The 71,391-nt window shown below is 37.5% G+C and overlaps 5 protein-coding genes and 1 long non-coding RNA gene across 16 annotated transcripts; all 6 read left to right on the top strand.

Moving 5' to 3' along the window:
- The first annotated feature begins 23,431 nt into the window (after nt 1–23,431).
- Nucleotides 23,432–24,748, top strand: LOC113358764. The gene is made up of 3 exons (XR_003364724.1): nt 23,432–23,570; nt 24,077–24,241; nt 24,641–24,748. It is a non-coding gene; the product is annotated as an uncharacterized LOC113358764 (long non-coding RNA).
- A 2,271-nt stretch (nt 24,749–27,019) lies between these two features.
- Nucleotides 27,020–47,530, top strand: LOC113358768. 6 transcript variants are annotated; one of them, XM_026602436.1, is made up of 5 exons: nt 27,020–27,158; nt 27,667–27,831; nt 28,235–28,526; nt 28,954–29,183; nt 47,116–47,529. In XM_026602436.1, exons 2-5 carry the CDS (start codon nt 27,779–27,781, stop codon nt 47,213–47,215), a joined length of 675 nt encoding a protein of 224 aa, XP_026458221.1. In that variant the 5' UTR covers nt 27,020–27,158; nt 27,667–27,778; the 3' UTR covers nt 47,216–47,529. The 6 variants fall into 6 exon arrangements, with proteins under 6 accessions (XP_026458221.1, XP_026458220.1, XP_026458219.1 ...); XM_026602435.1 differs by lacking the exon at nt 47,116–47,529 and having other exon boundaries at nt 28,209–28,526; nt 28,954–29,631; XM_026602434.1 differs by lacking the exon at nt 47,116–47,529 and having other exon boundaries at nt 28,954–29,631.
- Nucleotides 30,613–33,224, top strand: LOC113358769. 3 transcript variants are annotated; one of them, XM_026602441.1, is made up of 4 exons: nt 30,613–30,751; nt 31,260–31,424; nt 31,802–32,119; nt 32,547–33,224. In XM_026602441.1, exons 3-4 carry the CDS (start codon nt 31,805–31,807, stop codon nt 32,910–32,912), a joined length of 681 nt encoding a protein of 226 aa, XP_026458226.1. In that variant the 5' UTR covers nt 30,613–30,751; nt 31,260–31,424; nt 31,802–31,804; the 3' UTR covers nt 32,913–33,224. The 3 variants fall into 3 exon arrangements, with proteins under 3 accessions (XP_026458226.1, XP_026458225.1, XP_026458227.1); XM_026602440.1 differs by having other exon boundaries at nt 31,828–32,119; XM_026602442.1 differs by lacking the exons at nt 30,613–30,751; nt 31,260–31,424 and adding an exon at nt 31,435–31,682 and having other exon boundaries at nt 31,828–32,119.
- On the top strand, nt 37,854–40,399 carry LOC113358772. Of its 2 annotated transcripts, XM_026602446.1 has the most exons (4): nt 37,854–37,927; nt 38,434–38,598; nt 39,003–39,294; nt 39,722–40,399. In XM_026602446.1, the coding sequence occupies exons 2-4, from the start codon at nt 38,546–38,548 to the stop codon at nt 40,085–40,087; spliced, it is 711 nt and encodes a 236-aa protein (XP_026458231.1). In that variant the 5' UTR covers nt 37,854–37,927; nt 38,434–38,545; the 3' UTR covers nt 40,088–40,399. The 2 variants fall into 2 exon arrangements, with proteins under 2 accessions (XP_026458231.1, XP_026458233.1); XM_026602448.1 differs by lacking the exons at nt 37,854–37,927; nt 38,434–38,598 and adding an exon at nt 38,609–38,856.
- On the top strand, nt 41,378–43,985 carry LOC113358771. Of its 3 annotated transcripts, none has more exons than XM_026602444.1 (4): nt 41,378–41,515; nt 42,024–42,188; nt 42,566–42,883; nt 43,308–43,985. In XM_026602444.1, exons 3-4 carry the CDS (start codon nt 42,569–42,571, stop codon nt 43,671–43,673), a joined length of 681 nt encoding a protein of 226 aa, XP_026458229.1. In that variant the 5' UTR covers nt 41,378–41,515; nt 42,024–42,188; nt 42,566–42,568; the 3' UTR covers nt 43,674–43,985. The 3 variants fall into 3 exon arrangements, with proteins under 3 accessions (XP_026458229.1, XP_026458228.1, XP_026458230.1); XM_026602443.1 differs by having other exon boundaries at nt 42,592–42,883; XM_026602445.1 differs by lacking the exons at nt 41,378–41,515; nt 42,024–42,188 and adding an exon at nt 42,199–42,446 and having other exon boundaries at nt 42,592–42,883.
- A 2,617-nt stretch (nt 47,531–50,147) lies between the features above and the next one.
- Nucleotides 50,148–51,188, top strand: LOC113360707. Its single transcript, XM_026604179.1, has one exon. It carries the CDS (start codon nt 50,148–50,150, stop codon nt 51,186–51,188), a length of 1,041 nt encoding a protein of 346 aa, XP_026459964.1.
- The last annotated feature ends 20,203 nt before the right edge of the window (nt 51,189–71,391 follow it).

Here is a 71,391-nt window from a genome sequence, read left to right on the forward strand (position 1 = left end):
CAGAATTTTGTTAACGAGGAAACCGCAAATAAAGAAAACTCCGGAACCTAGTCCAGTTTGAACACCACACTGTATCAAGCCGATACACATACTAGCATACTATCAATTAACCTCGGACTGGAATATAGTTGAACCCTAATCAATCTCACACTGATTCAACCTACAGTTGCGCTCCTTACGTCTCTGATCTCAGCAGGATACTACGCACTTGATTCCCTTAGCTAATCTCACCCACAACCAAGAGTTGCTACGACCCAAAGTCGAAGACTTGATAAACAAATATGTCTCACACAGAAAAGTCTATAGGATTGAATAAATCAGTCTCCCACAGAAATACCCAAGAGTTTTTGTTCCGTCTTTTGATAAATCAAGGTGAACAGGAACCAATTGATATACCTGACTTATATTCCCGAAGAACAACCTAGTATTATCAATCACCTCACAATAATCTTAATCGACTAGCGAAATAAGATATTGTGGAATCCCAAACAATGACACGAAGATGTTTGTGACTAGTTTTCTATCTTGCCTATCGAAGAAATAAATCTCAAGGCAATTTTACAATTGTACTCGTACGATGGAAACAGCAAGATCAGATCACACAACTACAAGAGAAGTAGTATCGGTCTGGCTTCACAATCCCAATAAAGTCTTCAAGTCGTTAACCTACAGGGTCTCAAGAAGAAACCTAAGGTTAAAGGAGAATCGACTCTAGATATACAACTAGTATCACACAGGAGGTGTGAGGATTAGGTTTTCCAGTTGCTAGAGTTCTCCTTTATATAGTTTTCAAATCAGGGTTTGCAATCCAAGTTACCTTGGTAACAAAGCATTCAATAATCACCGTTAGATGAAAAACCTGATTCAACCAAGCTAATATCTTTCAACCGTTATATCGAACTTAGCTTGTTACACACAAATGAAATGTACCCTCATTTAGGTTTATGTAACCGTACACAAACGTGTACAATCATGTTGGCTCAACATTTAGTTAACCGAGGTTAGCCATATGTTTACTCTCATATTAACCTTATTCATCTTATCCATAACTAGTTCAAATAACTCAAATGAAACTAGTTAAAGAGTTATTCAATTGCATAGAAGAACACAATTGAAACCAAATCAGTTTTATTCACTTGAATCAATCATGAACATTATAGCCACGGTTTGCAAAGATTGCATTCCTAAAGATTTAAATGTTTAAGTTCATGATCAGACCGATTTGACAAAATAACCAGCTTAAGTATACGTACGGGTATGCGTAAGGAAGTGATAGACACATTTTTGTGTATGATATAATCTCAATTGTATATATTGTTAGTGCTCGATTTTGTATTTATTTTGGCTTTTTATGTCTTTGTAGGTGTTTTTGGAAAAATAAGATTTTGCGGCGAAATTGGCTCGAAAAGTGTTTTTTGCGTTCATGGGAGGACATTTTCTATTCGGACTCTCACTGTGGATAAGGGGTAACCTAATTAATAAGGGCATCCCATTTCCAGGCATTTGCTAATCGCACCCCTACTCTGGATAAGGGGCAACCATCTTCAACATTCAAAAATCAGGTTTTGGCGAGAAAAAAAGTGTAGTTAAAGAGCAATTTTGGAAATCGTGATTTGGAGGAGTTTGAGGTCGATTAAACCTCTGATTTTCATAGGATAGACTCCTTATGGGTCTAGGAATCTGATATGGGTATTTAAATCGATTAGATTAGGCTCAAACGACGGATTTTTCCATGTTATGGGAAGGTTCAGCAAGACAGCCACACTTTCCAAAGAGACAGTCATTTTACCCCATCTGCATATGGTCGTGTGAGTGTCTGGACACCATCGGGAGATGAAAGAAACTAATCTCTGGATATATTTCCTGATTTGAAGCGCCGCAGAAGTTGTGACAGCGCCAATGATTTGCGCTTTGATCAAATTTGCTTTTACGCAATCCTGACTTATCATGAATTGCATCCACTTGTAGAAAGAACGCAACGGACTCTGACAGATTCTGAAGTCAATGGAAGAAGCAGGATACTCTTGACTCTGAAGGAAAAATCATATTACACAACCTGGTCGAACCGACTGGGTGTCTCCTTCATCCTCTGAACCGGTCAGAAGGACGGGCACAAACTTAGGATGATTTCTCCTGGATGTGGCGGACGTTGTGAAAAATTCATCATCCATGTTTGACTTAGAGCTGCCAATATTTTTCAAAGCCGCGTTAGGGATTTTCTCAGGTGACATCCTAACGAAACCTTCTTAAGCTGCTTACGCTTTCTACTACAACAAAGAAAGGGGTACGAATAGAAGTTACTACAAAGTGCATGAAAACTATTTTATCAACAACGGAGTATCCATTTTGGACGCGAACCAATTTGTTTTAAGTTGCAATCCATAATGCTCATAACCGAATAAATGGGGACTGGCAAACCCTACGTTGCCGCGGAAAGCACGCCCCTTGCCAAAGTCGTACCTTGCAGCGGAAAGTACGCACCCGACCAAGAAAGCGCTCCCCACCGCGGAAACTATGCACACAGTCACCCCAAGGAAAATAAGGGAACCCTAAAAACTAGGTTTTTGTGGGAAAGAAGTTGGTGGCAGTCACCTGCCCGTGCATGCCTATTTTGCATAATAATTGAGGTGGCTAACATTACTACGGTATTCACGCTGAAATATTTCTACAAGTTCATGGAAGATACACCTATGTCTAGGGTTTGCACCAATACAAAAAAAAAAGATTGAAAGAGAAACGCTGGAATACATACCTGGAATATGCTTGCCCGCTTTATTGCTACCACTCTACCGCTAGCGCAAGGACGCGAGAACAAAGATACGAGATAAAAAGGAGAGCAAACCCTTTTATAGGCGTGACATTTTTGGAATTTGAACAAGGAAAGGATTTCCTATTTGAGCTATGTACGGAAAAACGCAATTGGGCCCGCAAGAACAAGCTTCACGGTGCCAACAATCCACGCCACACCAAGCCAGCGTCGTGCTAAGCCAACGTCGTGCCATGCCAGCGCCCACACCGTGTCGTGCCAGCACCCACGCCATACCATGCCAACGCTCACGACATGCCAAGACCGTGCCAACGCTCACGCCATGCCAAGCCCATGCCAACGCTCATGCCACACCAATCCCAAGCCAGCGCCCATGCCAAGTTTACGCTAACAACCCCGTTCCAAGCCAATACTACGCTGGCGGCTCCATTACGAGCCAATACCTGGCCTGCAGCTCCATTCCAAGTCGCACAATATATGCGGCTCACATTCCAAGCCGACCAACGCCAGCGGCTCCGTTTTAAGCCACACCATGCCAACGGCTTTCCAAGCCAAGCCAGCAACGCCAACCACTCCACGGTCTAGCTAGAAGCACCACGAGCAGAATCTACGCAAAGCCACAAACACAAGAATAAATAATTCTCCTTACCTCTCGAAAAGGTTATACAGATCTTCCTGACCATCTTTTCATGACTTTCCATTTCGATTTTGTTCTTGTCTTTCACCATATTATGCTTACCTCGCAACAATGCCCATGTTCCGAGCTAAGCAAGGGACTTAATGTTGATGGTGGTTTTTACCTTAAGGTTAAAATCATAAAACCTTAATCAGACAGTGAGATCACACTTGAGTAATAATGTCGCCACTAGCACATTTATTGAACCATTCAACATGTCTGCGTAAAATTACCGGGGTACCTTTTTGATATGCCATGCTCCACGGCAGAGCCCTCGGTACTGACTGGCATCATCTTTGCACATACCAGCAGCGCATGCTAGCCAAACGTGCCAATCACGCGTGCCACATATTTTAAACTAGGGTTTCGACACGCTAAACCCTAATAGCCACATCTCCGCGCCAAAGGCATGTCAACCATGCCATCCACACCACCGTTCCAATGGCATGCCATGTCATCCACATCTCCGCGCCAAAGGAATGCAACCATGCCAGCCGCACCACCGTGCCAATGGCATGCCATGCCAGCCATATCTCCGCGCCAAAGACATGCCAACCATGCCATCCGCACCACCATGCCAATGGCATGCCATGCCAGACACATCTCCGCGCCAAAGGCATGCCAACCATGCTAGACGCACCATCGTGCCAATGGCATGCCATGCCAGCCACATCTCCGCGCCAAAGGCATACCAACCATCCCAGCCGCACCATAGTTCCAATAGCATCCCATGCCAGCCACACCTTCGCACCAAAGCCATGCCGGACATGCCTCCATGCCGCTGGCTGCCAAACGAAGGGTTGCAACAATCAACGGCCACCCTTCCTTTTGAGATGCAAATCTTAGCCGTTCAAGTTCACCACCAAACGCGTGGCAACTTTTGGCCCAATGCCAAGACCTAATTTTGGCCGCGCCTAAACTATGCCAAAACCCTAATTTTGGCCGTGCCTAAAACTATGCAAAAATCCTAGATTGGTCGCGCCTAAACCATGCCAAAGCCATGCCCGGCCATGCTTCCATGCCGCTGGCTGCCAAACGAAGGGTTAAAACAATCAACGACTACCCTTCCTTCTGAGCTGAAGATCTCAGCCGTCCAAGTTCACCACCAAATGCGTGGAAACTTTTGGCCCAATGCCAAGCCCTAATTTTGGCCGCGCCTAAACTATGCCAAAACCCTAATTTTGGTCGCGCCTAAAACTATGCCAAAATCCTATCTTTGTCGCGCCTAAACCATGCCAAATCCATGCCGGCCATGCCTCCATGCCGCTGGATGCCAAACGAAGGGTTTCAACAATCAAGATCTATCTTTCCTCCTGATATGCAGATCTCAGCCGTACAAACTTTCCAACAAACGACTTGTGGCAATCTCTTGGCTACGGTGCCAACTCTTGACCACGGTGGCAAAACCATAATTTGTCCATGGTGCCAAAGCCAAAATTTGGCCATGCCAAATCCATGCCTCCATGGCGCTGGCCCAAACGGAAGGTTGCAACAATCAACAGCTATCCTTCCTCCTGAGATGCGGATCTCAGCCGTACAAACTTGCCACCAAACGACTTGTGGAAATATCTTGGCTACGGTGCCAACTCTTAGTCACGGTGCCAAAGCCCTAATTTGGCCACGCCAAAGCCATGATGGCCATGCCTCCATGCCGCTGGCTACCAAACGGAAGGTTGATACAATCAACGGCTATCCTTCCTCTTGAGATGCAGATCTCAGCCGTACAAACTTTCCACAAAACGACTTGTGGAAACCTTTGGCTACGCTGAAAACTCTTTGGCCACGACACATGCTTAGCTATGCCGATTCTTTGGTCACGACACCAAACCCTAATTAGCCACGCCAAGAGCATGCGCAAGCCATGCCAGCACCGTGGCCACACCACTGGCTACCAACGGAAGGTAACCACAATCAACGGCTAACCTTCCTCTCAAGATGCGAAATCTCGACCATCGAAAGTCATCAACGAACTGGCAAGCCTCTCAATATTAACTTGCAAAAAAATAGCAACATGCTACACAAAACACTCGAGACATCAAAACATGTCACAAACTGGGGGATGCTCATCAGGGTATTGGTCTGGTGGTTTACAGCGTGCGGCGTACACTACTCCCGTTACAAGAAAGTGTCATAAGAGTGAGGCGGTTAGTAAATACAAGAAGTAATAGTGAAACGTTTCCTTCACTATGGAAACATCAATTCTAGACGTTACCCGTTACCGCTTTCTTCCATTTACTCAACCGTTTCCACTTCTTACGAGACCATGGTACGTTTCGTTGCGACTTGTATAAATAGGTCTCACCTATTTCCACCAAAGAACAATTTTTTGGGTCAGGAGAATACAACACTCAGAAATCACTTGTTAGCTTCCCCATCTGTTAGCTTTCTACTTTCTGATACAAGTCGTCAAACAACTACTCTTCCCGAATCAACTATTCTGGTCTGAACACTCTCTTCGCTTCCCTCCCTAGACCAACCCTTCTCCTTCACTTTGTGACCGAAGAAAGTATGAAACGACCATTTCTTGGTTTAGACCGGATTCGTATAGATTGATTTCTGGAATCAAAGTACTCCCTTGCAGTACATTGTTTAGGGGTTGAGGCTCGTTTCTCACCCACACACTCGAAATTACCAAAATCAGCAGAAACTGTTTTCACCCTCAAACACCAACTCATATCACTTGGTTGAAGAGAGTTGATACCAAACAGATTTGTTGTTCCTTTACTGTTTGGAATACGAACCAAAGGAATTGGTCCAAGTACGTGACTTGTTTACAGGTCGGAGATGTGGGAAAACAGACGGAACTAGGTGAACTATAGGTTTAGTTGCTTGGTCTCAACTATACTAAGTTGGTTTATTTTGTATAGCGGCTTAATCCTGAGAGTATTCAATTCTGGACAAGGTCCCGAGGTTTTTATGCATTTGCGGTTTCCTCATTAACAAAATCTTGTTGTGTCATTTACTTTATATTTCCACATTATAATTGTTTTATTATAATTAAAGTAAATTACACAAACGTTAATTCCTATTTACTTGATAAGCAATCCTATCGTGTTTGGTTAAGTCCGCACCTTTGTATCAAGTAAACACACTTCGTCGTTGTATTATATCGATCTCGTATTCATAGACGATCACACAAAATGTGAACTGATTTGTTGTATTGTCTCGACTCAGTCCATAGACAATCACTTTCGGATAAAGGACTTATAGGAAGGAAAAGTTTTATCTTGAGGTATATTTGGGTACCCTCGCCTTTTCATTAGGGATCTTCTATTGAAGATAAGTAAACGGTTCTCCAGAGATAAGCCAAAGGAATTAGTCAAACCTTACAATCGTATTCCTCCTAAAAACAGGGACACAGACGAAACTGATGACGAGGATATGCCTCGGTGCTTTAAGTGTAAGGGTTTTGGTCATTTTGCAAACGAGTGCCCAAATCGTAAAAAATACATTGGGAACAAAGGTCTTGCTGCTAAACTTGATAAGATGTCTGACAATTATGATTCTGATGAAGACAAGAAATCAAGTGTTTCCCTTCTATGTGAGAATATTGATTTTGATAATTGTATCAATACACACATCAATCTTGATAATCTTTTAGAAGAGAACCCAATCAAGATGGAAGAATCAATTGACCCTTCTTTTGGAAACTCTATGTTTAATGTTTCAGGATCTACTTTGTGCCTAGCAGCTTGCGTTTCACAGGCCCCTGAATCATCTTATGCGTTGACATTCTCCTATTGTTCTCTCAAAGTTCATGAACTTTCAAAGTGTTTGAAGTACAAACACAAGATGAGATATGTCAACAAGCTTCAACGAAGAGCAGATCGTCTAGCTACCAAGCTTAAACTCGCGGAGAAAACAACATAGGTATGTAAGATCTTAGTTTCCAAAGATATATTTAGACCATTAGAAAAGAAAACGTGGTCTAAACATAAAGAAATGCAGGGTTCCATGAATTCAAACCAAAAGGGTCATAGTGGACAGATTGTTGTTCACCATGGCACAACTTGATTGTGTTGTCTCGTGCTTCTTGTCTCATGTGCCTGTTCAAAAGAGACAAGATATTGTACACCTTAGGCTTTAAAATAAAATTTTGTTTTGTCTTTAGATGTGTGTTGATTGGTTTTTGGAATTCCTCTATATCACTGTTGATATTGGAAAGGACCTGTTTGCCAAAACAAGATGGTTATTATCGATAATTCTACTCTTTATGAGGTTGTGAGTTGGTCGTGTACGAACCTTTTTAAAGGTTTCAAAACCCTACATTCCTTTTTCCTTCTCTGATATTCTTTATATCTCAAGACCGCTTGTTGAGACTGTGACTTCCTCTCACAAAACCGTTTGCATACGGATACTCCAAGCATTATGTCTTCTGATGGAAAAGATGTCAATATGATTGTTAAGCCATCAATCACCAAGGAAAAAGAGAGATCTCCTTTGTCTCCATCTTTGAAAAGAAAAGAAGGAATGTAAGGAAGCCAAGAGCAGTTCCTTCTAATTCTCAGAAGTTTTCTGATGTTCTTGAAGAGTTGAAGCAGGCAAGAAAAGAGATTCAACAAATAAAGTATTGTGTTTTAATATCGCTGGAAATTCAGAAGGCCCTGGTTCGACATCATCAGCCAAGAAGGTTCATTGGTGTTGACTCCTTCCTCCATGAACCATATGTCCCAATGGCTGTTGACGACAAGGAGTTCGGGGATGACAAGGAATTTTTCAAAGATCTTAATGTCTAGGAAACTTCTTAAGACAATTTTTATTCTTGTTTTTCTTTAAGAAGGATAAATAGGGTTTGGAATAGCCATTATTATGAGTACACATATCTATTTCCAACGTTTTCATCTTGCAATGTTTTTAGATTTATTTATTTAAATTCTAAAGTGATTTGGAAGATAATGTTTACAGTATTAATCTTTATGGTTTTATATATTGCAATATGTTATGGGATATGTGTGTTTGCGTCCGTGAACTATTATTGTCCCATACGATGTCAAAAGTTATCTCTTTCATATGTCGATATGCATGTATTGATAAAAGATCGATGAACTTTTGACAAACAAAAGTTAAGCCTATTATGTCAATTTTTTAACGGAAGATAGGTTAAAATCTTTTGTTTCAAAGATTATGTCTATTATATGTCGTTATGTAAATAGTGATGAAGATAGAATGAATATTTGTATATTCCGTAGTATTGATCTTCCCTGATCCATATTTTATATATATATTGTGCGGCTCCATAAGTCTTCTTATGTGAGCATTTACAACTAAAACAAATCATGAATTCTTTTGTGGTTAACTTGGTTGTGTATTCCGATTAAATTAATCATGGGTTCTCTTGTGATTAGTTTAATTAGAATTTTGGATACAAAATCATTTCTTTTGTGGTTTTTGGTGTCCAGACAAATCCTTCTTTTCTTGTAAAAGTAAGGTCGCTCTTGTTGTTCTTTCGGGAATGACATCAAATAGGGGAGAGTTCTTTGGAACTTGCGCTTAATTTCCATATATTTGTGGGGAGTGCGGCTGTGGAATATTTTAGGAGTTATCTTGTATCTTTATAAACTCCTTGATGAATTCATTTAGCTTCGGCTATATGATTTCATCTAAACAAAGTTGATATGTACTTTTCTTTGGTATTGAAGCATCTCCGTGGAAATTTAATTAGGATCCCGTTTTCGTACCTTTTCCAATTTTATTGACAAAAAGGGGGAGAATTAATATGTAGTTCACACTACAAATACATATGGTTTACGGATCATTATGTGGGGGGGGGGGGGGGGGGGGGGGGGGGGGGGGGGGGGGGGGGGGGGGGGGGGTGGGGGGGGGGGGGGGGGGGGGGGGGGGGGACATATCACCATAGTATTGTTTTCGAAGTTGTGATACAATTGAACTTTGATACTGTGTAATAATACTATGACATTGTATAACAATGATCGAGAGCTTTTGTTTTCTCATTGTTATGGCTAGGATCTTCAACAACTATGATGCTGAATTAAACATCTATGGAATCATGGGAGTACTTGGAAAAAACGAAGTTTTCGAGTAATGTTGAAGCACCAAGGATATCAAACATGTGGACGAGAAGCTACAAAGTTTTATTTATTTTGTAATTCGTATGTATTTATAGTTTTGCCACTAAAATTGACTAAGGGGGAGATTGTTAGAGCATTGCTAGGTCGAACTCGCATGCGTTGCTATCTCAAGAATTTTTGTCAAGTTTATTTGTCAAAACTATATGTCTTGATTTCTAGACTACTTATAGCTAAGTCTCGTACTAGGAAAGTTAAGTATAGTTAAGCTCCAGACTCCACGGCGATCATCTTACGAAGACGAAGAACTACTCAAGGAACCAATGGAACTTCATCCGACTAAAAGGTATGTGGAGACTTGGACTTATCTATCACTCAAAAGTCTACCTCTCTATCTCCTACTCTTGAGACAAAGTCGTATAAGTATGATAGTTTTCATACATACACATTTGCTATTTCGAGCCGAGTTTCCTAGCCTATTTTTTTCTCAAAATATGTGTTGGTAAGCTTTCGTTTTAACCACTTTTCATCTTTCCCCGTAAGAAAGTCATGATGAAGTTTCAATATTGAAAATATCTTTGATGACGATAGTTGTGAATAACGGCTGTTATAACATTATAGAAGAATGTTTCAATGATTGAAATGTAGAGTTGAGATTACGCAACCATCTATGGATATAAGCATATATAGTGTGTTCGCACATTAGTGTATAAATCCATGTGCCGATGATAAGTGCATATTTTACATATATTTAGTGTCGATTCCATGCTAGTAATTGTTTATATTCTTGTAAATTATTGTATAATACACTTGTTCTCTCTTATTTGTGTTCTATTAGGTGAATCATCCAAAAGAAATGAATTGGAACTTAATTGTGCACTAAAACAAGCTAGATACAAGTGGAGAAGGGCCAAAAACCAAGTGATACTCATTCAAGTACAAGATTTCTTGAAGAGGACGAGAAGATAAAGTCAATGGCGAAAGAACAGAGTCATTTTGAGCCCGTATGAATAAGTTATGAGCAAAACAAGAACTTGGAAAGCTAAAAGAGCAAAATGATCAATTTATGGGACAAGTGCTATTGACACCCCCAATGTACGATAAAGGGCATCCACTATGTTAAGGGGATATCACCTTCAAGGGAAATGCTAAGCACATTCCAGTATTCAAAGAGGGAAGCTAAAATTCGAATGGTGTTAAAGACAGGCGTTGGATGTACTCGGGGCTCCCATATTCAAATTCAAACACAGGCGCGTATTTCCTCTTCTTCACGACCAAGTCCTTTGCATGGATATCTCGAGTTGCTGCTGATGATCACGGAAGTACTGACGGAGCTGCAGATGATGGAAGCAATGGGGAATGAACTGATGGCAGTGTTGGTGCTCGACCAAAATGAGTGGTTAATGAAGACAAAATAACGGAAGAAGAACTGCTGCCATCATGATCAGCTGACGGGTTGGTGTTTACATAATCGTTCTCGAGTTTTGCTGGAGTTTTATGGCTTCTCGCTGAGGTTGAAATGATGAAGTACAATAGAGAGAACACGAAGGTAAACGAGTATTGCTTTGCTGCCATTACTGAAGGAGGAAAGAGCTCGGCAAAGAACGAAGAATGATGTTGATTATCATGATGACTGGTCGTGATAGAATGATGATGATAATTGCTCGAGGTTGAATGAAACCAAGAAGAAGAAATGGAGAAGAGGTGACTGATGATGCTGCCATTCATTATCGGCAGTGGTGATTGATGGAAGATGGTTCGATGGAATGAATGACGAGAAGCGGTTTGAGCCAGTGGAGTAGAGGGTGTCTGCAGTACTGTTGAAGTTAGAAGTAACGAATAATGAGTTCTCAAAGTCAAACAAGATATGGAACTGAGAATCGACTCTGAACTTGGGAGAGAAACTAGAAAACAAGGGAGAATCTAGCTTGTTACTATCGTGAATTTTGTGGACTCTGTGGAAAACTTGAGAGGATATTTCCGCGTCAAAGATAAGCAAGGAATCATTGTTACGCGCTGGTGAAGATTGGGTAATATTTAGAAGTCAAAGCTTGGGCGAGAATTCAGAGTTTTGATAAGTTTTCTTGCTGGAAAACGGTCACCAGGTGAGACTTTTGCCGTTGATTTTGAAGATGAACGGTGGATGATAAACACGAGTATAGGGTTTGAGTCGGCCAAGGAGATCTGGGTGTTTATCAGATTCGAAATTTCAGCTACAAAAAGCTATAAATAGAGGGTCGAATAGCCAGCAGAAATCATCTCCTCAACCTCAATTTCACGCTCATAACCTGTTCGTAAAAAGTCTTCACAGAAGCAGAAAGTGTTCATACATGCAACAGTAGAAGAAAGGTTATAGAAACAAGGAGACAGTGGCTGATATCTTGCAATAGAGGCAGCAGTAGCTAGAGTTCTTCTACAACAACAGTTTGCTTTCTGATAGACACATTTATGTGTCTAATTTGTCCCAATTGTATATATTGTTAGTGCTCGATTTTGTACTTATTTGGTTATTTTATGTCTTTGTAGGTGTTTTTGGAGAAATAAGCTTTTGCGGCGAAATTGGCTCAAAATGTGGCATTTGAACCTCCGTAGATAACGTACCAGAAGCACCCCAGAAGTATGCCAGAGACACCCCAGAAATACCCCGGAGGAACCCCGAAAAAGTGTTGAAAACATCCCAGAAAAATTTCTAAAGGCACCCAAGGGACAAGTGTTATGTGGACCCCAACACCCTGGATAAGGGGTAACCTAATTACTAGGGGGAGGTCACCTTCACCTTTTGAATTTTGAAATTGGCGGGAAAAGAGAAACATCTCTGGCAGATTTGTTGTGCGTGATTTGGAGGAGTTTGAGGTCGACTAAACCTCTGATTTTCATAGGATAGACTCCTCATGGGTCTAGGAATCTAATATGGGTGTTGGAAACGATTAACTCGGGTTCGTACACTGACATCGGAGTCGGTGGCCTGAGTCGACTTCAACGGTTCATCGCCCGTCTGGTACGGGAGGTAAGATTCTATCCACCCACGAATCCCCTGTCAGTGGGTTTTATTTTGTGTGACAACTCACACCCCTGCAATAGAATGTCGAACTGGTATTAAAATAGCCAATACAACGAATATCATATTGAGTTTCAAAATGGACGTTACTTTGACCATAGTGTGAATAGTAATTGGGAACATCAGCCTTTTGAAGGTTATGGTCCATACCATGGTGAGCCAAATTACTATTCATACGCCCACCGGTCATACGAGCAAAATTCCTCTCTACTAGAGTCTGCACGAAAGTTAGCTGAGTCGACACAAAAGTTACTTGAGTCGTCACGTAGTTCACCTGAAATGAATAACTTATTTATGGACGAAAGCAATGCAATGTGTGAACCTTCTTTCCTAGATATAATCAGGAAGTCTTGTGAGTCGACTCAGAAAATGTTGTTAGAGGCGCAGGAAAGAACTGCTCAAAATAGTCTTAATTTCCAATATAGTGTTTCCAATAGTACCTTTGAAAATGAAGATAGTTATTCACATAATCAAGATGACGAGGATAAAATTGGTAACACTACTTGTTTATATGAGGTTCAACTATTTTCATGTTATTATAATGATGATTATGATGAGGATAGTGTTGATGAAGAATTTGAAATAAGTAGGCATAATGATCAGGAATTTGTTACTCCAATTGAGCTTAATAATGATAATGTTTCTAGTTCAAATCCGAATAATTTTAATAATTATTCACCTATTCAAAAGGACGAGGATTTGACTAGAGATACCCCCGTTTTAGACTATATAATATTTCCTTTTGATTACGAAGTCGATAATGGTTTAGAGGAAGGAGTTTATTCTGAGAATATCGTTTTAGAGTCTAGCGATTTAGAAACAATGGTCTTAGACGAAGAAAATGAACTCGTGCAGCTATTAAATATGGGTGAGGATGCGTCACTTGAGTATAACCTAGAAGAATCAATTGACTATTTTCAGGATTCCAACGATCTAAAAATTAAGGAAATTGTAGCTAGTCTATCTAGAGATACCCAAAACTCTAAGTTTGGGGGTGATTATCATTCTCCATGTGCCTCAACCATTTTACAAGATTATCTTCACACATGTTTTCCTGAACCTAGTGATGTCCATAAGGAAGTTCAGTTATTAGAAACCCATCCTCTGGTTGATGAGGTTAGACCAGGCTATGATACTAAGATCGACTTTGTTTTCCCACCAAATATTTTTCAACCAATTGCGGGAACGTAGAAATTTCAGATGTGTCAATTATTTAGTTTTGAGACTAAACCTAATTACTTTAAGAGATTAGGGTTGATACATTTGCTTAAGATTGACCACCAGTTTCATCGTGGTCGATTGTGTGAGTCAAAACTGATTGACTTTAAGGATCCTCAATTATTCAGGTTATTATTATGTGCTTTTAAATTTTTACTTGAGTTTCTTTAGACTCTAATACCTGAACCGGATCTTAGCTTTGAGTAATTCCAACACATGAAAATATTTTATTTGGACCCAGTTATAGAACCTGAACCTGAACCACAGCTAGATGTAGTTGTCTTAAACAGGAAACTAGACAAGGGTGCGCTTTATTTGTTAATTTTCTTGGCAGGTTGCAGATTCCTTTTATTTGTGATAGCTCTATTTGGTTTTGATGACCCACAGAAATTTCGGCTATTACTTTATGATTCTATGAGGTGACTAATCCTTTCTTAGTCTGGCTGAAGACTTTAAACTTAGCACTTCTTGGGAGGTAACCCAACATTCATGCGACACGGTAATATCTTTCCTTATCTCTTTTGCTTCAAATGGTAACAGTTTCTCCTTGTTCATGCTTTTAATTTCATCTTTAGAACATTGAGGACAATGTTAGATTTAAGTTTGGGGGTATGGGAGAAACTTTTTAGTTGCAGTATGAATAAATAAACTCCAGAGCTTAGAAATTTATGCCTATTTAGGATTGCACTAACTAATCTAAGTGGATGGAAGCATTTTGATCGTAGGAGTTGAGGAACCAATCTGATTAGATGGAAACATCTAGAAGAGTCTATTCATAAAAGCACATAGCTCAGGTGTTAGAAATAACATGATAGTTTTACCATATCTCTTTGAGTCCTTTTCACTTCTATTTTTATTTTATTTTGTTTTTAAACTATGTTACTCTAAGTGATTAGGTGGGGCTAACGATTCAAGTTGTTACCAATGCTAGGATGAATTAGAGTGATTGAGATGCCATGAAAAAAAAAAAGTTGATAAAGAAAAAGAAAAAAAAAAGAGATGAAAAAAAAAGAAAAAAAGAAAAAAAAAGGGAAATTTTTTTTGAGACCAGACCATTTGACTAAAAGGAATAAATTTAATAAAGTCGACCACTGGTACCCTTGTATATGCTAGTTGTGTTGACCTAGAGTTAGGTTATTGACCACTGGTTCCCTTGTATATGCCAATGTGTTGATATTAGTCACACTAGTATCTCAATCCATTAGGATAGGTTCATTTTGGCGGAGGCCTTCAGACAGATATGAGAAACACCGTTCACCTAGTAAACATCAAAACCATCTATGTTTTTCTCTATATCCATATTCTTGATCTATCCATGTGATTAGTTTTGAATCCGGATATTGATGTCCATAGTGCGACTATCTGAGTAGAGCTCTGTCACTTTATATGAATTTTAGTATGCTTGAGTGCAAACTCGTGTACAACAATTGGAATTTCGCATCAGGGTACTTCTTCCTGTAGTCAATAAGTATGCCAACCAAGGAGATTATTTAGTGCCTTCCAAGGTTCTGCGTATATAGCTAAGGTCTGGAGTACAGGTTTTGTGGGTATATCTCTTGTAAGCCCTCCCGAGACTATAACTCGGCCACTAAGGCCACCTAGGGGTTTAAAGTCTTATTGCATACGCTAAATGCAATCGACGATGCCTGCGACAGTGAGTTAGGATTTTATTTTGTAGTTTTGATTTGCTCGGGACTAGCAAATAATAAGTTTGGGGGTATTTGATAGACGCATTTATGTGTCTAGTTTGTCCCAATTGTACATATTGTTAGTGCTCGATTTTGTACTTATTTGGTTATTTTATGTCTTTGTAGGTGTTTTGGAGAAATAAGCTTTTGCGGCGAAATTGGCTCAAAATGTGGCATTTGAACCTCCGTAGATAACGTACCAGAAGCACCCCAGAAGTATGCCAGAGACACCCAAGAAATACCCCGGAGGAACCCCGAAAAATTACTAAAGGCACCCAAGGGAAAGTGTTATGCGAACCCCAGCACCCTGGATAAGGGGTAACCTAATTACTATGGGGATGTCACCTTCACCTTTTGAATTTTGAAATTGGCGGGAAAAGAGAAACATCTCTGGCAGATTTGTTGTGCGTGATTTGGAGGAGTTTGAGGTCGACTAAACCTCTGATTTTCATAGGATAGACTCCTCATGGGTCTAGGAATCTAATATGGGTGTTGGAAACGATTAACTTGGGCTCAATCGACGGGTTTTTACCTCAACAGCAAAATATGGAAAGTCACGTGTGTGACTTGTTTTAGGAAATTCTAGAGAGACTAAAGAGCTATAAACCTTCCCAAAGATTCATATATATCTAAGGAAGAGTTTAGAATCAAAAGGAAAGCTCAGAAACGCGTAGAAACTCTAAAACACGAAATTGCCGCAACTTTGCCGTGAAGAGAAAGGAAGAGATTTTGGAAGATTCTGGAGAGATTTAATCGGTCTTTTTGATATAAATAGATTAGTTGGGTCATATAGAAGAGGTGTTGAAAGTTTTGGAACCTTAGGAGAGCCATAGAAGAAGAAATCAGAGTTTGATCAAAATATTTTTCTGCTGCTGCTGCTGCTGAAGAACACGAAGAACAGACCCTCACTGACAGTCGTTCTTCAACAGTGACAACGACCAGCGGCTGACGCTCTTAAAACAACAGCGTAGCAGCACTTTTAATTTATCGTTCTTCTGTGACCCTTTCTGGCAGTCTTAAACTCACTGCTTTAGCACTATTTCATCTTTTAATCAACTTTTGGGCTATAAACATGTATTTTGAGCAATTGATTAATATGAGGAGCTAAACCCAAACACTGGGATGACGTAAGAAGCCCTATTTCACGCATGTGGTAATTCTAATAATTCTTTTATGACTATTTGCATTGATTTTCAATCGATTTATGATTTTTATTGAATGGGTGTGATTTCGGTTGATGGTGTATGCTTGGTCTATGTATTTTTGATACATCATGCTTTTGATTTACAATCATTGCTTTTCAAAAATCTACTTTTTGGCAAAGAATAAGAGTCCATATTTTTAATATTTGATCTATAATTGATTGGAATTATTATTTGAATCACATGAATGGAATTTGGTGGAATCCTGAGTCTCAGTCTCTCTCGACATTGTGACAAACCTTTTGTATATATATTTTCTATTTTTATTTTAAGTCTAGAACCCAATCTTATCAAGTCCGAGTTGAACGAACTTTACTACCACTTTCAAAACTATATCACTTTCTATAACCTCCATTATGTCTAGATAATTTACTTATTTGATTGAGGATGAATTCTAAGTACTATATATGATTTGATTTAGTATATGAATCTGTTCTGATTTCTTCATATGATTATTGGTTGTGTTTATTATTAAAAATGAATATGATTGATTGATAGATTGTTTAGGTGGCCAACTGAATATATTTGTTAACTCAATCTAATGCTAATAAGGGTTAGGATATCCGTAACTGTTGAATAATTTCTTACACAAGTAGAGAACGTGAGACCTTGCGGAGGGATTCCGTAAAGCAATAGCATGTAAACACAACACTAGAAAGTAGACCGAGCGTACTGAGTCTAACTACTAGGATTAAACCTAAATTCACAGACCATAAAGCATTCAACTGAATTACATATTGTAAGCGTACCTCAAGGTGGTTCAGACGGATAGACTCTGGCGACTAAGCGTACCTGTTGTCGAGTGGCTTAAGGGATTTTGGAGATAGCTAAGCGTACTTGTTATCTTACGGTTAGTAATAATCTATGATTGAATGGATGAATATACTACTTTGATGAATATTTAGTTACGAAGAAGGATTCCTCGATAATCTCACTCCATATTGCTTGCAATCTTAATTAGTTTTCATTGCTTTATTATTTATTTAGCTTTTGAATCTAAAACAAAAAACCCCATTTGTGACATTTTTGACAACTAAACTCCCTGCTCTTCGTGGGAACGATCCTTGCTTCCATTATATTACCAGCTAATTGTGTGGAAATAAGATTATTAATTTGTTGAGCCTACGACACCCATCAGCCGAAAACCAAGTGTATGCATACGGTATTGGTAAAGGAGACAGGTTGGGTACGCGTACTAGCGGAATTTTTCGAACCAAAAATTTCTGCTGAGTTTGTAGTTCACAAAACTGTTAAACCAGTCACCTTAGGTACGCGTACCTGTACGCGTACTAGCGAAAGTTTTCAAACCGAAAATTTCTGCTGAGTTTGTAAACTGAAATCCGGTAGCTAAGGTACATGTACCCGTACGCGTACCCAAGCTGGTTATTTCTCAAATCGGAAGTTCATAAACTTAAAAAAATAAATCAATAAGGAATGTAATATTTGCAAACCGTGGCTATATTGTTCGTGAATTGTTTCAGGTGAATCAAACCGTTTTTGTTTCAATTGTGTCGGTGCATAAAGACCTAAGCAATTGAACAACTCTTCAACTAGTTCTTTTGAAGTTATTTGAACTAGTTGTGAAGAAGATGAATACGGTTAATATGAAAGTGCTCATATGGCTAACCATTGGCTAACTATTTGTGAACCAAGCAAGTGTACACGTTTAAGTACGGTTACTCAAATGATATACAGTTCATTTGTATATGACAAGATAAGTTTCGATCTAACGGTTGAAAGATATTAGCTTGGTTAAATCAGGTTTTTCATCTAACGGTGAATGTTGAATGCTTTGTTACCAAGGTAACTTAGATTGCAAACCCTGATTTGAAAACTATATAAAGGGGAACTCTAGCAACTGGAAAAACTAATCCCCACACCTCTTGTGTGATACTAGTTGGTTTTGCTAGAGTCGGTTGTCCTTTAACCTTAGGTTTCTTCTCGAGACCCAATAGGTTAACGACTGAAAGACTTCATTGGGATTGTGAAGCCAAGATAAACTACTTCTCTTGTAGTTGTGCGATCTGATCTTTCCATTTTCTATCGTACGAGTTCAATTGAATAATTGACTTGAGATTATATCTCCGATAGGGCAAGATAAAAAAAAGTAATCACAAACATCTTCGTCTCATCGTTTGTGATTCTGCAATATCCAGTTTCGCTACCATACGATTTAGATTATTGTGAGGAGATTGATAATTCTAGGCTGTTCTTCGGGAATATAAGTCCGGGTTATCGATTGGTTCCTGTTCACCTTGATTTTATCAAAAGAAGGAACAAAAATCTTAGGTTTATCTGTGGGAGACAGATTTATCTATTATCGTAGACTTTTCTGTGTGATACATATTTTTTTATTAAAGTCTTCTACTTTGGGTCGTAGCAACTCTTGGTTGTGGGTGAGATCATCTAAGGGAATCAAGTGCATAGCATCCTGCTGGGATCAGAGACGTAAGGAGCGCAACTGTACCTCGAATCAGTGTGAGATTGATTTGGGTGCAACTACAGTATAGACCGAAGTTATTTTGCAGTAGGATAGTGTCTGTACCGTCTTAATACAGTATGGTGTTTAATCTGGACTAGGTCTCGGGGTTTTTCTGCATTTTCGGTTTCCTCGTTAACAAAATTTCTGGTGTCTGTTTATTGATATTCCGCATTATATTTTGTTATATAATTTAAATATCACAGGTTGTGCGTTAAGATCAATCAATTAGAATATCCAACCTTTGGTTGTTGATTTAAATTGATTGACACTTGGGTATTGGTACTTGGTACCATCCAAGTTATCTCTCTTGTATTTGATAAAGACTCGCAGATTTCTATTTGCTTGAGTATAGATCAAATCAAGAGATCGAGATAATAACTCCTTGATATACTTTTTTATTAAGATTGAGTCTGTTGCACCTCAAGAACACGAAGAACATTAGGCTGCAGAAGACAGTCGTTTTGCTACAGTGCCAGCGACACATCATATTTATCGTTCTCTGTAACAGTTCGGTTTGTAACAAATATAATTGTTACAAGCCCGGTTTTCAATATTTTTTCTATTTTCACCTCTTGTAAACACTTTTGAGCAATGAAAAATTATTATGAGTGTGTTTCCAATATGCAGAGCTAGACCCCAACACTGGGACGACGGAGGAAGACGAATTTCATACATGGGTAAAATTATTTAATTCTTTTAAGACTTTTGCATTAATTTTAATTGAAATATGATTTGAATTAATTGGTTGTCATTTAATTTGATGAGGTATGCTTAGCTTAAATGTTTTGATACATCATGCTTAGGATTTACAACTAATTTTCTGAGAATCTACCTTGGCAAAATCAGAGTCCATGTTAATTTTATTTATTGAGCTTTAATTGTTGAGAATAAATGAATCGAACCCTATGTTATGAATTCGACGAAATCCTAGTCCCAGTAACTTTCTTCATCTTGTGACAATATTTTGTATATATTTTTTTTTTATTTTAGTTTATTAATTCTTAAAATCAATCTCATCAAGTCCGAGTGAATGACAACCTATTTACCACTATATAAAATTCGATCAATTTTTGGCGCCGCCGACGTGGACTTGTGTATAGATTTGTTTAGGTTTTATTCTTATTTTTATTATTTTTGTTCTTTTTTACGCCTTTTGGTATTTCTTGTTTCTTTTCAGATTTGGAACTGAGCTAAAGAAAAAGGGAGAAAGTGATGAAAACAAAATCGAAGCCAAAGAAGAAGTGAAGAAGAAGAATTTTGTATATAGATATTTTATTGTATTTTATTTTATTTTATTTTTAGAAACTGTAAATAGGTTTTTATTTTTGTAATTTATTATTTTTGGACTTTTTGAACTTTATTTTTGGAACATTGGACATTAATATTTTTAAAACCATAAGGAAGGGTGAATTAAATAAAACTGCTGCAGGGAAGGACGGCAATTACGATATTTCCTCGGCCCCTCGGGTTCGCACATGACATAGGAGTCGTGAACCAAGTCGACTTCAACGGTTCATCGCCCGTATGGTACGGGAGGTAAGACTTTATCCACCCACGAATCCCTTGTCAGTGGGTTTTACTTTGTTTTGAGAATGTCAAATTGGTACAATAGCCAATACAACGAATATCCAACTGAACAAAATGGACATTACTACTTTGACCATAGTGTGAATAGTGGTTGGGAACATCAACCTTTTGAAGGTTACGTGTCATACCATGGTGAGCCAAATTACTATCCACATGCACACAAGTCATACGAGCAAAATAATCCTCTTATTTCTTTAGAAGAGTCTGTCAAGAGTTTTAATGAGTCAACACAGAAGTTTCACTTATTTATGAAAGGGACTTATAATATTCCGCTTCCAGAAGATTCCGTAGAGCAAACAACTAAGATGTTTCTAGAAGATTCACTCATGCAATTTACTGAAAGTACAAATAGGATTGTGGAAAGATTTACTCAAGATAGTCTTAAATTCCAATATAGTGTTCCCAATACCACCCTTGAAAATAAGGATAGTTTTTATTCACCTAATCAAGATGACGAGGTTATAATTGGTAACACTACTTGTTTAGATGAGATTCGGTCATTTTCATGTTATTATAATGATGACTTTGATGAGGATAGTATTGATGAAGAATCTGAAATATATAGGCATAGTGATGAGGAATCTGTTACTCCCAATGATCTTTATAATGATAATGTTAATTCTAGTACAAATCCAAATAATTTTAATAATTATTCACCTATTCAAAAGGATGAGGATTTGACTAGAAATATCCATGTTTTAGACGATGTAGTATTTCCTTTTCACGAAGCCAACGAAGGTTTAGAGGAACGAGTTTATTTCGAGTCTAGCGATTTAGAAACAATGATCGTAGACAAAGAACTCGTAGAGATGAGTGAGGATGAACCTAACTTAGAAGAATCAATTGACCATTTCCAAGAATCTGATGACCTAGAAATTAGGGAAGATGTGACTAGTCTTTCTAGAGACACTGAAAACTCTAATTTTGGGGGTGATTATCATTCTCCATATGCTTTAACTCTTAGAAAGGTCCCTCACTTGGGACTTGATATATGTGCCTCAACCATTGTGCCAGATTATCTTCGTGCTAGCTCTCCCGGACCTAATAATGTCTAGGAAGAAGTTCAGTTGTTAGAAACCCATTCTCTGGTTGATGTGGTTTACCCAGGCGATAATACCCAGTTTGACTTTGTTTTCCCGCCAAATATTTTTCAACCAATTGTGGGAACGTATAAGTTTCAGATGTGTCAATTATTAAGTTTTGAGACTAAACCTAATTACTTTAGGATATTAGGGTCGACACATTTGCTTAACAGTGAAAAGTTAGCTAAACATCAATGGAGTTGTTTGAAGATCCTGAATTCTTGAATGCGCAAAGAAATATCAAAGCATTAGTGAGAGTTAGATCTATCAAAGAAGCGTCTAAAATCATAGTGAAAGCATCTCCAGCAAAATTCTTCTTGATATATTTAATTTTCATTCTCCCCCTCTCGTTATTCCAACTATTGTTTCAAGCTAATACTCGATCCGTACTCACTCTCTTTACATTGGATCTAATTTACAAATCATCTCCTGAATACTTACTTTTTGATCAGAAACTCGTTAGCAACTCTATCCATGACTGCGTCTACCTTGTTCTCTTCTCCACCTTCTATCTTTTGTCTACCTCTGCAATGACCTTTATCATAGCATCTGTTTATGTATCCAAACCCTTGTCTCACATTTCTGTTCTTTCTACTATTCCTCGTATCTTCAAACGTCTTTGTCATTACCTTTTTTCATGCCTTTCCCCTCATTTTCCTGATCTACACAGCTTACTTGGCTGTTCTTGCTTTGATTTGTACCCTTCTTGCTACTCTGATTCTTACAGTACCGAAAACTAATTATGTCCTGGTATCCCTTTTCATCATAACTATTGTCTTTCTTGCCATAGTTGATGTTCTCATCCTGGTTGCTCGTGCACATGTTATAGCATCATGGAGTTCTGCCAACGTAGTTTCCATTCTTGAACCAAATACATACGGTTCAACAGCCATGAATAGGAGTAAACTACTCTTACAGGAGAAAGAAGAAATTATTAAGAATATTCTTGTACTTCTCCACTTGGTTACTGACATATTTATTTGGATTGTATTCTTGGTTGTGCTCTATGATATGAACACAGGAAGGGTTTTGATCATCTCGTTTTGTGTCTTCGCACTGGCAGCGGGAAATTTCTTGGGGCTAACTGCTCAAAACCTCATGTATTATGTGTGCACAGGTTGTGATAATCAAGTGATTGGCAAAAGACTTGCTGATGATTGCGAGTTCGGTAAAGATGATGGTGTAGAAGGCGATAAGTTGGAAGTTTAAGCGATGTGTCCGGAATGTTATCAACTACTAAGAAAATGAATGCTACTACTACTAGGCTATTCGAAGTTGCAGACACCATGTTCTGCTTGTTTTATGTTGTTGTTTTCACAGATTGTAGTGTGGAATAAAATGGTGAGTCTGGTATGTAGTTACAGATTTCTCATGTTTATTACATTGAATTTGCCTGTCTATCTGTTTGTTCCATTTCTTTTACCATTAATCTACCATTCGCGCGATCGTTAAGAACTGTTGTCCCAACCTGAAATTTCAGAAGTATAGTTTTGAGGCATTCTCTTAAATGGCAATGCCAGCATGTTGGCCTTCGATGCTTGTTTGCTGGTTTCCGGTGTGGTTGACACCCTCTAGGCAAAAAGAAAAAAGAATAAATAATAGGCGCAGTACGAGGATTGAACTCGAGAGCTCTTGTCCAAAAATCTTAAAAACTCGCGCAAACCTAGGAAAACGCCCCATTCTGCGAAAAAGGAAGTCCAGCGAAGAAAGAAGAAGAGGAGGAGGAGAATGATGGCGTCGCTCACAAATTCTGCAATTTGGGATGAAATCGAGAAATCGGAGAGGTAACTGGAGAAACCCTTTGTTCTTAATCATATTATTTTTAACAGTTTCACCCGTCAAAATCGTCGGTGTATTGATTGTTTTCAAAGAATTTGTATGATAGTTTTTGGGGGGTAACAATTTTGATCATATTTTTTTTTTGGTGTTTTAATTTGTTCTGGGCAATTTGGGGTTTAGGCGATCCCCGGCCTTAAGTGTTGCTCAGTGTGGCAGTGTTAGTTCTAGTCAACAGATGTACTACTACTAATATGTACACTTTCGGTAGATTAAGTGAATCCACCATTTGAAGACAATTTTCTGTAATCGTCCCTTGGGAAATGCCTAACAGCTAAGTCTAAGCTACCAGTTTAAACTTACAAGAAACAAATGTATGTAGCCAAGGTGACAGAGAACAAACCTGTGTCATGTTTGAAAACAGTATTGTTTGTGGAATTGCTCTTGCTTTTCTTTCTTTTTTTGATTTGTTCACTTTATAGAGATTGAATTAAATTGACTTGCTGTTATGCAGTTATCTTGTTTGTTGTATGTTTGAGGAGGAAATCACTTTGTCTTCTTCTGTTGTTCAACGACTATGCAAAGCTGATTACTCCTAGACAATACAAGATACTGAGTTGGTGGACATGTTGGAATCAGCTGGGCCGGTATATGTTCAATCTCTTAAAGAGTTGGGAAGGTATGTATCTTGGTTATTCATTCTATAGCAATTTAGGAACATTTATAAATAAGTAGCAAGACCATAATGCTATTAAATTTTTGTTGCTGGTATTGGCATACCCCGTATGCACACAGATATGTAGTAGTAGTTATGAAATGATTAGTTTCACGTTTTTTTTTCCTTTGATTTCTGCCGAACATCGGAAATTTTGAATGAGCTGAACGCTCTGTTTGGTTCAGTAACATCTATACCGGTTTCAAGTTCTTCTTACCGGGTATCGGTCTCTTCCTTCTGGAGCAACTAATTTTGGCATCTGTATATTTGCTATCTTCTGCCTTGTTATTATTATTATCTGCCCATATAGGTAGTTGGTTGATCTGAAATTGTTTCAGGGCATGCATTTATTGTTTTGGGCAGGTCATGCTTTCTGATATCAGATGAATCAATTTCTGACCTTCCTGAATTGCTCAAAGACTTTCTTGGAAAGTGGAGGTTGATGGATGATGAGGGTCAGCAGTATGTTCTTTGCTAATGCGGAAAACTCAAATGGGGCTTATTTAAAAGGATTTGATGGCCGTTGTGTCCTGGAGAGTGCAAAGTACTTGGAGGTTGCGGAGATCTCTGTAACACTTGTTGGGAAGGTTTTAAATGATACTGATCATGCAATTGCTTGGGTGGAGCAAGCCGACTTGCCCGCAGGAAATCGTCAAGTAAGATTATCACATATCGCATTTCCTTTTGGATTTTTATTGTTATAGATATGGTGTACATCTTTAACAACAGATTTGCCTAGATTAGATTCCAGATGGAAGTATTGTTTATGTTCAATTTATCCACGACAGACATTGTACATGGCGTAGTTTGTTTAATTTTGACCTGATATCTGACTGATACCTAACCCACCCTGACTTGGACCTGTGTCCAGGGTTGAAGGATGATTTGGTTCATGGATCATGCTGTATAGTAGTAGTCATAACCCAAGACGAATTTCACATACTTGCCTCGATACAAATCCAATATATAACCAACGTATAGTATAAATTCATTAAACCTTATCACAGTCGCGGTATAATATTAGAGTTCTGTTAATGGAATGGAAAATATACACTCATTAGCTTGGATTTCTGAATGATGTAGGATCTTCTGAGGAGATTATGTTCTTTATATTCTCTAAAAGCTACCAAGTCATCCCAAGATGTGGAAACACCCATGTACGAGACACACACTGATTCTGGCCAAGATACCATATCTGGAGTTGAACAAGCGTCATCAGTAACATCAAAAGTTTCCCCCTCACTTAATGGCAGGGACAGTGTTAATAAAGAATCCATTTTAAAACTAAGCAAACGAGTAGAACCTTGTTTCTGGTGGTTCCGTACTGTCACTCTGAAATTTGGCGATGCTCGGTTGGTCATTTCTCATGGAAAAATTGTGCTCTGGGGTTCATTTGTCTTATTCATATTTTATGTTCTTCGGAAGAAACAAGCTACTTTAAAAGGGTAAGGTTCTCTTTTTCAAGCCACTCCATCTGCATTTCCGTCACGGAATTGATGCTCCTAACTGAAGGGATATGTGTATTCCTAATAGGAACTATTCGTATTGGTCTTTCATCATTTCAGGATTCGTTAGTAAACAAGCTTCATCAGTGAATATTGATTCAATGTCTCGTCCGTTTTTCCATTAGTTGGAAAGTGTGTCACATTTTTACTATGTACATTCGATTTATTTTTTTACTATGTACATGACTTGCACCTGCAAGTGGAAGTTTGATAAACCATTGGCATCAAAAGGATTTCCAAATGGGTTTAGTTTCCATGAGGCTGGATAGTGAATCAGACACATTTTTTTGTTGCCGACTTGCACACGGATCTTAGAATATTGTATTTGTCTTTGTCATGTCTTTTATCTGAGAAGCACACATCATAATTGCCACTGCACATCATCAGTATCTGACACGTCTTTTATGTGAATTTGTTCCGGAGATTGTTGTATTTGAGGGTTTCCATTGTTTTCTTTTTATGACACCGAGTTAGCACCGCTGAATTGAATTGGGGTCCTCGGAAAATAATTAGCGCCCCTAGCTACAGGATTAAAAAGGTCATGAAATAGTAATCGAGGTTATCCCTTATCCCATTTTTTAAAAATAGCTGAATTATTCCAAATCATTAGTGTTAACTGAGTCGATTAGTTGTTAATCTTACTTAATTTGATTTTAACTTTTTTCTTTTGCAATTTCTTTTTTTTTTTGCCGAAATTTGTATGAAAAATCGTCATGAAGGTGAAGTGTTTCATTGACAACCCTAAAGAGTCGTTATTATTTCCAAAACGATCCTTTAGAATCGTCAGTGTTTCATTGACGACCCTGAAGAGTCGTTAATGATTGAAAAACGACTCTCAAGAGTCGTCATTGTTTCAATCATTTGAAAAAAGACTATAAATGGCAACACAAGGAAAATTTAAAAAAGAGTAATATTCTTAGTTAAAATAAAATGGTGAGTCTGGTATGTAGTTACAGATTTCTCATGTTTATTACATTGAATTTGCCTGTCTATCTGTTTGTTCCATTTCTTTTACCATTAATCTACCATTCGCGCGATCGTTAAGAACTGTTGTCCCAACCTGAAATTTCAGAAGTATAGTTTTGAGGCATTCTCTTAAATGGCAATGCCAGCATGTTGGCCTTCGATGCTTGTTTGCTGGTTTCCGGTGTGGTTGACACCCTCTAGGCAAAAAGAAAAAAGAATAAATAATAGGCGCAGTACGAGGATTGAACTCGAGAGCTCTTGTCCAAAAATCTTAAAAACTCGCGCAAACCTAGGAAAACGCCCCATTCTGCGAAAAAGGAAGTCCAGCGAAGAAAGAAGAAGAGGAGGAGGAGAATGATGGCGTCGCTCACAAATTCTGCAATTTGGGATGAAATCGAGAAATCGGAGAGGTAACTGGAGAAACCCTTTGTTCTTAATCATATTATTTTTAACAGTTTCACCCGTCAAAATCGTCGGTGTATTGATTGTTTTCAAAGAATTTGTATGATAGTTTTTGGGGTAACAATTTTGATCATATTTTTTTTTTGGTGTTTTAATTTGTTCTGGGCAATTTGGGGTTTAGGCGATCCCCGGCCTTAAGTGTTGCTCAGTGTGGCAGTGTTAGTTCTAGTCAACAGATGTACTACTACTAATATGTACACTTTCGGTAGATTAAGTGAATCCACCATTTGAAGACAATTTTCTGTAATCGTCCCTTGGGAAATGCCTAAACAGCTAAGTCTAAGCTACCAGTTTAAACTTACAAGAAACAAATGTATGTAGCCAAGGTGACAGAGAACAAACCTGTGTCATGTTTGAAAACATAGTATTGTTTGTGGAATTGCTCTTGCTTTTCTTTCTTTTTTTTGATTTGTTCACTTTATAGAGATTGAATTAAATTGACTTGCTGTTATGCAGTTATCTTGTTTGTTGTATGTTTGAGGAGGAAATCACTTTGTCTTCTTCTGTTGTTCAACGACTATGCAAAGCTGATTACTCCTAGACAATACAAGATACTGAGTTGGTGGACATGTTGGAATCAGCTGGGCCGGTATATGTTCAATCTCTTAAAGAGTTGGGAAGGTATGTATCTTGGTTATTCATTCTATAGCAATTTAGGAACATTTATAAATAAGTAGCAAGACCATAATGCTATTAAATTTTTTGTTGCTGGTATTGGCATACCCCGTATGCACACAGATATGTAGTAGTAGTTATGAAATGATATTAGTTTCACGTTTTTTTTTCCTTTGATTTCTGCCGAACATCGGAAATTTTGAATGAGCTGAACGCTCTGTTTGGTTCAGTAACATCTATACCGGTTCAAGTTCTTCTTACCGGGTATCGGTCTCTTCCTTCTGGATGCAACTAATTTTGGCATCTGTATATTTGCTATCTTCTGCCTTGTTATTATTATTATCTGCCCATATAGGTAGTTGGTTGATCTGAAATTGTTTCAGGGCATGCATTTATTGTTTTTGGGCAGGTCATGCTTTCTGATATCAGATGAATCAATTTCTGACCTTCCTGAATTGCTCAAAGACTTTCTTGGAAAGTGGAGGTTGATGGATGATGAGGGTCAGCAGTATGTTCTTGCTAATGCGGAAAACTCAAATGGGGCTTATTTAAAAGGATTTGATGGCCGTTGTGTCCTGGAGAGTGCAAAGTACTTGGAGGTTGCGGAGATCTCTGTAACACTTGTTGGGAAGGTTTTAAATGATACTGATCATGCAATTGCTTGGGTGGAGCAAGCCGACTTGCCCGCAGGAAATCGTCAAGTAAGATTATCACATATCGCATTTCCTTTTGGATTTTTATTGTTATAGATATGGTGTACATCTTTAACAACAGATTTGCCTAGATTAGATTCCAGATGGAAGTATTGTTTATGTTCAATTTATCCACGACAGACATTGTACATGGCGTAGTTTGTTTAATTTTGACCTGATATCTGACTGATACCTAACCCACCCTGACTTGGACCTGTGTCCAGGGTTGAAGGATGATTTGGTTCATGGATCATGCTGTATAGTAGTAGTCATAACCCAAGACGAATTTCACATACTTGCCTCGATACAAATCCAATATATAACCAACGTATAGTATAAATTCATTAAACCTTATCACAGTCGCGGTATAATATTAGAGTTCTGTTAATGGAATGGAAAATATACACTCATTAGCTTGGATTTCTGAATGATGTAGGATCTTCTGAGGAGATTATGTTCTTTATATTCTCTAAAAGCTACCAAGTCATCCCAAGATGTGGAAACACCCATGTACGAGACACACACTGATTCTGGCCAAGATACCATATCTGGAGTTGAACAAGCGTCATCAGTAACATCAAAAGTTTCCCCCTCACTTAATGGCAGGGACAGTGTTAATAAAGAATCCATTTTAAAACTAAGCAAACGAGTAGAACCTTGTTTCTGGTGGTTCCGTACTGTCACTCTGAAATTTGGCGATGCTCGGTTGGTCATTTCTCATGGAAAAATTGTGCTCTGGGGTTCATTTGTCTTATTCATATTTTATGTTCTTCGGAAGAAACAAGCTACTTTAAAAGGGTAAGGTTCTCTTTTTCAAGCCACTCCATCTGCATTTCCGTCACGGAATTGATGCTCCTAACTGAAGGGATATGTGTATTCCTAATAGGAACTATTCGTATTGGTCTTTCATCATTTCAGGATTCGTTAGTAAACAAGCTTCATCAGTGAATATTGATTCAATGTCTCGTCCGTTTTTCCATTAGTTGGAAAGTGTGTCACATTTTTACTATGTACATTCGATTTATTTTTTTACTATGTACATGACTTGCACCTGCAAGTGGAAGTTTGATAAACCATTGGCATCAAAAGGATTTCCAAATGGGTTTAGTTTCCATGAGGCTGGATAGTGAATCAGACACATTTTTTTGTTGCCGACTTGCACACGGATCTTAGAATATTGTATTTGTCTTTGTCATGTCTTTTATCTGAGAAGCACACATCATAATTGCCACTGCACATCATCAGTATCTGACACGTCTTTTATGTGAATTTGTTCCGGAGATTGTTGTATTTGAGGGTTTCCATTGTTTTCTTTTTATGACACCGAGTTAGCACCGCTGAATTGAATTGGGGTCCTCGGAAAATAATTAGCGCCCCTAGCTACAGGATTAAAAAGGTCATGAAATAGTAATCGAGGTTATCCCTTATCCCATTTTTTAAAAATAGCTGAATTATTCCAAATCATTAGTGTTAACTGAGTCGATTAGTTGTTAATCTTACTTAATTTGATTTTAACTTTTTTCTTTTGCAATTTCTTTTTTTTTTTGCCGAAATTTGTATGAAAAATCGTCATGAAGGTGAAGTGTTTCATTGACAACCCTAAAGAGTCGTTATTATTTCCAAAACGATCCTTTAGAATCGTCAGTGTTTCATTGACGACCCTGAAGAGTCGTTAATGATTGAAAAACGACTCTCAAGAGTCGTCATTGTTTCAATCATTTGAAAAAAGACTATAAATGGCAACACAAGGAAAATTTAAAAAAGAGTAATATTCTTAGTTAAAATAAAATGGTGAGTCTGGTATGTAGTTACAGATTTCTCATGTTTATTACATTGAATTTGCCTGTCTATCTGTTTGTTCCATTTCTTTTACCATTAATCTACCATTCGCGCGATCGTTAAGAACTGTTGTCCCAACCTGAAATTTCAGAAGTATAGTTTTGAGGCATTCTCTTAAATGGCAATGCCAGCATGTTGGCCTTCGATGCTTGTTTGCTGGTTTCCGGTGTGGTTGACACCCTCTAGGCAAAAAGAAAAAAGAATAAATAATAGGCGCAGTACGAGGATTGAACTCGAGAGCTCTTGTCCAAAAATCTTAAAAACTCGCGCAAACCTAGGAAAACGCCCCATTCTGCGAAAAAGGAAGTCCAGCGAAGAAAGAAGAAGAGGAGGAGGAGAATGATGGCGTCGCTCACAAATTCTGCAATTTGGGATGAAATCGAGAAATCGGAGAGGTAACTGGAGAAACCCTTTGTTCTTAATCATATTATTTTTAACAGTTTCACCCGTCAAAATCGTCGGTGTATTGATTGTTTTCAAAGAATTTGTATGATAGTTTTTGGGGTAACAATTTTGATCATATTTTTTTTTTGGTGTTTTAATTTGTTCTGGGCAATTTGGGGTTTAGGCGATCCCCGGCCTTAAGTGTTGCTCAGTGTGGCAGTGTTAGTTCTAGTCAACAGATGTACTACTACTAATATGTACACTTTCGGTAGATTAAGTGAATCCACCATTTGAAGACAATTTTCTGTAATCGTCCCTTGGGAAATGCCTAAACAGCTAAGTCTAAGCTACCAGTTTAAACTTACAAGAAACAAATGTATGTAGCCAAGGTGACAGAGAACAAACCTGTGTCATGTTTGAAAACATAGTATTGTTTGTGGAATTGCTCTTGCTTTTCTTTCTTTTTTTTGATTTGTTCACTTTATAGAGATTGAATTAAATTGACTTGCTGTTATGCAGTTATCTTGTTTGTTGTATGTTTGAGGAGGAAATCACTTTGTCTTCTTCTGTTGTTCAACGACTATGCAAAGCTGATTACTCCTAGACAATACAAGATACTGAGTTGGTGGACATGTTGGAATCAGCTGGGCCGGTATATGTTCAATCTCTTAAAGAGTTGGGAAGGTATGTATCTTGGTTATTCATTCTATAGCAATTTAGGAACATTTATAAATAAGTAGCAAGACCATAATGCTATTAAATTTTTTGTTGCTGGTATTGGCATACCCCGTATGCACACAGATATGTAGTAGTAGTTATGAAATGATATTAGTTTCACGTTTTTTTTTCCTTTGATTTCTGCCGAACATCGGAAATTTTGAATGAGCTGAACGCTCTGTTTGGTTCAGTAACATCTATACCGGTTCAAGTTCTTCTTACCGGGTATCGGTCTCTTCCTTCTGGATGCAACTAATTTTGGCATCTGTATATTTGCTATCTTCTGCCTTGTTATTATTATTATCTGCCCATATAGGTAGTTGGTTGATCTGAAATTGTTTCAGGGCATGCATTTATTGTTTTTGGGCAGGTCATGCTTTCTGATATCAGATGAATCAATTTCTGACCTTCCTGAATTGCTCAAAGACTTTCTTGGAAAGTGGAGGTTGATGGATGATGAGGGTCAGCAGTATGTTCTTGCTAATGCGGAAAACTCAAATGGGGCTTATTTAAAAGGATTTGATGGCCGTTGTGTCCTGGAGAGTGCAAAGTACTTGGAGGTTGCGGAGATCTCTGTAACACTTGTTGGGAAGGTTTTAAATGATACTGATCATGCAATTGCTTGGGTGGAGCAAGCCGACTTGCCCGCAGGAAATCGTCAAGTAAGATTATCACATATCGCATTTCCTTTTGGATTTTTATTGTTATAGATATGGTGTACATCTTTAACAACAGATTTGCCTAGATTAGATTCCAGATGGAAGTATTGTTTATGTTCAATTTATCCACGACAGACATTGTACATGGCGTAGTTTGTTTAATTTTGACCTGATATCTGACTGATACCTAACCCACCCTGACTTGGACCTGTGTCCAGGGTTGAAGGATGATTTGGTTCATGGATCATGCTGTATAGTAGTAGTCATAACCCAAGACGAATTTCACATACTTGCCTCGATACAAATCCAATATATAACCAACGTATAGTATAAATTCATTAAACCTTATCACAGTCGCGGTATAATATTAGAGTTCTGTTAATGGAATGGAAAATATACACTCATTAGCTTGGATTTCTGAATGATGTAGGATCTTCTGAGGAGATTATGTTCTTTATATTCTCTAAAAGCTACCAAGTCATCCCAAGATGTGGAAACACCCATGTACGAGACACACACTGATTCTGGCCAAGATACCATATCTGGAGTTGAACAAGCGTCATCAGTAACATCAAAAGTTTCCCCCTCACTTAATGGCAGGGACAGTGTTAATAAAGAATCCATTTTAAAACTAAGCAAACGAGTAGAACCTTGTTTCTGGTGGTTCCGTACTGTCACTCTGAAATTTGGCGATGCTCGGTTGGTCATTTCTCATGGAAAAATTGTGCTCTGGGGTTCATTTGTCTTATTCATATTTTATGTTCTTCGGAAGAAACAAGCTACTTTAAAAGGGTAAGGTTCTCTTTTTCAAGCCACTCCATCTGCATTTCCGTCACGGAATTGATGCTCCTAACTGAAGGGATATGTGTATTCCTAATAGGAACTATTCGTATTGGTCTTTCATCATTTCAGGATTCGTTAGTAAACAAGCTTCATCAGTGAATATTGATTCAATGTCTCGTCCGTTTTTCCATTAGTTGGAAAGTGTGTCACATTTTTACTATGTACATTCGATTTATTTTTTTACTATGTACATGACTTGCACCTGCAAGTGGAAGTTTGATAAACCATTGGCATCAAAAGGATTTCCAAATGGGTTTAGTTTCCATGAGGCTGGATAGTGAATCAGACACATTTTTTTGTTGCCGACTTGCACACGGATCTTAGAATATTGTATTTGTCTTTGTCATGTCTTTTATCTGAGAAGCACACATCATAATTGCCACTGCACATCATCAGTATCTGACACGTCTTTTATGTGAATTTGTTCCGGAGATTGTTGTATTTGAGGGTTTCCATTGTTTTCTTTTTATGACACCGAGTTAGCACCGCTGAATTGAATTGGGGTCCTCGGAAAATAATTAGCGCCCCTAGCTACAGGATTAAAAAGGTCATGAAATAGTAATCGAGGTTATCCCTTATCCCATTTTTTAAAAATAGCTGAATTATTCCAAATCATTAGTGTTAACTGAGTCGATTAGTTGTTAATCTTACTTAATTTGATTTTAACTTTTTTCTTTTGCAATTTCTTTTTTTTTTTGCCGAAATTTGTATGAAAAATCGTCATGAAGGTGAAGTGTTTCATTGACAACCCTAAAGAGTCGTTATTATTTCCAAAACGATCCTTTAGAATCGTCAGTGTTTCATTGACGACCCTGAAGAGTCGTTAATGATTGAAAAACGACTCTCAAGAGTCGTCATTGTTTCAATCATTTGAAAAAAGACTATAAATGGCAACACAAGGAAAATTTAAAAAAGAGTAATATTCTTAGTTAAATAAAATGGTGAGTCTGGTATGTAGTTACAGATTTCTCATGTTTATTACATTGAATTTGCCTGTCTATCTGTTTGTTCCATTTCTTTTACCATTAATCTACCATTCGCGCGATCGTTAAGAACTGTTGTCCCAACCTGAAATTTCAGAAGTATAGTTTTGAGGCATTCTCTTAAATGGCAATGCCAGCATGTTGGCCTTCGATGCTTGTTTGCTGGTTTCCGGTGTGGTTGACACCCTCTAGGCAAAAAGAAAAAAGAATAAATAATAGGCGCAGTACGAGGATTGAACTCGAGAGCTCTTGTCCAAAAATCTTAAAAACTCGCGCAAACCTAGGAAAACGCCCCATTCTGCGAAAAAGGAAGTCCAGCGAAGAAAGAAGAAGAGGAGGAGGAGAATGATCGTCGCTCACAAATTCTGCAATTTGGGATGAAATCGAGAAATCGGAGAGGTAACTGGAGAAACCCTTTGTTCTTAATCATATTATTTTTAACAGTTTCACCCGTCAAAATCGTCGGTGTATTGATTGTTTTCAAAGAATTTGTATGATAGTTTTTGGGGTAACAATTTTGATCATATTTTTTTTTTGGTGTTTTAATTTGTTCTGGGCAATTTGGGGTTTAGGCGATCCCCGGCCTTAAGTGTTGCTCAGTGTGGCAGTGTTAGTTCTAGTCAACAGATGTACTACTACTAATATGTACACTTTCGGTAGATTAAGTGAATCCACCATTTGAAGACAATTTTCTGTAATCGTCCCTTGGGAAATGCCTAAACAGCTAAGTCTAAGCTACCAGTTTAAACTTACAAGAAACAAATGTATGTAGCCAAGGTGACAGAGAACAAACCTGTGTCATGTTTGAAAACATAGTATTGTTTGTGGAATTGCTCTTGCTTTTCTTTCTTTTTTTTGATTTGTTCACTTTATAGAGATTGAATTAAATTGACTTGCTGTTATGCAGTTATCTTGTTTGTTGTATGTTTGAGGAGGAAATCACTTTGTCTTCTTCTGTTGTTCAACGACTATGCAAAGCTGATTACTCCTAGACAATACAAGATACTGAGTTGGTGGACATGTTGGAATCAGCTGGGCCGGTATATGTTCAATCTCTTAAAGAGTTGGGAAGGTATGTATCTTGGTTATTCATTCTATAGCAATTTAGGAACATTTATAAATAAGTAGCAAGACCATAATGCTATTAAATTTTTTGTTGCTGGTATTGGCATACCCCGTATGCACACAGATATGTAGTAGTAGTTATGAAATGATATTAGTTTCACGTTTTTTTTTCCTTTGATTTCTGCCGAACATCGGAAATTTTGAATGAGCTGAACGCTCTGTTTGGTTCAGTAACATCTATACCGGTTCAAGTTCTTCTTACCGGGTATCGGTCTCTTCCTTCTGGATGCAACTAATTTTGGCATCTGTATATTTGCTATCTTCTGCCTTGTTATTATTATTATCTGCCCATATAGGTAGTTGGTTGATCTGAAATTGTTTCAGGGCATGCATTTATTGTTTTTGGGCAGGTCATGCTTTCTGATATCAGATGAATCAATTTCTGACCTTCCTGAATTGCTCAAAGACTTTCTTGGAAAGTGGAGGTTGATGGATGATGAGGGTCAGCAGTATGTTCTTGCTAATGCGGAAAACTCAAATGGGGCTTATTTAAAAGGATTTGATGGCCGTTGTGTCCTGGAGAGTGCAAAGTACTTGGAGGTTGCGGAGATCTCTGTAACACTTGTTGGGAAGGTTTTAAATGATACTGATCATGCAATTGCTTGGGTGGAGCAAGCCGACTTGCCCGCAGGAAATCGTCAAGTAAGATTATCACATATCGCATTTCCTTTTGGATTTTTATTGTTATAGATATGGTGTACATCTTTAACAACAGATTTGCCTAGATTAGATTCCAGATGGAAGTATTGTTTATGTTCAATTTATCCACGACAGACATTGTACATGGCGTAGTTTGTTTAATTTTGACCTGATATCTGACTGATACCTAACCCACCCTGACTTGGACCTGTGTCCAGGGTTGAAGGATGATTTGGTTCATGGATCATGCTGTATAGTAGTAGTCATAACCCAAGACGAATTTCACATACTTGCCTCGATACAAATCCAATATATAACCAACGTATAGTATAAATTCATTAAACCTTATCACAGTCGCGGTATAATATTAGAGTTCTGTTAATGGAATGGAAAATATACACTCATTAGCTTGGATTTCTGAATGATGTAGGATCTTCTGAGGAGATTATGTTCTTTATATTCTCTAAAAGCTACCAAGTCATCCCAAGATGTGGAAACACCCATGTACGAGACACACACTGATTCTGGCCAAGATACCATATCTGGAGTTGAACAAGCGTCATCAGTAACATCAAAAGTTTCCCCTCACTTAATGGCAGGGACAGTGTTAATAAAGAATCCATTTTAAAACTAAGCAAACGAGTAGAACCTTGTTTCTGGTGGTTCCGTACTGTCACTCTGAAATTTGGCGATGCTCGGTTGGTCATTTCTCATGGAAAAATTGTGCTCTGGGGTTCATTTGTCTTATTCATATTTTATGTTCTTCGGAAGAAACAAGCTACTTTAAAAGGGTAAGGTTCTCTTTTTCAAGCCACTCCATCTGCATTTCCGTCACGGAATTGATGCTCCTAACTGAAGGGATATGTGTATTCCTAATAGGAACTATTCGTATTGGTCTTTCATCATTTCAGGATTCGTTAGTAAACAAGCTTCATCAGTGAATATTGATTCAATGTCTCGTCCGTTTTTCCATTAGTTGGAAAGTGTGTCACATTTTTACTATGTACATTCGATTTATTTTTTTACTATGTACATGACTTGCACCTGCAAGTGGAAGTTTGATAAACCATTGGCATCAAAAGGATTTCCAAATGGGTTTAGTTTCCATGAGGCTGGATAGTGAATCAGACACATTTTTTGTTGCCGACTTGCACACGGATCTTAGAATATTGTATTTGTCTTTGTCATGTCTTTTATCTGAGAAGCACACATCATAATTGCCACTGCACATCATCAGTATCTGACACGTCTTTTATGTGAATTTGTTCCGGAGATTGTTGTATTTGAGGGTTTCCATTGTTTTCTTTTTATGACACCGAGTTAGCACCGCTGAATTGAATTGGGGTCCTCGGAAAATAATTAGCGCCCCTAGCTACAGGATTAAAAAGGTCATGAAATAGTAATCGAGGTTATCCCTTATCCCATTTTTTAAAAATAGCTGAATTATTCCAAATCATTAGTGTTAACTGAGTCGATTAGTTGTTAATCTTACTTAATTTGATTTTAACTTTTTTCTTTTGCAATTTCTTTTTTTTTTTCCGAAATTTGTATGAAAAATCGTCATGAAGGTGAAGTGTTTCATTGACAACCCTAAAGAGTCGTTATTATTTCCAAAACGATCCTTTAGAATCGTCAGTGTTTCATTGACGACCCTGAAGAGTCGTTAATGATTGAAAAACGACTCTCAAGAGTCGTCATTGTTTCAATCATTTGAAAAAAGACTATAAATGGCAACACAAGGAAAATTTAAAAAAGAGTAATATTCTTAGTTAAATAAAATGGTGAGTCTGGTATGTAGTTACAGATTTCTCATGTTTATTACATTGAATTTGCCTGTCTATCTGTTTGTTCCATTTCTTTTACCATTAATCTACCATTCGCGCGATCGTTAAGAACTGTTGTCCCAACCTGAAATTTCAGAAGTATAGTTTTGAGGCATTCTCTTAAATGGCAATGCCAGCATGTTGGCCTTCGATGCTTGTTTGCTGGTTTCCGGTGTGGTTGACACCCTCTAGGCAAAAAGAAAAAAGAATAAATAATAGGCGCAGTACGAGGATTGAACTCGAGAGCTCTTGTCCAAAAATCTTAAAAACTCGCGCAAACCTAGGAAAACGCCCCATTCTGCGAAAAAGGAAGTCCAGCGAAGAAAGAAGAGGAGGAGGAGAATGATGGCGTCGCTCACAAATTCTGCAATTTGGGATGAAATCGAGAAATCGGAGAGGTAACTGGAGAAACCCTTTGTTCTTAATCATATTATTTTTAACAGTTTCACCCGTCAAAATCGTCGGTGTATTGATTGTTTTCAAAGAATTTGTATGATAGTTTTTGGGGTAACAATTTTGATCATATTTTTTTTTTGGTGTTTTAATTTGTTCTGGGCAATTTGGGGTTTAGGCGATCCCCGGCCTTAAGTGTTGCTCAGTGTGGCAGTGTTAGTTCTAGTCAACAGATGTACTACTACTATATGTACACTTTCGGTAGATTAAGTGAATCCACCATTTGAAGACAATTTTCTGTAATCGTCCCTTGGGAAATGCCTAAACAGCTAAGTCTAAGCTACCAGTTTAAACTTACAAGAAAAAATGTATGTAGCCAAGGTGACAGAGAACAAACCTGTGTCATGTTTGAAAACATAGTATTGTTTGTGGAATTGCTCTTGCTTTTCTTTCTTTTTTTTGATTTGTTCACTTTATAGAGATTGAATTAAATTGACTTGCTGTTATGCAGTTATCTTGTTTGTTGTATGTTTGAGGAGGAAATCACTTTGTCTTCTTCTGTTGTTCAACGACTATGCAAAGCTGATTACTCCTAGACAATACAAGATACTGAGTTGGTGGACATGTTGGAATCAGCTGGGCCGGTATATGTTCAATCTCTTAAAGAGTTGGGAAGGTATGTATCTTGGTTATTCATTCTATAGCAATTTAGGAACATTTATAAATAAGTAGCAAGACCATAATGCTATTAAATTTTTTGTTGCTGGTATTGGCATACCCCGTATGCACACAGATATGTAGTAGTAGTTATGAAATGATATTAGTTTCACGTTTTTTTTTCCTTTGATTTCTGCCGAACATCGGAAATTTTGAATGAGCTGAACGCTCTGTTTGGTTCAGTAACATCTATACCGGTTCAAGTTCTTCTTACCGGGTATCGGTCTCTTCCTTCTGGATGCAACTAATTTTGGCATCTGTATATTTGCTATCTTCTGCCTTGTTATTATTATTATCTGCTGCCATATAGGTAGTTGGTTGATCTGAAATTGTTTCAGGGCATGCATTTATTGTTTTGGGCAGGTCATGCTTTCTGATATCAGATGAATCAATTTCTGACCTTCCTGAATTGCTCAAAGACTTTCTTGGAAAGTGGAGGTTGATGGATGATGAGGGTCAGCAGTATGTTCTTGCTAATGCGGAAAACTCAAATGGGGCTTATTTAAAAGGATTTGATGGCCGTTGTGTCCTGGAGAGTGCAAAGTACTTGGAGGTTGCGGAGATCTCTGTAACACTTGTTGGGAAGGTTTTAAATGATACTGATCATGCAATTGCTTGGGTGGAGCAAGCCGACTTGCCCGCAGGAAATCGTCAAGTAAGATTATCACATATCGCATTTCCTTTTGGATTTTTATTGTTATAGATATGGTGTACATCTTTAACAACAGATTTGCCTAGATTAGATTCCAGATGGAAGTATTGTTTATGTTCAATTTATCCACGACAGACATTGTACATGGCGTAGTTTGTTTAATTTTGACCTGATATCTGACTGATACCTAACCCACCCTGACTTGGACCTGTGTCCAGGGTTGAAGGATGATTTGGTTCATGGATCATGCTGTATAGTAGTAGTCATAACCCAAGACGAATTTCACATACTTGCCTCGATACAAATCCAATATATAACCAACGTATAGTATAAATTCATTAAACCTTATCACAGTCGCGGTATAATATTAGAGTTCTGTTAATGGAATGGAAAATATACACTCATTAGCTTGGATTTCTGAATGATGTAGGATCTTCTGAGGAGATTATGTTCTTTATATTCTCTAAAAGCTACCAAGTCATCCCAAGATGTGGAAACACCCATGTACGAGACACACACTGATTCTGGCCAAGATACCATATCTGGAGTTGAACAAGCGTCATCAGTAACATCAAAAGTTTCCCCCTCACTTAATGGCAGGGACAGTGTTAATAAAGAATCCATTTTAAAACTAAGCAAACGAGTAGAACCTTGTTTCTGGTGGTTCCGTACTGTCACTCTGAAATTTGGCGATGCTCGGTTGGTCATTTCTCATGGAAAAATTGTGCTCTGGGGTTCATTTGTCTTATTCATATTTTATGTTCTTCGGAAGAAACAAGCTACTTTAAAAGGGTAAGGTTCTCTTTTTCAAGCCACTCCATCTGCATTTCCGTCACGGAATTGATGCTCCTAACTGAAGGGATATGTGTATTCCTAATAGGAACTATTCGTATTGGTCTTTCATCATTTCAGGATTCGTTAGTAAACAAGCTTCATCAGTGAATATTGATTCAATGTCTCGTCCGTTTTTCCATTAGTTGGAAAGTGTGTCACATTTTTACTATGTACATTCGATTTATTTTTTTACTATGTACATGACTTGCACCTGCAAGTGGAAGTTTGATAAACCATTGGCATCAAAAGGATTTCCAAATGGGTTTAGTTTCCATGAGGCTGGATAGTGAATCAGACACATTTTTTTGTTGCCGACTTGCACACGGATCTTAGAATATTGTATTTGTCTTTGTCATGTCTTTTATCTGAGAAGCACACATCATAATTGCCACTGCACATCATCAGTATCTGACACGTCTTTTATGTGAATTTGTTCCGGAGATTGTTGTATTTGAGGGTTTCCATTGTTTTCTTTTTATGACACCGAGTTAGCACCGCTGAATTGAATTGGGGTCCTCGGAAAATAATTAGCGCCCCTAGCTACAGGATTAAAAAGGTCATGAAATAGTAATCGAGGTTATCCCTTATCCCATTTTTTAAAAATAGCTGAATTATTCCAAATCATTAGTGTTAACTGAGTCGATTAGTTGTTAATCTTACTTAATTTGATTTTAACTTTTTTCTTTTGCAATTTCTTTTTTTTTTTCCGAAATTTGTATGAAAAATCGTCATGAAGGTGAAGTGTTTCATTGACAACCCTAAAGAGTCGTTATTATTTCCAAAACGATCCTTTAGAATCGTCAGTGTTTCATTGACGACCCTGAAGAGTCGTTAATGATTGAAAAACGACTCTCAAGAGTCGTCATTGTTTCAATCATTTGAAAAAAGACTATAAATGGCAACACAAGGAAAATTTAAAAAGAGTAATATTCTTAGTTAAATAAAATGGTGAGTCTGGTATGTAGTTACAGATTTCTCATGTTTATTACATTGAATTTGCCTGTCTATCTGTTTGTTCCATTTCTTTTACCATTAATCTACCATTCGCGCGATCGTTAAGAACTGTTGTCCCAACCTGAAATTTCAGAAGTATAGTTTTGAGGCATTCTCTTAAATGGCAATGCCAGCATGTTGGCCTTCGATGCTTGTTTGCTGGTTTCCGGTGTGGTTGACACCCTCTAGGCAAAAAGAAAAAGAATAAATAATAGGCGCAGTACGAGGATTGAACTCGAGAGCTCTTGTCCAAAAATCTTAAAAACTCGCGCAAACCTAGGAAAACGCCCCATTCTGCGAAAAAGGAAGTCCAGCGAAGAAAGAAGAAGAGGAGGAGGAGAATGATGGCGTCGCTCACAAATTCTGCAATTTGGGATGAAATCGAGAAATCGGAGAGGTAACTGGAGAAACCCTTTGTTCTTAATCATATTATTTTTAACAGTTTCACCCGTCAAAATCGTCGGTGTATTGATTGTTTTCAAAGAATTTGTATGATAGTTTTTGGGGTAACAATTTTGATCATATTTTTTTTTTGGTGTTTTAATTTGTTCTGGGCAATTTGGGGTTTAGGCGATCCCCGGCCTTAAGTGTTGCTCAGTGTGGCAGTGTTAGTTCTAGTCAACAGATGTACTACTACTAATATGTACACTTTCGGTAGATTAAGTGAATCCACCATTTGAAGACAATTTTCTGTAATCGTCCCTTGGGAAATGCCTAAACAGCTAAGTCTAAGCTACCAGTTTAAACTTACAAGAAACAAATGTATGTAGCCAAGGTGACAGAGAACAAACCTGTGTCATGTTTGAAAACATAGTATTGTTTGTGGAATTGCTCTTGCTTTTCTTTCTTTTTTTTGATTTGTTCACTTTATAGAGATTGAATTAAATTGACTTGCTGTTATGCAGTTATCTTGTTTGTTGTATGTTTGAGGAGGAAATCACTTTGTCTTCTTCTGTTGTTCAACGACTATGCAAAGCTGATTACTCCTAGACAATACAAGATACTGAGTTGGTGGACATGTTGGAATCAGCTGGGCCGGTATATGTTCAATCTCTTAAAGAGTTGGGAAGGTATGTATCTTGGTTATTCATTCTATAGCAATTTAGGAACATTTATAAATAAGTAGCAAGACCATAATGCTATTAAATTTTTTGTTGCTGGTATTGGCATACCCCGTATGCACACAGATATGTAGTAGTAGTTATGAAATGATATTAGTTTCACGTTTTTTTTTCCTTTGATTTCTGCCGAACATCGGAAATTTTGAATGAGCTGAACGCTCTGTTTGGTTCAGTAACATCTATACCGGTTCAAGTTCTTCTTACCGGGTATCGGTCTCTTCCTTCTGGATGCAACTAATTTTGGCATCTGTATATTTGCTATCTTCTGCCTTGTTATTATTATTATCTGCCCATATAGGTAGTTGGTTGATCTGAAATTGTTTCAGGGCATGCATTTATTGTTTTTGGGCAGGTCATGCTTTCTGATATCAGATGAATCAATTTCTGACCTTCCTGAATTGCTCAAAGACTTTCTTGGAAAGTGGAGGTTGATGGATGATGAGGGTCAGCAGTATGTTCTTGCTAATGCGGAAAACTCAAATGGGGCTTATTTAAAAGGATTTGATGGCCGTTGTGTCCTGGAGAGTGCAAAGTACTTGGAGGTTGCGGAGATCTCTGTAACACTTGTTGGGAAGGTTTTAAATGATACTGATCATGCAATTGCTTGGGTGGAGCAAGCCGACTTGCCCGCAGGAAATCGTCAAGTAAGATTATCACATATCGCATTTCCTTTTGGATTTTTATTGTTATAGATATGGTGTACATCTTTAACAACAGATTTGCCTAGATTAGATTCCAGATGGAAGTATTGTTTATGTTCAATTTATCCACGACAGACATTGTACATGGCGTAGTTTGTTTAATTTTGACCTGATATCTGACTGATACCTAACCCACCCTGACTTGGACCTGTGTCCAGGGTTGAAGGATGATTTGGTTCATGGATCATGCTGTATAGTAGTCATAACCCAAGACGAATTTCACATACTTGCCTCGATACAAATCCAATATATAACCAACGTATAGTATAAATTCATTAAACCTTATCACAGTCGCGGTATAATATTAGAGTTCTGTTAATGGAATGGAAAATATACACTCATTAGCTTGGATTTCTGAATGATGTAGGATCTTCTGAGGAGATTATGTTCTTTATATTCTCTAAAAGCTACCAAGTCATCCCAAGATGTGGAAACACCCATGTACGAGACACACACTGATTCTGGCCAAGATACCATATCTGGAGTTGAACAAGCGTCATCAGTAACATCAAAAGTTTCCCCCTCACTTAATGGCAGGGACAGTGTTAATAAAGAATCCATTTTAAAACTAAGCAAACGAGTAGAACCTTGTTTCTGGTGGTTCCGTACTGTCACTCTGAAATTTGGCGATGCTCGGTTGGTCATTTCTCATGGAAAAATTGTGCTCTGGGGTTCATTTGTCTTATTCATATTTTATGTTCTTCGGAAGAAACAAGCTACTTTAAAAGGGTAAGGTTCTCTTTTTCAAGCCACTCCATCTGCATTTCCGTCACGGAATTGATGCTCCTAACTGAAGGGATATGTGTATTCCTAATAGGAACTATTCGTATTGGTCTTTCATCATTTCAGGATTCGTTAGTAAACAAGCTTCATCAGTGAATATTGATTCAATGTCTCGTCCGTTTTTCCATTAGTTGGAAAGTGTGTCACATTTTTACTATGTACATTCGATTTATTTTTTTACTATGTACATGACTTGCACCTGCAAGTGGAAGTTTGATAAACCATTGGCATCAAAAGGATTTCCAAATGGGTTTAGTTTCCATGAGGCTGGATAGTGAATCAGACACATTTTTTTGTTGCCGACTTGCACACGGATCTTAGAATATTGTATTTGTCTTTGTCATGTCTTTTATCTGAGAAGCACACATCATAATTGCCACTGCACATCATCAGTATCTGACACGTCTTTTATGTGAATTTGTTCCGGAGATTGTTGTATTTGAGGGTTTCCATTGTTTTCTTTTTATGACACCGAGTTAGCACCGCTGAATTGAATTGGGGTCCTCGGAAAATAATTAGCGCCCCTAGCTACAGGATTAAAAAGGTCATGAAATAGTAATCGAGGTTATCCCTTATCCCATTTTTTAAAAATAGCTGAATTATTCCAAATCATTAGTGTTAACTGAGTCGATTAGTTGTTAATCTTACTTAATTTGATTTTAACTTTTTTCTTTTGCAATTTCTTTTTTTTTTTGCCGAAATTTGTATGAAAAATCGTCATGAAGGTGAAGTGTTTCATTGACAACCCTAAAGAGTCGTTATTATTTCCAAAACGATCCTTTAGAATCGTCAGTGTTTCATTGACGACCCTGAAGAGTCGTTAATGATTGAAAACGACTCTCAAGAGTCGTCATTGTTTCAATCATTTGAAAAAAGACTATAAATGGCAACACAAGGAAAATTTAAAAAAGAGTAATATTCTTAGTTAAATAAAATGGTGAGTCTGGTATGTAGTTACAGATTTCTCATGTTTATTACATTGAATTTGCCTGTCTATCTGTTTGTTCCATTTCTTTTACCATTAATCTACCATTCGCGCGATCGTTAAGAACTGTTGTCCCAACCTGAAATTTCAGAAGTATAGTTTTGAGGCATTCTCTTAAATGGCAATGCCAGCATGTTGGCCTTCGATGCTTGTTTGCTGGTTTCCGGTGTGGTTGACACCCTCTAGGCAAAAAGAAAAAAGAATAAATAATAGGCGCAGTACGAGGATTGAACTCGAGAGCTCTTGTCCAAAAATCTTAAAAACTCGCGCAAACCTAGGAAAACGCCCCATTCTGCGAAAAAGGAAGTCCAGCGAAGAAAGAAGAAGAGGAGGAGGAGAATGATGGCGTCGCTCACAAATTCTGCAATTTGGGATGAAATCGAGAAATCGGAGAGGTAACTGGAGAAACCCTTTGTTCTTAATCATATTATTTTTAACAGTTTCACCCGTCAAAATCGTCGGTGTATTGATTGTTTTCAAAGAATTTGTATGATAGTTTTTGGGGTAACAATTTTGATCATATTTTTTTTTTGGTGTTTTAATTTGTTCTGGGCAATTTGGGGTTTAGGCGATCCCCGGCCTTAAGTGTTGCTCAGTGTGGCAGTGTTAGTTCTAGTCAACAGATGTACTACTACTAATATGTACACTTTCGGTAGATTAAGTGAATCCACCATTTGAAGACAATTTTCTGTAATCGTCCCTTGGGAAATGCCTAAACAGCTAAGTCTAAGCTACCAGTTTAAACTTACAAGAAACAAATGTATGTAGCCAAGGTGACAGAGAACAAACCTGTGTCATGTTTGAAAACATAGTATTGTTTGTGGAATTGCTCTTGCTTTTCTTTCTTTTTTTTGATTTGTTCACTTTATAGAGATTGAATTAAATTGACTTGCTGTTATGCAGTTATCTTGTTTGTTGTATGTTTGAGGAGGAAATCACTTTGTCTTCTTCTGTTGTTCAACGACTATGCAAAGCTGATTACTCCTAGACAATACAAGATACTGAGTTGGTGGACATGTTGGAATCAGCTGGGCCGGTATATGTTCAATCTCTTAAAGAGTTGGGAAGGTATGTATCTTGGTTATTCATTCTATAGCAATTTAGGAACATTTATAAATAAGTAGCAAGACCATAATGCTATTAAATTTTTTGTTGCTGGTATTGGCATACCCCGTATGCACACAGATATGTAGTAGTAGTTATGAAATGATATTAGTTTCACGTTTTTTTTTCCTTTGATTTCTGCCGAACATCGGAAATTTTGAATGAGCTGAACGCTCTGTTTGGTTCAGTAACATCTATACCGGTTCAAGTTCTTCTTACCGGGTATCGGTCTCTTCCTTCTGGATGCAACTAATTTTGGCATCTGTATATTTGCTATCTTCTGCCTTGTTATTATTATTATCTGCCCATATAGGTAGTTGGTTGATCTGAAATTGTTTCAGGGCATGCATTTATTGTTTTTGGGCAGGTCATGCTTTCTGATATCAGATGAATCAATTTCTGACCTTCCTGAATTGCTCAAAGACTTTCTTGGAAAGTGGAGGTTGATGGATGATGAGGGTCAGCAGTATGTTCTTGCTAATGCGGAAAACTCAAATGGGGCTTATTTAAAAGGATTTGATGGCCGTTGTGTCCTGGAGAGTGCAAAGTACTTGGAGGTTGCGGAGATCTCTGTAACACTTGTTGGGAAGGTTTTAAATGATACTGATCATGCAATTGCTTGGGTGGAGCAAGCCGACTTGCCCGCAGGAAATCGTCAAGTAAGATTATCACATATCGCATTTCCTTTTGGATTTTTATTGTTATAGATATGGTGTACATCTTTAACAACAGATTTGCCTAGATTAGATTCCAGATGGAAGTATTGTTTTGTTCAATTTATCCACGACAGACATTGTACATGGCGTAGTTTGTTTAATTTTGACCTGATATCTGACTGATACCTAACCCACCCTGACTTGGACCTGTGTCCAGGGTTGAAGGATGATTTGGTTCATGGATCATGCTGTATAGTAGTAGTCATAACCCAAGACGAATTTCACATACTTGCCTCGATACAAATCCAATATATAACCAACGTATAGTATAAATTCATTAAACCTTATCACAGTCGCGGTATAATATTAGAGTTCTGTTAATGGAATGGAAAATATACACTCATTAGCTTGGATTTCTGAATGATGTAGGATCTTCTGAGGAGATTATGTTCTTTATATTCTCTAAAAGCTACCAAGTCATCCCAAGATGTGGAAACACCCATGTACGAGACACACACTGATTCTGGCCAAGATACCATATCTGGAGTTGAACAAGCGTCATCAGTAACATCAAAAGTTTCCCCCAGGGACAGTGTTAATAAAGAATCCATTTTAAAACTAAGCAAACGAGTAGAACCTTGTTTCTGGTGGTTCCGTACTGTCACTCTGAAATTTGGCGATGCTCGGTTGGTCATTTCTCATGGAAAAATTGTGCTCTGGGGTTCATTTGTCTTATTCATATTTTAAGGTTCTCTTTTTCAAGCCTCTCCATCTGCATTTCCGTCACGGAATTGATGCTCCTAACTGAAGGGATATGTGTATTCCTAATAGGAACTATTCGTATTGGTGTTTCATCATTTCAGGATTCGTTAGTAAACAAGCTTCATCAGTGAATATTGATTCAATGTCTCGTCCGTTTTTCCATTAGTTGGAAAGTGTGTCACATTTTTACTATGTACATTCGATTTATTTTTTTACTATGTACATGACTTGCACCTGCAAGTGGAAGTTTGATAAACCATTGGCATCAAAAGGGTTTCCAAATGGGTTTAGTTTCCATGAGGCTGGATAGTGAATCAGACACATTTTTTTGTTGCTGACTTGCACACGGATCTTAGAATATTGTATTTGTCTTTGCCATGTCTTTTATCTGAGAAGCACACATCATAATTGCCACTGCACATCATCAATATCTGACACGTCTTTTATGTGAATTTGTTCCGGAGATTGTTGTATTTGAGGGTATTCCATTGTTTTCTTTTTGTGACACCGAGTTAGCACCGCTAAATTGAATTGGGGCCTCGGGAAATAATTAGGGCCCCTAGCTACAGGATTAAAAAGGTCATGAAATAGTAATCGGGGTTATCCCTTATCCTATTTTTTAAAAATAGCTAAACTGTTCCAAATCATTAGTATTAACTGAGTCGATTAGTTGTTAATTCGATTAGTTGTTAATTTGAGTCGATTAGTTGTTAATCTTACTTAATTTGATTTTAACCTTTACTTTTTGCAATTTCTTTTTTTTTGCCGAAATTTGTATGAAAAATCGTCATGAAGGTGAAGTGTTTCATTGACAACCCTCAAGAGTCGTTATTATTTCCAAAACGACCCTTTAGAGTCGTCATTGTTTCATTGACGACCCTGAAGAGTCGTTAATGATTGAAAAACGACTCTCAAGAGTCGTCATTGTTTCAATGACGACTCTAAACAGTCGTTATGGCATATAAAAGGGTCGTTATTATCTTCGGAGAGTTATTAATGGTGGAAATACATTAAAGGGTCGTAATAGTATTGAACAAGACCATGACGACCCTTTGATGTATTTTTCCGCCATTAATGACTCTTCGGAGAAGATAACGACCCTTAACGACTGTTTAGACTCGTCATTGAAACAATGACGATCCTTGAGGGTCGTTTTTCAATCATTAACGACTCTTGAGGGTCATCAATGAAACAATGACGACTTTTGAAGGTCGTTTTTGAAATAGTAACGACTCTTGAGAATCGTCAATGAAACACTTCACTACCATGACGATTTTTCATACAAATCTCGGCAAAAAAAATTAAAAAAAATAAAAAAATAAAAAAAAATAATTAAAATAATTAAAACTAAAAAAAGTAAAAATAAATAAATATTTATAGGTTGACAGGTGTCACAATCCTAAGGGTTGGGTTAATCTAGTCTTTTCATTGTATTTAGACACCCCTGAGAGCAACCAAAGTGGACGATCAAACCTATAACTATGGTCCAGAGACGAGACACAGCGGGACGGAGTAAAGACTGAAATCCGGTCCAAGACCAAATTCCAGACTATATTTGGTCGGGGACCAAGACCAAAACTATATATAATCGAGCGGACGTATAATGTTCGTTTGTCACCGGGCGTGTATATAATGTGATCCTGTTGATGGGGCGGGCATATAATGTGATCCTGGTGATGGGACGGACATATAATATGATCCGGAGTGAGGCGTACATATAAAGTTCGTCTGATGGCTGATGGGGCGTGCATATCATGTGATCCTGTGATGGGGCGGGCATATAATGTGATCCTGGTGATGGGGCGGGCATATAATGTGATCCTGGTATATACTTTTTCCCAAACGACCAAATTTACTCTTCCACCCTAATGTAACACCACGGACTAAACTTAAATTTGGTCGTTTCTTTTGGTCTTTGGTCTATGGTCTTGATCGCACCATTGCAGTTGCTCTTATCCTCTTTCCATGAATGGGGATGGGAATCTAGGACCCCTGATTAGTTTCGGGGTCCCCAATTAAGCCCTCCGAGTTAGCGGTGAAGTTCCCCAGTCAGAAACCTAATATTTGGTTATTGGTTCGATAGTGATGGTAGCATGCAATGTAAAATGTGTAAAATTTATTTCTCGATGGGTTTTCTACCATGCTATTTACAATGCAGTTCTCATATGCTTGATATTCTGGTTTCCGCATCAGATAATCAATACAAACAAGATTTAGGTTTCACCGTAGGATCAATAAAACCAGCCTTCTTTTCTTGTAAGGAGCCGTTGAAAACATGCCACGTTACAACCAAAAAGTGACGAGCAAGTGAAGTTTTTCCTAAAAATTTCGATTAATTCAGCTAGCAGAAAGTAGGTTTGAACTAATTTGAACTAATAAATGTAGAATGTCTTTACCTGTAAACTTAGTGGTAGTAGTAGTGGTGGTGGAAGGTGCTCCTAGCATATATAGACATAAATTGTGGAGCATTATTGCTGCAAAAAATGCAAAATTTTGACTTAAAGAGCTGTACAACTTGTTCTGTAGTGGTCTGAGCTTAGCTACAAATACAGAACTCATCTTTAAGAATACTGAGGCCAGTAACTTCTATAAAAGCCCCCAGATTGAGACCTCACTTTATGATGTTTTAGATGAAAATGATCTGCACCACTACAAAAAAAGACCCCAATTTATGTGTCCTAGTGCATCAATAGGTCCTTGAGAAGATTACTTATAGTTCACTCACTTCTCTTTGTGTCAAGAACGCATCAGTAATTAATAAGCACTCGCAAGCCTCAACTGCCACTATGAAGTAGTATCATATGAGGCAGTGCAAGTGTAGCCTCCTTATGAATTCTCTCACTGAAAATCCACTACTTAAACAAATACTCTCTCTGCATTCTATCATTAACACAGTGAAAGTTAGATAATAACATCAATGGAGTTGTTTGAAGATCCTGAGTTCTTGAATGCACGAAGAACTATCAAAGAATTAGTGAAAGTTGGATCTGTCAAAGAGGCGTTTAAAATCATAGTGAAAGCATCTCCAACAAAATTCTTCTTGATATTCCTAATTCTCGTTCTCCCTCTCTCACTATTCCAACTCTTGTTTGAGGCTAATACTCGACACATAGTCTCTTTCTTTACATGGGATCTAATTTACAAATCATCACCTGAATACTTACTTTCTGATCAGAAACTCGTTAGCGATTCTATCCATGACTGTGTCTACCTTGTTCTCTTCTCCACCTTCTATCTTTTGTCTACCTCTGCTATGACCTTCACCATAGCATATCTTCATGTATCCAAACCATTGTCTTCCATCTCTGTTCTTTCTGCTATTCCTCGTATCTTCAAACGTCTTGCAATCACGTTTCTCCATGCTTTACCCCTCATTTTCCTGATCCACACAGCTTACTTGGCTGTTGTTGCTCTGATTACACTTGTTATTACTGTGATTGGTACGGTACCAAAAACTAATTATGTCCTGGTATCCCTACTCATAATAGATATCATTTTTCTGCTTATCTGTTTTGCTTTCGTCTTGGTTGCTCGTGCGCATACTGTAGCATCATGGAGTTCTGCTAACGTAGTTTCTGTTCTTGAACCAAATACATACGGTTCAGCAGCCATAGAGAAGAGTAAACTACTATTGGAGGAGAAAAAAAATATTAAGGATATTCTTGTACTGCTCCACTTGGGTACTGAAGTACTTGTTTGTCTTGTGCAAGCTATGCTCTGTGATACGAACATCATAGCTAGGGTTTTGATCATCTCGTTATGTGTCATCGCACTGGCAGCAGGAAATTTCTTGGGGCTAACTGCTCAAAATCTCATGTATTATGTCTGCACAGGTTATGATAATCAAGTGATTGGAAAAAGAGTATGTGATTATTGCGTTTTAGAGAAAACGGAGTTTGGTAAAGATAATCGTGCTGATAAGTTGGAGGTTAATTTAAACGATATGTTTGTAATGTAATTAACTACGTACTAAGAATGTTACTACTAGGCTATTTGAAGTTGCAAACATTATTTGCTGCTTGTTTTATGTTGTTGTTTTCACAGATTGTAGTATGGAATTAATGCTTACCGTTTTGGGTTTTGCTTATCCCCAACAAACTGTTTTTGTTGGATGTTGAAATGCAAAATGGTGAGTCTATGTAATTGGCTGTTTTTATGCTACAGAGATCTTACGTTAATTTAATCGAATTTGCCCAACTTTATGTTTGTTCCATTTCTTTATCATTAATCTGCCATTTGATCATTAAACAGCGTGTGCTTGTAAGTTACTCTTAAAAATGTAGGATACTAGAAATCTAGGTAGAGGAGAAAGAACTATGGTTTCCGGTGTCATGGCGTGTGGCTTTTGGTTTTCCTTTGGGGAAATTAGGGGGAGCCCAAAAAAAATAATATTCTCATTCTCAGGCCCACAATTAATTTTGTATAACGTGACACCCATAATTATTTCTCTGACACCCAAAATTATCCAAAATTATTAAGAATTAATACATAACTCGTTATGCATACTATTTTTTCAGGCATAACTCGTTATGCAACCTAATTTTTCAGGGGTATAATTGACAACGCAACTTGGATATAACATATCTAAAAATCCGCGCCTTGGAATTTTACAAATTTTATATTGTTGGAAATATTTTTAAGAGAGCTACACAACGAGTACAAACAACAATATCAAATTTTTGTTTTTCACGAAAAAATCTGAGGTGATCATCATTTTAGGCTAAATTTTCGAAAACTTGATACATAACCATTATGCAGTCACCAAAAAAGATGCATAACACCTTCTGCAGACGCATAACGAATTATGCAACCATTTTCTCCACTGCATAACAAATTATGCCACTGCATAATTTGCATAACAAAGTTATGCATCTATAACAAGTTATGTAGTCATTGTATTAGTGCGTAACTACATAAAAAATTGATGCATAATGCATTATGCATCTATTTTCTCGATGCATAAAAGATTGTGCAACAATTTTCTCGATGCATAATGCATTATGCAGACATACTTTCGGATGCATAACCATTTTCGCGACTGCATAACATGTTATGCAAATATTATTATAGGTGCATGACAAGTTATGCGGTCTTTGTTTTTGTTATGCAGATATTATTATAGGTGCATAACAAGTTATGCTCTCTTTATTTTTATTGGTTTCAATAGTCACAAAAAATTTACTACATAACGTGTTATGCAACCATTTCCTAAATTGCATAACAAATTATACAAAAACTTTTGTATATGCATAACAGGTTATGCAACCATTTTCAAATCTGCATAACGAGTAATGCATCAATCAAGTCTTAGCTTCCTTGTTCAGGTCATGGCAGCAGCAACACCTCTGATTCAATCGACTACTCATACAGCATGCATCCTCTTCCCTCCACTTCCTTGCTTATTTTCTGACCAGCTAACCAACAACAATATTTCATCTATTCTCGACTAGTGTAGCCAACAAACATCTCCACTTCGAATTCAAATCAGCCAACAAACAGTCCATCTCCGAGTTCAAAGACTATAACACCTTCAAGGATTAGTGCTACAGATTTTGGAAGAAACGATTTCGCTTTTAAGTTTTTGACATAGAAAATCCACATATGTGTCTGGTTCACTACCAGATTCTCTTTCTGTTCATCACATCAGTTTCTTGCTTGAAACCCCCATCAACCACTATATTCTTCAATAGCAACAACCCATGGCAGTAACAACTCCATTAACCTTCTCAGACGCTATAATCAACCAAACACATTTTTTATTTCATCACATAACTTCAATTTCTCCTTCTTTGTTCTCTGTTGCAGCTCAACTTCATGTCTTCATTGTAAACTCTAACACAACCACCGTAGATCCATTTTTCCATCTACGAATTCAAACCCCCCTTCCTATAATTCAATTTTTATACCTTCAGTAAACCCTAACCTTCTATATAGTGACCTAATTAAACCCATCAGAACACACTCCTCAATCGTCAACAACATCAGCGATTCAACTTCCAAATCCCACATCGATTTTCAACAGTAAAACCACTTCAAATAATATTTTTACTGGGAAGAAGAAGGTCCAGAAACAGCATCAACAGATCTAGAAGCAGATATCAATGAAGCATATAATAATCTTTTTCCTCTTCTTCTCAATACAGCGGCAGCCGTGGAAAAAAAAGAAATCTCGGGAAAACATGATTTTTATATATTTTGGGTTTGAGAATAATTTTCTTTCAGAATTTGGGTGCGCGCCTGTAGTTTTGGGAGCGTGGATTTCACAATAGAAACATCAGGGAGAATGGGTCTCCCTGTAGTTTTCACTTTTCCTTTCCTGTCTTAGCTTTTTTTGCGTTTTTGTTATGCTTAGCTTGGCCTTCAGTGGGCACTATTTTCGTACTCGTGCTCTCCTTCTTGCATTTCTTTTCATATTTAATATAATCTTAAACTTTTTGCCCTCAAAATAATAATTATCTACAAGAGATTGGTAGTTGTTTACTACATGAAATTTATGTGAACTTCTCCACCCTCTTGAATTTTTGGTTCTAAGAACTGCAGCCATGGGTTCCGTGCCAGACCAAATTCCCGACTCTCTTGGAATTGGAAAAAAGAAAATGATAGCGGACCGATACCGGGAACTCTAGTCCAAGATACGTAAAATATTAGTGTCAAAATCTCACAAACTCCAGGTGACATCCCGTTGTTTATTTTTTGAGGGGATTTTTATAGGACTTCTTATTTTGAGAAGTAAATTAAAATATAACTACAACATAATGTTGACCATTTTATTAAAGTTCTATCTATCTATATAAGTGTAGATGACAATTATTTCACTTATTGAAAAGTCATAATTATCCCCAAACTACACATGTTGTCTGTGGGGATGACAAATGATTCGATGATTTTTAAATGTAACAATCCTGAACCGGGATGGACAAGTCTAAAAAACAAATGTTATAGAAGATTGATTATCCACCATTCAAAAAGCCCAAGACACTTGCGAATGATAAATTGTTTTCGAGAAATGATGTAACGAACCTAAAAACGGCCAAAACGATCCTGAACCGAGCTCGGAGTACTTGAGAATTATGGACAAAATCAACGTAGTAATAAGTAAAAGGGTGAATATTTAAACTGTAGCAAGGTAAGCTATCCTTGACTAACTCTAGATAAAAAAGATAAAAAGTTAAAGTCTAAATGACAATGAATGAACCCAATATTTTAATGAGAGTTTTAATGATGTATTCCTCTTATTCAATTCTAGATTCCTACAAAAAATGACCATAATCCGAGAAGTATAACACCACCGTCAATAACTTTGAAAATCAACCGAAAATTAATGGTCGAAATTAAAATCGGTAGCTAGTGAGGTTTGGTATATCAAATTGTGCTCATTTTTGGTAAAAGAGGAACATATCATCGAAATATTGGGTTCAAATTCATTGTCATTTAGATTCTATAAAAAAAATTCAATTTTATGTCGACAGTGTATATATAAGATTGTACATATATCCATTTGGCCCGACTTTATGATTTGTAGACCTTTCTGAATGCTTTGCCATATCAATGAGATTTTTTTCTATGAAGTATCATCCATTAGTGAATCCTTTCCATTGAAGTATCTAGCCTCCAGAATTTTGTACCACATATCTTTCTCTTCATGCAAAAGCCTCCATGTCAGTTTATCAAGGAGAGTGATATTAACTACTTTTAGATTCTTGATACCCAACCCCCTATATCGTTTTGGTATATTCACCTTTTTCCAAGAAATGTTATTCCTCCTGTTGCATTTTTCTTATTTTAGAAGTAGTTTTTTTGTATTCCTTCCATTCTTGTGATAGTCTTATCTGAAACTTCAAAAAGACCCATTTGATAGTTTGCAGTGGAGCTTAGAGAAGCTTGAATTTAAATTGTTCTGCCAGCTTGAGAAGTAAGTTTGCCCTGTCATGTTTGTCATCTATTTCGCATCTTGTCCACTGCAGAATTAAAGAATTTGTCTTTGCTTCTAGGAGTTTGAAAAAGAGCTCCTAGGTAGTTTTTTCTATCCATTTGTAACATAATTGTAATGTCTTCACATGCCTCCTTACTTAAATTCTTGCTTAAGAAAATACTGGATTTTCCAAATTCACTATTTGACAAGAAGAAAAAGTGAGTCTTTGAATTATATCTTTTAGTTTGTTGATGGATCTTGCAGTGGCTTTAGTAAAAATAATGCGGTCGATCATATGCAAATAACAAGTGAGATATTGCTGGTCCAGTTTTTGCTGGGATGACTGGTTCAATAATTTTTTCATTTGCAGCAAGCAATCTACTTACATGCAGAAAATAAACAAATATGGAGAAATAGAGTCACCTTGCCTGAGTCATATTATTGGAGAGAAGAATTTCATAGGAGAGCCATTAATAAGAATAAATATTCTAGTTGTGCCTATGCATTAATGAATTAGTTTAAACCACTTCTGAGAAAAACCCAAATGACTTATTATTTGTTGCAAGAAATCTCATTCCATTCTGTCAAAAGCTCTGGCCATGTCCATCTTGAAACCTACTACTCAGTAAGCCTTGGTGGTGTTCATGTAGTGCATCATCTCATGAGTTGTAATGACATTATCATGTATATTCCTTCCTAGAACATAAGCTTCTTGACAAGGGGATATGATCTTGTGAAGTATAGGTTTTAGTCCGGTTAATAGAATTTTTGTGATGAGTTTTTATGTAATGTTACGCAAGCTTACGGGTCTCGACTCATTTGGTTTGGTCACTATTCGTTTTTGGAAGAAGGACTTTGAAAAGTTTCATTTATCTGGTTTGGAAAATAACCATGAGTGGAAAAATCTTGTACCATTTTTGTTACCTCCATTCCCACAATGCTCTAAGTGTGTTGATAAAATCCATTCTGATATTCATCTGGTCCTGGTGCAACCCAAATACTGATACTGAACATTATTTCTTTGACTTCTTCTTCGTTTGAATTTGAGTTAGATTGTAGTGTTCTTCCTCTATTACACAGTAGGGATTTATGAGTTGCATAATTTCTGGATCTATATTGTAATCAGAAGAAGTGTAGATATTGTTGAACTGGTTTGTAAGTAAAGAAGCAATTTCCCATTTAGTTGACACCCGTTTCCCATCTTCCTTCAACAAAGTATCTATATGATTTTCTTTCCTTATGTAATTTTCCTTAGAATGAAAACATTTATTATATTTATCTTCTTTCTTTATTAAAATTTTTATTAAACTTTATCTTGCTTGTTGATACTAAATAGATGCTTTCTTATCGTACAAAGAATTTAACTTTGCTTTCAGAACTTTGATTGTATTTGTATATTGGTTCTTTTTCTTTCTTTCTTTTTGAAATTACTTTTGTGTCTTGCTGATTTTTGCGTTGACTTGACCAAACACATTGTGATTCAATTTTACCGGAGCTTGTGTTATTTCTTGCAGTTTTCTATAACAGTCATGTTCTTGTTCTCTTTAAAATTCCAAGTTTCTTCAATTACTTCTTTGCAGGTAGGATGTGTGAGCCATACTTGATAGATTTTTTTTTTTGGTTAACTTGGGTGTTGATTGAGTGTGTAGAAGTATAGGTGCATGGTCAGATTCACGGGGGAGGAGGTTGCTTATAACTGAATTGAGGTAAGTAATGAACCAGCTATTATTTTCCAGAGCTCTGTCTATTCTGGTTCTAACATATTTTTTTTCCAAGCTTCTTTGATTTGACCATGTGAAAGGAGAACCAGTAAAAGAAATATCTTTTAGGCCATGGAGATCTATAATGTCATGAACAATTCTGTATGAAGGAGAAAGATTGGTGCTAAAACTTTGTTTTTCTAAAGTGTGAAGATTAATGTTGATATCTCCTAATATGACCTAAGGGATTGTAACATTTTATCCTAACTTCTGAACATATTTCCATTGTGCTTCCCTTTCCTTTCTATTATGAGAACCATACAAACAAGATAACATCCATCTTTTTTCTTGCAATTGAGAACAAATAGTTAAATGCATCGTATTACTAGACGTATGAAAAATCTTGACACTCAAACCATTGATGCGTGTCGTAGGTGCAACAAATTAGTGATCTTAATTTCACTCAATTAACAAGTAATATAATGAAAGTCAAGGTCGTTCCCAAGAAGAGCAGGGAGATTTAGTTGTCAAAAAGTGTCACAATGGGGAGTTTGTTTTAGATTTTAGAACAAAGTAAATAACAAAGCAATTAAAAGTAATTAAGATTGAAAGCAGTATGGAGAGAGATGATCGAGGAATCCTTCTTCCTTACTAAACCGTCAACGAGTTAATATATTCATCAATTCATCATTAATCATAGATTATTATCAACCGTGGAATAACAACTAGCACAGTGCTATCCCCTAAAGTCCTTTGGTCACTGAATACCGAACCGCTCGAATATCAAATTCTATTCATCCAAGCCACCAAGTAGTAGCGCACTCAAGGTGTAACATGGTCGAATGGTTTATATTTTACGACTTAGGTTAATCTTAGTAGTTAGACTCTTAGCGCAAGGTCCACTTTCTAATGTTGTTCTACACGCGCTTGCTCCACAAAATACCTCCGCAAGGTTTCACGTTTTCTACTTGTGTATGGGTTATTCAACAATGACACGGATATCCTAACCCTTTACTAGCAATAAATGAATCAATGAACTACTATAGTTGGCCACCTATAGCAATCAATTAATCAATCATAGATATTCATTAAAGTAGAAGCAAATAATAATCATATGAAGAACTCAAAATAGATGCACATATTAATCCAAATCAAGTCTAGAACTTAGAATTCATCCTCAGTCAATTGTCGGTTTAGCTACTCATGGTACTAACAAAACCCATGAGTTTCATATGATAAAATGGATAAGAAATAGTTACGGTGATGAATCGCTCCAAAACCCTAGCTTTTCTTCTCTTGTGTTCTTCTCTCCAATGGCTTGATTCCAGATTATAAGATAGATCCCAAAAAATATTAGAAGAGTCTCCTTATATAGGTGCCCCAATTGTGGTTGTGCCCGTGTGTCAAATCCCAGTCAAATAGGTTGCGACACTTGCCAAAAACGCACCGAACATCTCACTCCCACAGTCTGGTCGTGAAAAGAAGCAACCACAGCTAATGGGCTGCTGTAAAAGCCTGTTAAAATCCATCCCTTTACTACTTCAGCTGCTTACAAGTCTGTCAGTTCCAAGAGACTGACAATATAAGCCTCCAACTAACAATGGTGTTTCTCACGGATAGAAATACCACCGTGACTATTATTTCCCCTGGATTTTTAACTTCATCCCGTCAGAACCACGGATACTCATGCCTCCGTGAGATATTTTCTTCCCTGACTTTATGTTTTCTCCCGTAAGATTCACGGACACTCAACTAGTCGTGAAAATATAAAACATCTGGATTTTCGTTTTCGGCCAAAAACTTCCACGGACACTTCTCCCTCCGTAAGTTTTCAATCTCCGAACTTTCACTTTTCTCTTCATCATCTCACGTATACCAGGACCTCCGTGAATTACTTTCTTCTTTTTCTCCTTTCCTAACTCAAACTCCATTACTGCCATCACCAGCCACAGCAAAGACCGAGTTCAACTCCATCATTCTTCATTACCTATGAGCATAGGCATCATCAGTTCACCAACCATTACAGACTCGAGCTCAATCTCAACAAGTAAGCTCAAACTGTCCATCTCATATCCTATTATTCCTCGTTCTCAACTGATCATCTAGCTCAGTTCTCTATAGTTCCCCCCTTCTCGAAGTGGCACCATCTATCTTCTCTATACCTACAGCTGACCTCGACTCCGTATGAAGCAACCTGTTCTCTCCATTCTCGAGCTCGTCAGTCAATGGCAGCAAACCATCACTAACTCATCACTGAGAATCATTTCCATCTTCCATCGTCATCCAACAGCAGCTAACCATCATCGGGTCTTAAGCATCTTACGCAACTCCACAACCAACTTTCATCTCCACTGATCTTCCAATCACCGGCAAAAACCATTCCTCCTTTATGTCCATCGACTACCAGCAACACCCATTATTTCCTGTCGAGCTCTAGTTCTCCATATCTCACTGCACTCCTTCATTCTCTGTTCTGAATTATCAGCATCACCAAGAGATCTCAACTGCCGTCACCAGTGATAACCAACTACAGCTCCGGACCATCTTCAGCTACAATGGCAGCAAGCCAATACTCCCTGAACTTGACAGCGTATCCCAACTCCTTACTCAGTCATTTACCGATCACCACCATTTTCTCGATAACCACCAGCTCAAACAGCAATTGTTCATCTTCCGCAGTTCCATGTTTTGTAGTTAACATATCTCCGTTTGCTCCACAAGCAGTAACCATCTCAGCCCCTATCAATGGCAATCACCGACACTTCCCACTTTCAACAGCTCATCTCCATATTCAGAAAAACCCCATGAATCATCTCTACCAGTCAAGTCAGCCAACGAGCAACCCATGAATATCATCATGCTGAACATATTTGAATTGGGGAAGAAGATAAGGTGCCCCCTTGTTGTTATATTTCATGGATGCTCTGAGTAATCTAATAGGGTGCCTTTATAAATTTTGTGCCTTTACAGGCAACTTTGACTTGCTTCAAACGCTTGTAATTTCTTCATACGATGTCGGACTGACTCCATTCTTTCGTCGTTGGATTCGTCTTTTCGTCCTCTTCGAGATGATATCAAGAACTCATCGATTTGGATGAGTTACATTTGGTCTTGGCCCTTCTCCACTTGCGGCTAACTTCTTTTATTGCACAATTATGTGTCAATTCGCTTCTTTTGGACGATTCACCTAGCAAAACATAAATAAGGCAAAACAAACGTAATATACAATAATTTGAAAGAAACTAAGCAATTACTAGCATGGATTCTACACAAAATGTATGAAAAATATGCACTTAACAAATTCCCCCACACTTGGCTTTTGCTAGTCCTCGAGCAAACTATCTAAACCTAAAATACAACAACTCCATCTCACCGAGGATACGGTTACTCTTAGCATTAATAACAGTCCTTTAAACCCCTAGGTGTCCCTAATGGAAGAGTTATAGTCTCGTGAGGGCTTACGAGAGGTATACCCACAAAACCAGCTCCAACTTCAAAGAGTTTCAGCTTCTCAAGCATCCAAAGATCTATGAGGACATAGAGTTTCTGCATGCCAGTAATAAGAAGTTAGAAATACCAAAGAACATATTCATTCTTAAATCTTGAGTGAGAAATAACCACATCATAATGAGAGAATGCGTGTTTGAGAGCGATCAATAAGCATTTCTCCTCGACTTCTGCCTCACCTAAAAGGATTTTATGATAATTGCACTCAATAAGACAGCTTTCTTATAGGTCTCACAAGTGTGCAGGTAGGAATGAAGAGAGAATCCTACACACGTTGAATGGTGGGAAGGAAACCTTCCAAATTATTTCTAGAGACCCCACAAGATCGTGGGAAATAAAATACTTTTTCGGATGATCTCTAAGAAAGGAAATCAACCGTTATTATTAAAAATAGAGGATGAGAGTACTTACAACCTTCACATCCAATTGCAATGATGAAAGCACCACTCTCAGAGCATCCAATAGAAACATCTTACTTCAGCTCGTCTTCTTCATCTTCTTGGTCTTCGCCTTCGTTCTTCAACTATTGACGATGAACTCTTGAACTTCATAAAACTTTGACAATTGTAACTCGTTTCCTCTATTCCTTGTTGCTCGAAACTTCCTTATAAATTTTTCTTCCTTCCCCACGACCTTATTAAATAAATAAAAACAATATAACAAAATTTTCTTTTCTTTTCTCATTTTTTTTTCTTTTCATATTTTTTTTATGAAGAGAACAAGAAAAATAATAATACAAAAATTAACAATGGAAATAGCCATGGGTGAAGTACTTTACCGCCTGATTCTTCACAACTTGTATTGTCTTCGATATCATAAACTCCAATAATTGTCATCTTTTGATTTTCTTCGCTCTTGTACTTAGTCTTGCACTTTGATATAGAATTTCGCTCCTTGTATTGTAAGTCTTCAACATGTATTTAAAATTCTTCTCATTGTATGTTGCTTTACTTGGATATGAAATTTGCTCTTCCTTGTATTGTTGCTTGTAAACCTCAAACGTCTTCAACCTTCCTTGTATATTTTGATGTTGCTCCACTTGTTGATGATGATGGTGTTTCTATGGATCTGTTGTTGGAAAGAGAGAGAATGGTGCTAACTGCAAATCAAACTACAAGAAGGTGATTTTCGTCCATAGACGTCACCCTCATGATTGAAAAAATTAGCACTTAGGAGATCAACGAGTAGTTCTTCTATTGGTGGGAGGTTGGGTAGCTCACCATTCTACCCGGAATTGACGTACGGTGACATACACTCAAAAGAAATCTCTTTAGTCATTTATAAAGAAATCTGGTCTGGTGCCTCGGTTGATATGAAAATGGATAGTCTCCACTAATGATTGATCAACAACTCTAATAATGCATTTCTCCCTGCACCTCATTTGCATCACCGGCATGATTAAATCCATTATTTAACACTCCAATTCGTAAGAAATCCGAATGTAGTTCCCTAACACTTCCAAATTCAGTTATGTCAAAATTCTCTATGTAAACATACCTAGAAGTATGCTAGTGACTCTAAAATCTCTACAAGTTGGAGGTTTGTTCAAATATTACAAAATTTTGAAAGAACTATATGCCAAATACTCCCCCACACTTAAACTTCACATTGTCCTCAATGTGTAAAACCGAAAGTTCTGAATTTTGACGTAACAGCAGATAAAACGCAAATACTGTGCAAATTGGTAAAGAATTTGGAAAAACTCCATTTAACAAAAGTTGTTCATCTACGTGTTTTCTACAAAGTTCCAAAGGTCACAGTGTTTCGATAAACGGTCTGACAGTTATGGTCTCTGAACTGAACTACGCGCAGTCTGAATTTTTCTGACAAAAAAGTATTCATCATAATTTTCTTCTAAAATATATTCCGGATTCAATGAAATTAAACATGGGGATGCAAATATGATATGAAAACAATAAATAAAAAAAATAAAATGGTTTAAGATATAAAACCCATGGGTTGCCTCCCATTAGCGCTTGGTTTAAAGTCGTCAGCCCGACTTGGCATTCTCCTTATTACTCCTCTAGAGGGAGTAAATCCTGAAGTTCAATCACGTCCACATTCTCCGTAGGGAAGTTTTCGTAATATGGCTTCAATCTATGGCCATTGAATTTGAGAGTTATTCCTGTTACGAGACTAGTAACCTCAACTGCATCATGAGGAAAAACATTAGTAACAACAAACGGTCCACTCCAGCGAGACCTTAGATTACCAGGAAATAACTTAAGACGAGAATTAAATAGAAGAACTTTTTGACCCACAACAAAACTCTTTCGAGAAATCATCTTGTCATGGAAAAGTTTAGTCTTCTCCTTGTATACACGAGCACTCTCATAAGCATCGTTACGTATCTCCTCGAGCTCATTGATTTTTAGTTGCCTTTGTTTCCACGCTTTGTTATACTCCATGTTGCACATCTTTACCGCCCATAAAGACTTATGCTCAAGTTCAACTGGGAGATGACAAGCTTTTCCATAAACCAACCGATATGGAGACATACCAATTGGTGTCTTGTATGCTGTTCTATACGCCCAAAATGCATCGTTGAGTCTATAACTCCAATCCTTCCATGTAGCATTAACGGTTTTCTCAAGGATGGACTTAATCTCACGATTTGAAATTTCAGCTTTCCCACTAGTTTGTGGGTGATACGGCGTACCAATCTTGTGTGTCATGTTGTACTTCTTGAGGAGAGCATGGAAGGATTTCTTGAAGTGCGAGCATCCATCACTGATAACCACTCTTGGTGTACCATGTCTAGAGAAAATACATTCCTTCACAAACTCACAAACAACTTGAGAATCATTAGTAGGGGTGGCTTTAGCTTCCACCCATTTAGAAACATGATCCACAACAAGAAGTGTATAAAATTTTCTATTCGAATTAGCAAAAGGACCCATAAAATCAATGCCCCACACATCAAAAATCTCGACAGTGAGAATAGGATTAAGTGGCATTTGATTTCGAGCACCTAGATTGCCCGTTCTTTGACATCTATCACAAGATTTGCAAAAAGCATATGCATCCTCAAATAGGGTAGGCCAATAAAATCCACTGTCAAGGAATTTGAGAGCGGTACCTTTTGCACGAAAGTGACCACCAGAAGCATAAGAATGACAAAAATATAGAATTGACTGAAATTCAGAGTTTGGTACACACCTGCAGATAATTTGATGAGCACCATATTTCCACAAGTAGGGCTCATCCCACACATATTTCTTGGCTATTTTCTTAATCTTTAGATTTTGAAAAGTAGACACTGTACTAGGTACTTACCTTGTAACCAACTAGTTCACTATATCAGCATACCAAGGTGTTGATTCTTCAATCGAGAAACGTTGTTTGTATGGAAAACGATCCTGTAATGGTAGTTCTTCTTCGGAAACAACAAGTCTACTAAGATGATCAACAACTGTATTTTCAACACCTTTCTTATCTCTAATTTCCATATTTAATTGTTGCAGCAAAAGAATCCAACGTATGAGTCTTGGCTTAGCCTCCTTGTTTTTCATTAGGTACCGTAGTGCTGCATGATCAGAATATACAATCACATTTGTACCCACCAAATAAGCTCTAAATTTTTCTAATGCAAATATTATAGCCAGCAACTCTTTCTCAGTAGTAGAATAGTTGATTTTAGCATCGTTTAGGGTCCTTGATGCATAATAAATCACATGTGACCTCTTGTCTACTTTTTGACCCAAAACAGCTCCGAATGCATAATCACTTGCATCACACATTAACTCGAACGGAAAAATCAAGTCAGGTGACTTAATAATTGGTGCAGTAGTCAACAATTCCTTCAATTTATTAAAAGGTATCCTTGCCCTCCTGGTCGAAGTTAAAGGCAACCTCTTTTTGCAACAATTTGCACATCGGCATTGAGATTTTGGAGAAATCTTTGACAAACCTCCTATAAAAACCTGCATGACCAAGAAACGAGCGAATTTCCCTCACCGAAGTGTGGTATTGTAAGTTTATAATCAAGTCTATCTTTGACTTGTCTACCTTGAGCCCTTGAGAGGACACGATGTGGCCAAGTACAATTCCATGGTTTACCATAAAGTGGCATTTCTCTCAGTTTAAGACAATATTAGTGTCTATGCATCTTTTAAGCACAAGTTCAAGATTGTTTAAACAAATATCAAATGAATCGCCATAAACACTAAAGTCGTCCATAAATACCTCAATGATGTTTTCCACGTAATCATAAAATATACTAACCATACATCTCTGAAAAGTGGCAGGCGCATTGCAAAGACCAAATGGCATTCTCCTATACCCAAATGTACTGAAAGGACAAGTAAAAGTAGTCTTCTCTTGATCCTCTGGTGCAATAACGATCTGATTGTAGCCCGAATAAACATCCAAAAATCAATAGTGAGAATGTTCCGCTAACCTCTCTAACATCTGATCAATGAAACGCAAAGGAAAGTGATCCTTGCGGGTAGCCGAATTGAGATTTATGTAGTCTATGCACACTCACCATCCTGTTTGAACTCTTGTAGGAACAAGTTCATCATCTTGATTTCTAACAATGGTGACACCTGATTTCTTAGGCACCCCTTGCACTGGACTAACCCATTTGCTGTCAGAAATTGGGTAAATCACCCCCACACTTAGTAATTTGAGGATCTCTTTCTTCACGACCTCCATCATTGGGGGGTTAAGCCTACGCTTAGCATCACGTACTGGATTGATATCATATTTCATAAGGATTCTATGCATGCACGTGGCTGGACTAATTCCTTTTATGTCAGCAATTGTCCAACCAATAGCCGTTTTGTGCTCTTTCATAACCCGAAGAAGGCGTTCTTCTTGTACAACTGTGAGATTCTTTGCAATAATGAATGAAAGATCTTCCCCATAAACCAAGTAAGCGTACTTTAAGTGATCAGGTAGAGGTTTCAGCTCTAATTTAGGTGCCTGCACAACAAAAGGTAAAGGAACTTCATCAGTTATATGTAAAGAGATATATGAAATATTACCTGTTCTAACTTCTTGTGATGTTGTTAAAGCACCACATGTCTCAAAAAAACTCCTTGAGAATATAAAAGTCCAAGTTAGGCATGCCATGGACGTCCAAATCAATGCTATTTTGTAGCACAGATTCAAGTTCATCTTCTCTATTCAAATCAAACATCTATTGTTCTAAAGAACCAATAACATCAACAGAAAATGCGGAATGGATATCACTTGGATAACGCATAGCTTCAAAAATATTGAAGCGTATAACCTCTTTGTCAAACTCCATAGTGAGTGTCCCAGTATCACAATCAATCTTCGTCTTAGCAGTCTTCATAAATGGTCTACCAAGAAGTAATGAAGTAGACGAACAATTGTCAATATTCTGCATATCCACAACAAAGAAATCAACCGGAAATATTAGTTCATTCACTTGCATCAACACATCTTCCACAAGTCCCTTAGAATATATATTAGACTTATTAGTTAATTGAATAATAATCCATGTCTCCTTTAAAGGTCCCAGATTCAAAGAATCATAAACATCGGCTGACATCACGTTTATGGAAGCTCCCAAATCAAGCAAAGCACGCTCGAAACGTTTTTCACCAATAGTAATTGGCACTGTAAAACCACCAGGATCTTTACACTTTGCAGGCATCTTCTTTAGCAACATAGCTGAATCACTTTCTCCCACCTGAGTGATCTCGTTAGCAATCAACCTCTCCTTCCTTGTACACAAATCCTTCAGAACTTTGGCATACCTAGGTACCGTTCTGATGGGCCTCAATAAATGGAATGTTGATATGGACCTTGCTGAAAATATCCATAATCTCCTTGTCTAGAGATTGCTTCTTTGACTTGGAAAACGACTAGGAAAAGGAGGTGGTGTGGTAAAAGTAGGAACTGTGTCCTTAATTAGGTTGTCCAGTTGAGGGTGGTTTTTCCTTTGGAACATTTTCCACCTCTACTTCCTCTTCCAAGTCGTGACTAACCTTTTCTTGTTGTTTTGGCTCTTCTGTTTGCTTACCACTCATCAAAAGCACTGCATCAACATTCTCTATTGGATTCATAAAATTTTGTGATGGCAACTTTGTCGAAGTATGTGATTTTATTTGATTCATATCTGTAGCCAACTTCTCCATTTGAAGTTGCAAGTCCTTTATAGCCATATCTTGTTTCTGCAGGATTTCATCTTGATGCTGAGCATTGGAATCTTGCTTTTGCATCATCATTTTCATCATCTCTTCTAAATTATAATTTTAAGTCTGTTGTTGAGGCTGAGGTGGAGGTTGTGGTCGAAACTGTGGTTGTTGAAAAAGCTAACTGAAATTTGGGTGATCTTTTCAACCAGTGGTTGTGGTCCCAAAAGGATTAGGAGCCGCAGCTTGCTGATTTGCATAATTGAAATTTGGGTGATCTTTTCAACCTGGATTATAAGTATTAGAGTAGGGATCATACCTTGGCCTCTGATTAGGAAACACATCATTCACCTGTTCAGACTCTTCTTCATAAGAAAGAATAATCATTGCTGCCATTCGTTGTACTGCCTTCTCTATGTTGTTCATCTGTTGCTCTGACTGTGCAGACTCTCCCATTTCGCTAAATCTTCTGACATTAGAGTTGTTTCTGGTATAGAATTGTTGAGCATTGGAAGCCATACTCTCAATCAAACTGGTTGCCTGCGAGATTATCTTCTCAGTAAGTGAACCACTGGCAGTCGTATCAATCAAATTCCTCTATTCTAGAAGTAATCCTTCGTAGAAGTATTGAATGATAAGTATTGAGGATATATTATGGTGTGGGAAGCTTGTCAACAACTTCTTATACCTCTCCCAATATTCATATAGAGACTCCCCAGACATCTGTAGAATGCCACTAATTTCCTTACGAACGGATGCCGCTTTGGAAGCAGGAAAATATTTCTCCAGAAATAGCTTTTTCATCTGAGTCCATGTTGTAACACTCCCTGGAGGAAGATAATACAACCATTCTTCTGCTAAGTCTGTCAATGAGAACGGAAAGGCTTGTAGCATAGCCATTACTCTGTCTGCGGTTGCATGCCTCAGACTTGTCATCGTGTTCTGGAATTTTTGAAGGTGTCGATTTGGATTTTCACCTGGATGTTCCTTGAACTTTGGTATATGATGAAATAGATTCGTCTTCAGCTCCACTGGGTTAGTGATTGTGATGCACAGTGGTTGCGAATCTAAGCATGGAAATGTCAACTCTCCTAACTTCCTCTCCTTAGGTGGAGGTGGTGGTGGTGGATGATAGACACATTTTTGTGTCTGATATAATCTCAATTGTATATATTGTTAGTGCTCGATTTTGTATTTATTTTGGCTTTTTATGTCTTTGTAGGTGTTTTTGGAAAAATAAGATTTTGCGGCGAAATTGGCTCGAAAAGTGTTTTTTGCATTCATGGGAGGACATTTGCTATTCGGACCCTCACTTTGGATAAGGGGTAACCTAATTACTAAGGGGCATCCCATTTCCAGGTAGCTTCTAATCGCACCCCTACTCTGGATAGGGGGCAACCATCTTCTACATTTGAATTATAAGTTTTGGTGGGAAAGTAGATACAGTTCTGGCAGATTTAGGGTTCTTGATTTGAAGGAGTTTGAGGTCGATTAAACCTCTGATTTTCATAGGATAGACTCCTTATGGGTCTAGGAATCTGATATGGGTGTTGAAATCGATTAGACTGGGCTAAATCGACGGATTTTTATCACAACAGAAAATATGGAAAGTCACGTGTGTGTGACCTGTTTTAGGGAATTTTAGAGAGATTAAAGTGATCTAAACCTTCCCAAAGATTTGTATCTATCTAAGGAAGAGTTTAGAATAAAAAGGAAAGCTCAGAAACGCGTAGAAATTCTAAAACAAGAAATTTCCGCAACTTTGCCGTGAAGAGAATGAAAGAGATTTTGGAAGATTTGGGAGAGATTTAATCGGTATTTTTGATATAAATAGATTGTTTGGGTCATATAGAAGGGGTGTCGAGAGTTTGGGGACCTGAGGAGAGCCAGAGAAGAAGAAATCAGAGTTTTATCAAACTCTGTTTCTGCTGTTGCTGCTGCTGCTGAAGAGGAAGAACGCGAAGAACATTGACGCACGAAAAACAGTCGCAGAACAGTGTCGTTGTTTAACAGCTGAAGAACATTAAGTTGTGCAGGACAGTCGTGTTCTAGGATCTTAAATTTCTGATCTTGTAACAGTTGATTAGTAACGTATATCTTCAGTATTGCAACACCAACTGTAACAGTGACTTCTGTAACATCTATACACCGTTGCAGATCTGTTGTTTTACATATTCTCTTCAATAAAACCACCTTTTGAGCCATGATTTATTATTTTGAACCTGTTTTTGATATGAGGAGCTAAACCCCATTGCTGAGGCGATAGAGGAAGCTATTTTTCCAACAAAAAGTGGTACAATCTATTTTATTTAATTTATTGCAATTACTATTATGATTATTTGCCTTGAACTATTATTGAATATGATTTTTATTTGAGTGATTGTGATCTATTTTGATGGAGTATGCTTAGTTTATAGACTCTTGATGCTTCATGCTTGGTATTTACAATTATTGCTTTTGAAAATCTACTTGTTGCAATAGTAAGAATCAAATTGAACAAGAAAATTACATGAATACAAAGATTGGATTAAATCACCTTAAACTTGGGAAATAATGGAATCTTAGCCTCAGTGCTCTTTTAATATTGATACCAACTTTGTCAGTGATTGTTATAATTATTAGTGAGTTTTCTATTTAGTTTTGAATTTAAGTCTAAAGTTATCCTTCACAAGTTCGAGAATCGAATCACTTTTTACCACTATCTACAAATCACATCAGTGGAGGATCTATCTCGTCGTCTGTATTAACCATCTCTTCGGTAGAAGGTTCTGGTTGCAACTTTGGACGTGCTTGTAATACCGTCCCCTTACGAGTTTGAATTTCGCACGTGAGGTAATCCCAATCCTTCGATGCCAGATATTGAGTACCTAAAATAAAAAAAATAAAAAAAACAAAGTTAAAAACTAAAAGAAAATTTAAAAACAACAAACAAAACTAAAAGAAACAACTAAAGCTACCGATTGCTCCCCGGCAGCGGCGCCAAAATTTGATGTGTGTCGTAGGTGCAACAAATTAGTGATCTTAATTTTACCCAATTAACAAGTAATATAATGAAAGTAAAGGTCGTTCCCACGAAGAGCAGGGAGATTTAGTTGTCAAAAAGTGTCACAATGGGGGGGGGGGGGGGGGGGGGGGGGGGGGGGGTTGTTTTAGATTTTAGAACAAAGTAAATAACAAAGCAATTAAAAGTAATTAAGATTGAAAGAAATATGGAGAGAGATGATCGAGGAATCCTTCTTCGTTACTAAACCGTCAATGAGTTAATATATTCATGAATTTCATCATTAATCATAGATTATTATTATCAACCATGGAATAACAACTAGCGCAGTGTTATCCTCTAAAGTCCTTTGGTCACTGAATACCGAAGCGCTCGAATATCAGATTCTATTCATCCAAGCCACCAAGTAGTAGCGCACTCAAGTACTCCAATGATTCCAAAGATATTCAAATCAAAATCATCGTTGTTGAAGATTCGTAGCCATAACAATGAGAAAACAATATCTCTCAATCATTGTTATACAGTGTCATAGTATTATTACACAACATCAAAGTTCAATTGCATCACACCTTCGACAACAACTATGGTGATATCTATCACTCTCCCTTAGTCAATACTTCATCTCACATGAAAACCACTCCCCCTTACATAAGGATCCGAAACCATATGTATTTGTAGTGTGAACTACACATTAATTCTCCCCCTTTTTGTCAATAAAATTGGCAAAGGTACGAAAACTAGTTGGATCCTAATGAAATTTCCATAGAGACACTTCATGACCAAAATAAAGTACATACCAACTTTTTAGATGCAATCATATAGCCGAAACTTAATGCATTCATCAAGGAGTTTATAAAGATACAAGATAACCCCTATAATATTCCACATCCGCACTCCCCACAAAGATTTGGCAATAAAGCACAAGTTAAATTAAGAACTCTCCCCCATAAAATGTCATTCCTGAAAGAACAACAAGAGCGACGTTAGTTTCACAAGAAAAGAAGGATTTCTTTGGACACTCACAAATCACATACGAATATGAATTTGTATCCATAAATCTCAACAATTAACCACAAGAGAACCCATGATTAATCTAATCGGAATACTCAACCAAATTAATTACAAAATAATTCATGACTAATCTGATTGGAAATGCTTACATAAGAGAACTTACGGAGCCGCACAGTATTTTACATAAAAATATGGATCAGGGAAGATCAATACTGTGGAATAAACAAAGATTCATTCTATCCTTTATCACTATTTGCACAATGACATATAATAGACTTAATCTTTGTAAACAAAAGCTCATCCTATCTTCCATGAGTATTCGCATAATGACATAATAGGCTTATCTTTTGTTTGTCAAAATTTCATTCACTCTTTTATCAATACTCACATATCGACATATGAAAGACTTAACTTTTGACCACGTATGGGACAATAATAGTTCACGGACGCAAACACACATATCCCATACAAGTTGCAATATATGAAATCATAAAGATTAATACTGCAAAACCATCTTCCAAATAAACTTTAGAATTTAAATAAATAAATCTAAAATCATTGAAGATGAAAACGTTGGACATAACTATGTGTATTCACAATAATGGATATTCCAAACCCTAGTTATCCTTCTTAAAAACATAAGATAAAATTCTCATAAGAAGTTTTCCTAGAAAAAAGAAAAAACAACTCCTATGAAGCATTTCACTTACTTTGAGTGCTCTTCTCATATTCCCTATATTCATCAAGATCGTCTTCGATCAGATCAATACTGGATTCAAGATTATCCATCTTTTCTTCAAGTCTTTTGGAAGAGGATTCAAGTTCACTCTTCAGGGAACGAACTTGTTCCAAGACGAGATCCATGGTTAAAGAAAGCTTATCAAAATGAGAGACAGAGGGAATTCCATCGGGAGAGGAATTAC

This window comes from Papaver somniferum, chromosome 3 (genome assembly GCF_003573695.1).
Source record: "Papaver somniferum cultivar HN1 chromosome 3, ASM357369v1, whole genome shotgun sequence".
NCBI lineage: Eukaryota > Viridiplantae > Streptophyta > Magnoliopsida > Ranunculales > Papaveraceae > Papaver > Papaver somniferum.

Coding starts and splice junctions, on each gene's coding strand:
- LOC113358768 (XM_026602434.1), top strand. CDS start 27,779: ATGTTGGAATCAGCTGGGCCGGTATATGTTCAATCTCTTAAAGAGTTG. Junction 27,832..28,234: donor TCTCTTAAAGAGTTGGGAAG/GTATGTATCTTG, acceptor GTTTTTGGGCAG/GTCATGCTTTCTGATATCAG. Junction 28,527..28,953: donor TGCCCGCAGGAAATCGTCAA/GTAAGATTATCA, acceptor TGAATGATGTAG/GATCTTCTGAGGAGATTATG.
- LOC113358769 (XM_026602440.1), top strand. CDS start 31,372: ATGTTGGAATCAGCTGGGCCGGTATATGTTCAATCTCTTAAAGAGTTG. Junction 31,425..31,827: donor TCTCTTAAAGAGTTGGGAAG/GTATGTATCTTG, acceptor GTTTTTGGGCAG/GTCATGCTTTCTGATATCAG. Junction 32,120..32,546: donor TGCCCGCAGGAAATCGTCAA/GTAAGATTATCA, acceptor TGAATGATGTAG/GATCTTCTGAGGAGATTATG.
- LOC113358772 (XM_026602446.1), top strand. CDS start 38,546: ATGTTGGAATCAGCTGGGCCGGTATATGTTCAATCTCTTAAAGAGTTG. Junction 38,599..39,002: donor TCTCTTAAAGAGTTGGGAAG/GTATGTATCTTG, acceptor TGTTTTGGGCAG/GTCATGCTTTCTGATATCAG. Junction 39,295..39,721: donor TGCCCGCAGGAAATCGTCAA/GTAAGATTATCA, acceptor TGAATGATGTAG/GATCTTCTGAGGAGATTATG.
- LOC113358771 (XM_026602443.1), top strand. CDS start 42,136: ATGTTGGAATCAGCTGGGCCGGTATATGTTCAATCTCTTAAAGAGTTG. Junction 42,189..42,591: donor TCTCTTAAAGAGTTGGGAAG/GTATGTATCTTG, acceptor GTTTTTGGGCAG/GTCATGCTTTCTGATATCAG. Junction 42,884..43,307: donor TGCCCGCAGGAAATCGTCAA/GTAAGATTATCA, acceptor TGAATGATGTAG/GATCTTCTGAGGAGATTATG.
- LOC113360707 (XM_026604179.1), top strand. CDS start 50,148: ATGGAGTTGTTTGAAGATCCTGAGTTCTTGAATGCACGAAGAACTATC.